Genomic DNA, 72,089 nt, shown 5'->3' with positions numbered 1-72,089 from the left:
GAAGGAAAGACACTGTCATCTTCTCTCAAGGAACAAAAAAATATTATAAATTGTAACAAAGGGTTTGACACTCTTTACTACAAGAGTTATGGGTATTTAACATGACCTTTTTAACAGGGTTCCTTGGACATCAATAGAATCAGGTATTTATAAAGATAAAAGATAAAACATACACGCACACAAAGGACTTTACATTCACTCTAAACTGGGAAATTCTGCTTCTGACTGCAGGAATCCATAAAGTGTTTTTATCTTCTCTTCTGCCAGTCAGAAGCAATGTCAGATCCTAGTGGCTGGATGACAAATTTCCTTATCCTGCAACTGTTGAGCAGTTGCAGTTCATTTGAAGGACTTTACCTCAAGGGTGCTGTCTCTCAGAGCCACGGTTTAACAACCACTAAACTTTACATCCATTTCCATTAGGTCTGTGCAGCGAGTTTCCAAAGCAGAGTTGTCATAGAGCAGAAAGCCTGCTATCTAGCAGTCTAAAATCCATTAAGACATCGTAGTCTTAAGCTGCAGACTATCAGCTTTCCAGAGGCAGGGAACTAATTGTTTGGAGTTGTTTTTTTTCCACAGTGGAAAGAGCATGTCTCTCACAGACACCACAGTTAAAAGAAAGTCTCTTCAGCAATTTAGTGAAAGGGTGGTGGAAGTGGTCAAGGGGGTCACAGAGAAGAGCCATGGAAATTCCTGTATCTTACACACTATTCCAGGCTATTGGTTAGTAGCTGGAATCACAGGCACACATGTATATTTTCTACAGAGTCTGCAACTTTCTCTCTACTGACAACTACTGTCATTCAGGAACTAAACTGAAATGTAGTTGTACCAGCAGTGTGTACATCTTGGGTGGCTTGTCTTTCAGTAATTTCAGCATGCCTTATTCAGTTTGTGTTTCTCACATCCTTCCAACACCTCACTCTCTCTCACGGGAATTTCCAGCACAGATCCAGCCATCAGAACATCTTCAGAAGTTCATATCTGCCTACGGATAAAGCTGGATCCTGATGATGCATAGTTTTATATTTGTATTGGCATTGCTGAAAATTTACATCTATAAATAAGGCTCCTGTGTGTCAATAACCTTTTTTCCTGGTAATTGCTGGTCTATTAAAAAAAGAAAACGGTGTAATTATACTTGTGCACTCAACATGCCTTTCCTAATTAAAAACTAAGCAACTACATATCTTGTTCATTATGAGTTCAAACGCACTTGCTTATAATTCTTGATTGACTAGAGCTAAGAACTGAAAGTGAAACGGGGTTTTTATTTCTTTTTCCAACGTAAAGCGAGGGTGACAAGTCATTAACTGAATACATACTAATTACTTTTGAAGCACACGTACTCCACATTGTTTCTCAAGTGTTCTGAAAATCTGCAAGTGACTGATAGCTAAACCCCGGTTTCAAAAGTTTACTCCTTATTGCAAGAGAGCTACTTTGTGACACCATTAGAAGCCACTTTGTCTGCAAGTTAGAGAAACCTAGGCATTCACACATTTAGAAGCTTTTCAAGGAGTCACTTGCACATCAAACAGCAAATGTCAGTCATTGTGACACCTCAACTACAGGGTTACAGTGAAACAATGGGCTACACAAAAATAAAACAAATTCCACTCAAGCTGCATTCAATGAAAATGCACATCTAAAGAGACCATACTGGAAATCCCTGAGCAATAATTGTTCTCCCTTTAAGAGCTGGATACATCTTTGATTCATGAATGATGTTATTTCACATTGCTAAGATAAATTTTTATAAGCACCAGAATTTATTTTCTGCAAAGAACCAGAATTTCTAATTAATATCTTACATTAGGAAAGCGGGAGGTGAAGGAAGCTATTCATGAGTCTTCTTTGTCCCAGATAAAACACATGGGGTAGAAAAGGAAGAAATTGACTTTAGTACTTTAGCTACACAGGAGATATCATCTTCTAAATGATGGTCCCTTTCATCTTTCTGGAATTCATTTTTGCAGTTACCAGTAGTGTAGTTTGCACAAGCAGTGATTTACAAACAGTCTCCCCAAGAGGACTTTGACTGCATTTCACTAATATTGGGCTACAGCTCAAAACAGAGACTGTCAAGTGAGTGCCCTGGCACGGAGTTTATGACAGATCAGATGCAGAACTTGGGAGCACAGCGAGTTACAGAACATGTGTTCCATCCCAAATTCAAAAAGCTGGCCCTTTAGTATTGACACTGAAGTGCCAAACTTCCAAACATGAGGCAAGCTTCCTTTTTCGTGGCATAAATTGCCCCAAATGTTCTTTCACCATAATTTTCAAGGCATAAAAGCCAGCTGTGAATTCAGCAGTGCATACAAACCACACTTTGTGCAAACACACCCCCTCAGTCTCATATTGCACACATAACCTCAGCTGCTAAACCTGCACACCATAAACTCCCAGCTACTGGGCACAATGGGATTCCAGTGTGGATGCAATATAAATTGCATCCTGGGAATGCAGAGAGTAGCTGCTAATGCACAACACATATCCCTTGAAAAGTCAGCAACCCTCCCAAAGTACAAAATGGTTACATTCAGCATACAGAAATGGAGATATCAATCAAGATACCAGTTCCTTTCTCCACTTTCTAACTTAATCCAAGGCTTCTGAGCCATCCCATCCTCCAACTAAGGACAGTTCTATTTGCAGGCAATATGCACACTGAAACCTACTCCACTTTTAGAGAGGTGACTAATTCTTCCTCTAAACAGAATAAATAATTTGTGACAACTAGCTCCCTTCATTAAACCTCGAAAACTTAAATTTTATATAAATTGACACTTCTTTATTTTTGCTTGGAGATTTAAAACAAATCAAATGTATTTTGCGATTTATTACCAGCTCATTATTTAAGCTACTGTAATAAAAGTTACAGTAAAACTGATTTAGCAAGATTAATTTCAAAATACCATTTCTAGTATGATAACAGCATATCATTCCATCTCTTGCAGCATTGATATTTATTGTGCGATGCTGACATTTCCAAATAACTTGAAAATGCTGCACCCCTGCAATCAGGTAGATTAGAAAACATAGCATTGCAGCTGTTGAGCTAGAGCAGTAGTATTCTTCATGTCAAGTATTCATGTCTTGCTCCACTCCACTGAAAACAGTGGGCAGATCATCCTGGGTCCTTCAGGGATACAGGGCCACAGTGGTACAGGCCAAATACGTAAAGCAAATACAATAAACTCTGGGAGTGCTCCTGTAAAACATCATTCAAATTGTCCTGAGCAAACACTGCACATCCAAAACAGTTCCTCAAGAATGAAGAATCCTTGAAAGTGATCTCAAGCCCTCTTGGACAGATTTGCATAGGAAATTCTTGGGAATTAGGAGAGAGAGGAGGCATCACAAGGGTGGTTTCTGCAAGAAGCTGCAAGAAGGTTTCCCTGTGTCTGACAGAGCCAACATCAGACAGCTCCTAGACAGGCATGCCACTGGCCAAAGCTGAGCCCATCAGGGATGGTGACAGTGTCTCTTTGATAACATGTTTAAGAAGAGGAAAGAGCAAGAGCAATTGTACCAGAGATGAGAGAAGTGAGAATTAAGTGAGAGGAGCAGCTCTGAAGGCACCGAGGTTAAAGAAGGCAGAGTAGGAGGTGCTCCAGGTGCCAGAGGTGAGATTCTCCTGTAGCCCATGGGGAAGAGCATGGCAGCAGGACTTGTAACAACACAGGGAACCCACACTGGATCAGCCTGTTCCATGGAAAGGAACTCATGCTAGAGCAGCTCAGGAGGAACTTTAGTCTGTAGGAAGGACTCACTTTGGAGAGGTTTGTGGAGGACTTTCTCTCTCTGAAAGGAACCCCATAGTCCTGTCCCTGTGAAGGAAGGAGCAGCATAAACATCAATCAACTAGACCACAACTCTTTTTCCCCATTCCTCTGCAGCACTGGAGAGGAAGAGAGAGAAAATTCAGAACTGTAATCAAGTCTGGGAAAAAGGAAAGGATGGGGGGCAGCTGTTTTTAAGATTTGGGTTTATTTCTCATTGCCCTACTCTGATTTGATTGGCAGCAAATTCGTTCCCTCCCAGAGAAACTCCCCAGAGACCCAAAGAAGTGTAGCCAAGTGCTACAACTCCTCTCCTTTGGCCCCTTTGTTCTGCTTGAGTACCTAAAAGTACCCAGTAGTTTCCTAGCAACTTATGGGAAAAATTCTAGAAGTAAAAAAGAAACAACTCTAACCCCCAACACCTGGCAGAGTCAGAAGAAAGGCTCAGTTTTTCAAGGACCCACTGGAGATGAGGGAAGATTCTTTTTTTCAGTCCTTTTGATTTAAACCTGCCTGACCCAACAGAACTGTGTATTCTTTCTAAAAGTAGTTATCTTGTTCTGGCTTATTAGCTTGTGTTTGTTATAATAAAACAAGGACAGGAGCCTGGGAGTTACTTTGAGCACTCTGGTACAACAGCCATGCAGAGAAGTTGAGGCTGTTCTGCCTCAAGGCCCTGGCTGACTGCAGGTTCCACACAAATGCCTCTCTAAACAACCATTTTGTCTTTCAACACGTAAAAATTGGAGGATCTAAATCAATAGCTGGAGCTTACAATGGATGCAGAGCAGCTGTGTTTTTTAACAATGAGTACAGCCATGAGGGCTCCAAAATGAGCAGCTGCAGGAGGAGAAGCAGCAGGGAAGGGGAAATCCTGCCAAGGCAAACCAGTAGGTCACAGGTCCTCAGCAGTGAGCATGGGAGGAGCAGGGAGCATTTTAAACAACAGGATTTTTTTTTTCTCTCCTAGATTTATTTTAAAAGCAGCAGAAGGAGTCATTGCATTTAATCTTAAAATAATCCCCTTTAACACTGAAGGGCTTACATCTCCGTGAGCACAGCATTCTGGTGGCATTGTCAGGGACCAGAGGGTGACAAGAGGCAATGTGAAAACAGCACCATTTTCAGGAGAGAGCTCATCAGACATGTCTCAATGTCTGCTTCCTGGCAGCTGTCCATTACAGGGCTCCTAAGTACTGTATTTTGTACAATTGTATAGAGTATAGAGAAAGTGCCACCTGATGTCTACTTACACTTGGCAACAGTTTAGTAAAATTGAAAATTGTGCTAAACTGTGGGTTTAGCCCTGGAGGCTGCAAGATGAAGCACAGTGCTCTCAGTAGAGCAGGGCCCCAAAGGATGCAAGTCATAAAAGGAGGGGGGGGAGGGGCTAACAAAAACCCTCAGAATTTTAATAGCCTTTTTCATGCCAGTGGGCAAAGAAGCACATCAACACAATGCGCTGAGCTGCACAGCTCTTTCAGGTGGTCATCTGCACAAAACCAGCCAAAAAGGCCCTGGTACAGTATGATAGAGTATGTTTTACTGTCCCCCTTTCTTGAGAAAGCCCAAGGCTGTACAATGCAAACACTAGCTCACCCTTATCAAGGAAGGGCCAGAAGCAATCAGTTTAAATTAGGGAGAACTGAAGATAACTCTGGTCCAATGTATATATTCATTTAAGTACTGTAGGAAGCATAAATCACAAGAGCTCTGCTATCATAAATGGCAGCAGGTGAGCTCCAACAACCTTTTGCTTCCTTTGGTCTGGAAGCTAATATTCCAAAATCAGGGTACTCTTCTTCTCCCCCACCAATATTCCTTAGATCCAGATCTTTAAGCCAGTGTAGCAATTCTCTGCTCAACATTTCTACACTCTATCAACCCGTCATTATCACTGCCAATAAAATACCAGTTTAGAAAGGGGACTATTATGTGGTTCTGTGTAGGAACAGTATAATAATATATCTCAACAGCAATAATCATTGTTATTTGTACTTGACATGTACAAGGTCCAAACTTGAAAATGAACCAGTCTCTTAAAGAATAAAGCTTTTGGCAACAAAAAATGTGCTTTCTCCAGGACTAGAAGCAAGGAAGAGCACCTGTTTATGCACAATGGTTCATGTCCAAGCAGGTGCTCTGCCTAGTGTCATCTTCCATTAAAACCTGGTCCAAGACCTAGTGAAATCAATGGGAGTTTTATAGTTGATTTCAGTAGGGTTTGAAATATGCCCCTTACACTGTACTGACTTTTTTTGTGCATACTGTGCAATAAATACCGCATTTTATTTTTAAAAATACAATCAGAAAATTATATTCAAATACAAAGAGGTAACTTTGTGTTTACATAAAGCAAAATTTAAAATATAAGTTGCATATATCAGACTAGACACAGAGAATTAAACTTCCTCCCTCCAGGGGGAAGGAGCTCAGCTCAGCTCTATGAACCACTACCTTTAGTAGCAAAAACCCCACCTAGAAACACAGTTATGGATGTCTGTAATCCTCACTGGCTTTATGAATGATGCAGGTCTTTAAACCATCACCTGGGCTTTTCAGGTTGCAGATGTGTGTGTTAACCAAGAGTGTGCTGGATGTGGGCACAAGCACATCTGCTTTTCTGCCATTCTGCACTGATGTCAGCTCGTTATATCCAATCTGACACCACAAGCTCTTCCGAGGTGGGCTTGGGAGAAAGGAATACTGATGACAGGTTTGTTTATAGCCATGCTTATCAGACATATGTTCCTTGATCACACAGGCTGTAAGGAGATTATGCAGACAGTGCTTCTGACAAAAGCAGGTGTTTTGGGGCTGCTCCTCACTGTGAGCTGCGGCTGCTGAGGCCATGAGACATTAATAAAGTCTGAGCACCCTTAGAAACACTTTCCCATTCCAACCTGGAAACCTATCAGACCTCTGAGGATCACCAGCTGGTGACTGCTGCCCCAGGGTGGGTGAGCCACCCTTGTCTCCTTAATGGTACCATCAAAACTCAGGTCCCATTTTCATTTTCCATGCTATTAGCAAATGAAAATAAGTTAGAAACCAAATATAACCTTGCTCTGACTAACGAAGCAAAATTTGAACATTTGAAAAACTGATATCCTCTTGCCGTTTTAGTAGTGATTAGTGACTAAAGAATGATATCAGTCCAATCTATTTTGACCAACATTAAACAGCAAAAGTCTTCTGGTTTTTGGAAAAGAGAATGTCATCCATAACTCTTTACTTAGTAGACTTCCACTCTTTGTTCATCCATGTCTTTCTTATCTTCTCCTCCTTGTATCATGATTCTTCATACTAAGCTGAACTGTAACCACTTTTTTAAATCAGAAATGATGCTGCCTTTTAACCAGACTTCTAAATAAAGTGTACCCAGAAGAATATTTAGTTCCATTACATGTCTATTTCTTATCCTTTCATATTAAGACATCTTAAACACTCACTTTCACATTTTTAACTACGAAAAGGACTAGGAGTTGTTGGTAAAGGATGTTCACATAACAGACCAGGTGTTACTTTTGCAGAACCTGCCTCAGGAATTGGAGTTAATGCTGCAGAGTTTTTCTGCATTAATTATTTTTATCTCCTTTGCAACCAGGTAAAACCAAAATTCAAGACTATGTAGCCTTCTCCTAGATATCTGTATTTAATAAAATGCACAACAAGGCAGGTTCAAGAAATGTCCCAAAACTCTGCAAGCGCCTCTGTTCAGGTTATTGCTGTTAGTAGGCATCAATTTGTACAGAACACCAATTCTTTCAACCCCTTTACTGAAAAAAAGTGGTTTGTATCACAAACATTATTGGCTGACACCATGAGAATAATCAAAAGTCCTAAAATTCATACACATTACAGAAGAACATTATCTGGCTCATAAACCCACTACACATGCAATGCCACAGCTCCAAGATAAACACTTTCAATGAAATATCTCACCACCAGCCATTCAACAATCCACAAAGTCACAATCAGTACAAATTCCAGCAAAAAAACAGTGTTTTTTAGCATTGCCAGTCATGGGTAATGACCTAATTATTCTTACCAGACAGTTACAGAATCATAACCATCTTCCCACTTGGATCAGCATGTAGGTGTGGAGGCTTAAACTCTGCAAGCAGAAGCTGAAAGAAGAAAGGTTTTTCTAAAGCTGATGATGAAAACACCCATTTAAAATTCAGAGCTTCACATGTTGCCGGCAGCCTTCAGACCCACTCTTAGATGCCCTTATATTGTGAAGGGTGGAGTCTTGCAGCCCTGCAGGTCAACAACCAAATGCAATTTTTTCTGCTTAAGCAGAAACCAACAGAAGTATTTAAATCTCATCTTTATTTGTAAGAATTGCTTGCAGGTGAATGCAGACCTCAGAATAATAAATCAATAGCACAAGGCCAAACAAGATTTTCACTGCCTAGAACAGAAAGCTTAAAATCCATTCAAGTGCCCAAACCCAACTCATACTCCAGAATTGATATCAAAATAGTCCTTTACTATAATTCCATAAGAGACCAGTATTCAATCCCACTCTAGGGCTCAAATAGTCTTTTAAAATTAAAACAATCCCAGAAGAGGATAACAATACTGCTTTACACACATAAGGTCCTGCCAGGGAGCACAGTGAGTTTCAGTCAATCTCAGTGCCTCTTAAGTATCAACAGATGAGAATTTGAAAAATGAGCATGAGGAGACTGAGGAAATGAGAGGGTTGTATGAATCACATCTCTATGTTGAATGTTGGAATTTCTGCTATAAACTGCTAAAATTAACTTTCTCTCTTTCCAATGTGCCATGAATCCCCAGTCATAGCAAACCTCTTCACCTCCTGATCATTGTGAAAAGGTCCTGTCTTTAACACCCCACTGTCAATTTAAATACAATGCTACACAAACATGAACTACTACCTTAAAATAAATCAATATGTATAATAACAAAAAGATGAAAATATTTCCCATTGGTGGAAATTAGAAACCTACAGTTTCTGTTTCTTAACATGTGCATCTACACAAGCACTTTCAATATACAATGGGCTATTAAAAGACATGGAAAATTCAAGAGACATCTACCCCTTCTGTCAGCACCCACATAAAAGTCATATCTTCACATTTAGACTGCTCAGCACTATTTATTCAGCAGACACAAGCCTTTTGGCTATAGTCCATGGGAAGCAGCTGCACTGTATCTCCATGAATGATGGGCAAGTCTATCTTGGTGCGTCTGAAAGCCAACTGATGGTTTTTACCAGCAGTCCTATCAAACTCACCAAGGTAAGAGAGTCTACTGAGAGCCTAGAGTTTTCCACAGCCAAAAAGAAAATTAATTTCAGCCAATAGCCTATTAACCATAGCTTCCAAGGACTCAGAAAATTCCTAACAGTGATTTGCAATTGAAACTGCCATCAGAGTGAATTAATTGTCCATCTGGGCCCTCATGGTCTTCTATTTGTTAGCTCCTGAAACACTTTTTCCTATTTATTCTTACTTATCACTGTCCCCTAGGGTGATAAGAAGTTGCTCTGGACGGGAAAAAAGCATGTAAACCTTGGTGAAATGCGTTTCCTTTTCCCTAAAAATGCTTATTTTCCAAGTTATCTGGAGTGAAAAATCCTTCTGTGAGCGGGTTTCAGGGAAGGACCAAACTCAGAACTAACAGCTGAAGAAAGAACATAGGTGGAAATGACCAAAAGTAATATAATATAAATCACACTGAGTAAACTGAATAAAAATTTAGGAGGAAAACACTTCCAGTATTTGATTCTGCATTATTCATCTTCATGTATTAAAAAAAGGAAAAAAAAAAAAAAAAAAAAGTAGGATTTATCATTTCCCTACTCTTATTTCAACTACTCTCCTTATCCTGAGTGAGCTATAAAAGGGCACACATGGAAGGAAAAGCCCACAACCTGCCATGCTGTTTTTCCAGTATGATTTGATTAGATTCATAGTGCATGACCCAAAAGAGCTCATTGTAAACAGCTGATTGGGTTTTAAAGCAGTGGATAATCAGTTGGGTAAATTACCACTCATTGTCTTTAGGACATTTTCTGCATTCTCTGAATGCGAGCCCATGTTCCCACTCAGCTGCTTCCTTGAGGCTCTTCCTGGTGTTGTATGGGGCAGAGCTGTGGACCTTGAAGGAAATAAATGAATATCGACTTGCAGTGATAGAGATGACACGTCTTGGGAGGATCCCTAATGTTAGCAGCAGACAGAAATTGAGAAGTAATGACACCAGAAGTGTGCTGTGAATAAAAAGCAGTTGCTGGCTGCCACGAGAGCACTGGAAGTGCTGCTGAGTGGGAGGTAAATGTATCCAACCTTTCATAAAATAGGGAAGAAAAGTTCTTTCTCTGTAAAACCTCTCCAACTAGGCACAGTAAAAGTATAGCCATTGAATTATGGAATTTTTTAGGTTGCAATAGATCTTTAATATAAATAACAATTAACATGACACTGCCACAGCCCACTATACCCTGGCCCTTAGCACACATCTGTGTATCTTTTAAAGATCTGGTACTTCTACTCCACAGGATAAGATCTTTTTTCCAGTACAGGACCCAGCACTTGGGATTGTTGAACCTCATACAACTGGCCTCAGCCCATGATCCAGCCTGTCCAGATCCCTCTGCAGAGCCTTCCTGCCCTCCAGCAGATCAACACCCTACTTAGTGAGGGTGCCCTTTATCCCCTTGTTCAGGTTGTTGAAGATATTGAACATATAAAACATATTAAACAGATATTGTGCTGACACCAATACTGAGCCCTGGGGAGCACCACTCGTGACTGGGTTTAACTCCATTTCCCACCATTCCCTGGAGCCAGCTATTCATGGAGTTTGCTGTCCATCCAACTGTGCACCTGTCTCGAGCCACGTAAAGCAAATTTCTCCAGGAGAATGCTGTGGGAAACAGTGTCAAAGGCTTTGTTACAGTCCTCTACAGATAGACAAGATCCACAGCCTTTCCCTCACCCACTGAGAGGGTCACCTTGTCACAGGAGACCAGACTGATCAAGCAGGACCTGCCTGTTATGAACCCATGTTGGCTGGGCCTGATCCCTGGGTTGTCCTTCATGTGCTGTGTGGTGTCACTCAAGATGATGTGATCCAAGACCTTCCCTGGCACCTAGCTCAGACTAACAGGCCTGGAGTTCCTCAGCTCCTCCTTCAGCCCTTCTTGTAAATGGGTGTCACACTGGCTGATTTCCAGCCACCTGGCCTGCCTGGTTGGCCAGACCTCCTGGTAGACAATTGAAAGTGGCTTGGTGAGCTCTCCTGGGTGGATCTCAGTACTCCTGGGTGGATCCCATCCAGCCCCACAGACTTCCAGGTGTCCAAGTGGTGTAGCAGGTTCCAGACCATTTCTCTTTGGATTAGAAGGGCTCCATTCTGCTCCCCAACCCTGTCTTTCAGCTCAGGGGGCTTGGTACCTGGAAAACAACCATCTTCCTATTAAAGACTGAGCAAGTCTTTCATTCATACAATATTAAAACAAAACCATCTATGATTTACTGAAGTTAGAGAGTAGAGGTCTGAAGCTACAAAGATACTCAAAGAAAATATTGAGGAAATGGTGTTTTAGCCATCTAAAATATCATACAACATTATATGAAAATCTGTATCAATCCATTTTAGGATCTTACGGGGCTACAGGAAATAGTTGCACCATTTCCTAATTATATGGCATTTTTAAAGACAGCAGAAATCATATTACATAACCAAACCAGGTAAAATAAACATAGTAAATTACTTTTTAACCTTTTTTTTCCCTTAGAGATCAACAACTATTTTGCAGAAGATGTATGAGCACCATGTAAACTTTCCATATATAAAATAAGTGATTTACAAAGCCTGTTTCAAAGTCTTTAGAAGCAATGGATGTTGTCTCTGCCCAAGATTCCACAGAACAAAACTGCATGACAAGAGTTGCCAGTGCAAGGCTGAGTATCAACAATTTTATGTTAAATCAAGAGGTTATTTCAACCTCAGAGTATGTTCAAGACTTGTGCCTGTCAAAACTTCCATTACTAACCTGGATATCAAACCAAGGAAGCTCTGTGCAGGTCAGCAAGATCTTTGCAAGCACTTGCACCACTGGTTCAGGATTCTAAGTGATTTTGACAGAGAAATAGCTTAAAAACAATACTAAAAAAAGTCATGTCCTGCAAGCTGCAAACTGAATATAGGCCCATTGTGATACTGTTGCTAAAGGAAGATTTAAAAAAAAAAAAAAAAACTCTGAAACAATGCCAAGAGAAACTATAGTTTCCAATTCTATTTTTCCCATTCCATTTTTTTAGTGCTTAAAAATCTGTTTTTCACCCATTTATTTCCTAACATCTCTCACACAGCAAAAAGCCATCCTTCCTTCCTTAGAACTTGGCATAGATTTTGGGTAAAAATTAGTGATCTTCATCAGCTTATTCCAGGCTGAATTCTGCACCAACTCTGTAATTCATTTCATTTGTCTCAGTGTTTTTGAACCCCAATGTCAGAACCATGTTTTATTTTTCATTTATTCACCTGCAGCTTTAAAAGCAAGGTCTTTAGGAGCAGTCCAGAGTAACAAGTTTATGCTCTAACATCTTATAATTACATGCCTTGGTTTGGAAAAGACAGGTATCTGCTAGGGAAGAGCAAGGCCTCCCCTAGGAATGGAGAATTCAAATCCCCTCCCTCCAAATTATTATAATTATGAAAATTAAGGCAGGAGTATGGGGAAAGGAATAACAGTTCTTTACTAGCATGTATAACAAGGCAAACAAACAACAACAACTACAGCAATAATAACAGAACCAGGAACCTCCAGGGGCTTCACTTCACAAAGCCCGGGGCAGTCTCGCCTCTTGGGACTCTGAGAGCACCAAGCTGGAAATCCCGGGCTGGTGGATGAGATATGTCAGAAGCTCCACAGTGGTAGCTGGAATGGCAGGGATGTCCCAGCAGGGCAGGGCAGGGCACAGAGTAGCAAAAAGCCTCACAGCAGTGCCAAAGAACGGGGCCGGCCCAGCAGGGCTGGAGGAGGCGAGATCGGAACTCCTGGGCACACGAGCAGATGATGGTAGATTTTTTCAGGACTAGACCCAGTGGGGACATTGAACTCCTCCAGCAGCAAGCAGCAGCCTGGATATCCTCTCTCCCATGCTGAGAGCAAGAGAGAAGCTGCCCCCAGCCCTGTCCTTTATCTGCCCCCCATAACTCATGTTATCTCCCCCTCCCAGAGAAACTCCCCAGAGACCCAAAGAAGTGTAGCCAGGTGCTACAACTCCTCTCCTTTGGCCCCTTTGTTCTGCTTGAGTACCCATAAGTAGCAAGTGCTTAGTTTCCTAGCAACTTATAGGAAAAATTCTAGAAGTAAAAAAGAAACAAATCTAACCCCAACATTACACCACTGCACCCCATCCTGAGTCAACACAGCACACTGGCTCAGAAGCTGCAGGTAAAAATTACTGGTGGCAATTAAATCACCACTTCAATTAAAAGAAGCTTATTCTATGCTTACTTCTCAGGTGGTTTTTGCTATCTCCATAGTTGGATTATCCAGGTTCAGAATTACATTCCCAATCCATCTGATATTCTTATAAAAAGGACCATGAAAGAAACAAAACAATTAATTATTTTGTGATGCTTGAAATAGGATGCATGTATATCTTCAGTCAGAAAATAAAAGGAAAGACTGACTCCTCACTAACATTTAATTTAAATTTTATGGTCTGTGTATAAAAGCATCAACTGGTATTCACAAACAGAGCTTTTTCTCCAGGATTTTATTATGATAAAAGAAATTACCTTATGCTTCTTAGGGCTATCCCTCAGTGCACAGAAGTAGCTGCTGGAACCAAGAGAAATGAGAGATGCAGCTTGAATGACTGACACCTCTCTATCTCTCTTCTCTCCCTCCCTCCTTCCCTCAACATTCCTCACCTTCCCTCGCTTCTTTTTCATGCAGTGCTGTTTGATGGAGCAGCAGATTAGAAACACTTTCCATCTGTATCTTTTCATACTTATCCAGGTTGTCACCATTAAAAAGTGCAGCTTCAATGCTACTGTTAAACCTTGGATAAAACTGCGATGTAAATAGTTCATGCTGAAAATTTGTCATTGTCAGACAATGACAAAACCGGACCTATAAGTCAACTCCCAATATCATAGAAGAAGCAGAACTGTCATCTCTTTCACAGTCATGTTAAAGATTTCTTGCATATCCCTGGAAGAGAGAAATACCACAGCTACAAAACTGGTTTCTGCATTTCCCTGTAAAATAAAATCAAATACACTTCTACAACCACAGAATCACCCTTTAATTGAATTATGGTCTATACCCATAAACTTATTTTCACTTGACCACCTTATTTATCCTTGCATTTATCCTGATCAGAAGCTTACAGTACTTTAATCCAAAGACCTTTAAAAGGTTGGGTTTTTTTTTTTTCCCTTTCTGGATTATGTTTTATAAATATTATCTTTCTTAAAAATTATTATGAAACAATACATCTGGATGGTGTGCACATCAAGACATCCCTACATATTTGCCACTTCTTTGATGTTGCCAGTGTGATAACTGAACTTATTAATTGAACTTGAGCAAATAAGAGGCCACAATCATGTGGTCAGCAAGACATCCCCATGATCAGAATGTTTGACAGTCTGTGCACCACATGCTGTCCAAAATGGAATCTGTGTTAAACTTAAAGCTACAAAAGTGCAACTGATTTCTGCTGTGACTGACGAAAGATAAAAGATTGCTGTGTTCACAACCCAGTGTGTCCAAATAGTCCATGGAAATCTTGCTAAACTGAAGGTAAATAACATTGTGAAAATTATAAATTAAGATGGTCTTGACATAAAATCATTTAGGTTGGAAAAGACCCTTGAGATCATAAAATCCAACCATTGTCCAGACAATGTCAAGTGATGGTAGGAAGAATGTATTTCCACAGCTCCCAACAAATTCTGAGCCAAGCTGAGCTGGACTTGCTCTAGGCCATGCCCAAATTATGAGAAAAAAGTCATTCATTGATCTTCTCTGCCATGGTGAAATGCTCCTCCACATCATTCAGTCATTAACGAAAAACTATCAAAATCCATCTGAAACCTTTGCAATTCATAGGGATTCTTGTAACACTGAAAAGAATTTTGTTATCAAATGTGCATTGCCTATCAAAAATGTAGCCTTTACCACTGCATTAAAAGCAGTGGTAAAACTATGGCATTAAAAATTAAAGAGTTGCAGGGCAGCATCACACACTTTCACCACCAAACAGATTAATGGAAAATTGTATTCTAAATAAAACAAAACAACAGCTAAAATTTGCCAAATAACTATAAACACAGATATATGGTGCACCCATTTTATATAGTTACCTTTGTGCACTTATTTTTTCAGGAACTCAGAGCAATAAAACTAGAAAACACTGCTAGTTGACAGATAAGGACTATAATTATCCTCCTCCATCATGTTAAGATATATTAATTTTCCTGAAATTGACTCCTGACCAAAATTTGCCCATACTCTTGAGACCACTATCTTCAAGTGACTACAGACAACTGTTACACTAAAGAACAAACCACAGTGTGTAAAAATGTGTTGGTTTAATATTTTCCTCATCTCAAATGCTTTGCACAGTCTTAGGACTTTCCAAGAAAAAAATAACACTTGAAATTATACCCAATACTTTAGGACCTAGCTCTTGCGTAATAGAATTTTTGAGAAAATACAAAACATTTAGGCCTAATATGTTGTTCTAATAACTGAACTTATATTCTGTGGCAATAATAACCTTGAAACTAGGAAAAAAAGGATCTTTCATCTTTTTTTAGCAACAGAATCAATAAATATAGGTTGGTCTGCTGAAATATAATTCCAAAATACACACACATTCATTTAGGAATGAAATGTCTCACCTTGTCTTCTAAAATAAACTTGAAAGTATTAATGATAAAATTAAACTTTAGGGTTATGTAAAGAATATTTTTCTTTACAAGCCTTGTTTCAAACTTAAAAGGAATGAAATCTTTAAATGCTGTAGAATCACAGACTATGCTGAGTTAGAGGGGACCCAAAAGAATCATTGAGAGCAACTCTGGCCCTGCACAGGACCATCCTCAATAGTCTTACCATGTGCTTGAGAACATTGTCCAAATACGTTTTGGACTCTGTCAGGGTTGGTGTTGTGTTCACTGTTCTAGGGAGCCTGTTCCAGTGCCCAATCACTCTTTGGGTGAAAACTTTTTCCTAATAGCTGACCTAAATCTCCCCTGACACAGCTCCAGGCCATTCCCTCAGGTCACTCACTGGTCACCAGAGAGAAGAGGGCAGTGCCTGCCCCTCTGCTTTCCCTCATAAGGAGGTTGTGATTCCAATGAGGTCTCCTCTCAGTCTCCTCTTCTCCAGGCTGAACAGACCAAGTGACCTCAGCTGCTCCTCACATTTTATGGGGATTTTTGTATTGTTAAGCAGGAACTTAGTTACCATATTGCACCAGAATGAATTGAGAATCCATTGCTGTTCTGGAAATCCATTTTCAATCAATTGACTACTCAGGGAAAAAAGCATCCGTATCACCTGATGGCAAAACACTTGCAAACAGAGTTGTTTTATTCAAAAAAATAAGATTAGAAACAGTAGGATGTGAAAGAAAAATGCTTTCGGAGAAAGAAAAAATTCCCTTTTTCATTTTGTGTAGCTCTATTTAAACATGCTTAGTTTACAGAGAAATAATTTATTTTTCTGTGGCAGTTCAATAGCCAGTTTAATTTCACTTTTTCTACTATGAACATTGATGCTGTTTCATTTATTAAGAAGATAATTTCTGGAGAGCACACGCATTCTAAGAACAAAGACAAAGATAATCTAGCCATTTACTCAAAGAAACACTCACATATTTATCCTTCCTGCATTAAATAAATCAATCCTAACTCCCAGAGAAATCCATTTTGCAGTCTCTGCTTCCATTTTATATTAACATTGTTTTCTTAAGGAGTATATTCAAAGATATTCCTGCTTGGGTACTGTGGCTGTGGCAAACCAGCCTCCTTCCCCATGGAGCTAAGGTGGGGATAAGCATCCTTTGATAGAAATTCCATAACTGGGCCCTCTATGACAAGTGAGTCTTCCCAATTAGTGGATATTCTGGAAACCCCAACAGAAAGAAATTGCTGCTTCTCTCTGGAATGAAGACCAGAGACTGTTGACCACTTCCTTGCACAAGCCTCAAAAGCCTTGTATTCAGAGCAAAATAAAGCATAAAGACTCAGGCACCACTGAAATGAAATAATAATAATCACCAAATAATAATTTCTCACTGATTTTCTCACAATGGTTTTCTTCACACACTTATTTTTCTCCTATTCCAATTGCACTTCAAAAAAGTGTAGTGAATATTGTTTCTTGATTTCTCTGATCTGCAGCCTTGAGCAAATTACTGTAAAGCTCTGTTTAATGTTTTTGTAATGCTGCTGCTCACCTTTTTACTCCTGCATTTTTATGGTATCTACTTTAATTCCTCAGTGAGCCAGCAGGTCAAGGAATATAAGTTGCTTCCCCTCCTGCTCTTATTATCAGTATATTCCAGATTACAGAACACAGCTCTTGATACTGGTGAAATCAAAGAAGCATAAGTGAAGCTGTATAAAAACCTTTCTGAGTTAGTTTATCCATTTAAAAATATAGTTTTTTTTCATGAGAGTGTACTGCTTAAATAGTAAATATTCGATTTGCTCAGCATGACCAATAGTGACTGCATGAGGATAGTGGTACCTTACTGCAAAATAATCTTCTGGGTCTAGCAGTGGCACTTTGATATCCCTAAAGTGATTTCTTTTTTTCAATTTTTCCCCTTGCACTATCCAGTAGGATGCATGTTTGTTTGCTTTTTGGTTTTTATTCACCTCTTTATCACTTTAAAATCCTGTGGCAAGGAGTTCTATGATCCAATTACAAATTGTATGAAGAACCAACCATCCATTAAATGACTCCTACTGTTTCTTATACAAGGACAACCAATTATTTGTAATTTAGCCCCTTTGATCCCCTCACAACTCCTTGAACCTTTTATTGCATCATACCTGTCTCTACAATATCTTCCCACCTCATTTTTCATCCCATGGAAGACTTTTTTCAGCCTTCTGACCACATTTGACACTCTTTTTGATTCTTCTACAATTCTACAATATCCAGCTTGAGATGGAAGACTCAGAATTCTGTGTAGTATTCAAGATGTGGCTGAATCACAGATTTACAGAGTCGCCTAATAATGATCTCTGGTTTGCACTCCATTCCTTTTCCAGTAATCCCAAACCTCAATTCACTTATTTTTTGACTGAAACAAGACAGTTGTCCTGGTTTAGGGCAAATTTGGAAGGAAACTTCTTGCCGCTCCAAAGAGAGATGGCAAAACTGAGGAAGTCCTTTCTCAGCTCTCTCAGTCTCTTACCAGTCCCAGTCCCTTCGGTGCTGGAAAATGCCCAGGTCCAGGCCTGGGTGGGCCACAGGAATGAAATCCCAGTGTCTCTCTGGGTTTTTCAGTTCAGGACAGGTTTAAACAATCCCAAGGGAAAAAAAAAAAAAAAAAAAAAAAAAAAAAAAAAAAAAAAAAAAAGAGTCCAGGGAGCTTCTCTGCCTCAGCAAGCTAAACTAACTAAAAGCAAAAAAGGTCTCCATCCAGCCACTGTTGATGCCTCCAATGAACACAGAGAGTCTGGGAAAAAAAAAGTGTAGGAGTGAACGCTGTTTTCTCAAAACAATCTGTGTGGTTCTTCTTTCCCTGCTTCACTCTCAGAACTAGTCCTAAAGGTACAGAACACAACATACAGCACACACAGAACAGACAACTAGGGATACAAGCTTCATAAAGTGACCCTAGGACAATAGTAAAGTCAATGCTGACATTTAGGACAACACCAGTATCTTGTTCTTGAGCAGTAGCAGCCCATTCATAGCCCATCATTTTATTCAAGGTATTTTTGTCTTCAAGGGGCCTCATCTAGTTTGAATTTCATCTGCCATTTTATCTCCCAGTTACCCGAGATCAATCTACCTCCGCTAGAAATGCTAAAGCAACCCTTATCTCATTCCACAGACTGTCCCCACTGGGAAAGAAATTCCCCGTCTGACACCAAACTTACCTCTCTGGCAGAACCAACAAATCCTAGGATTGGAGATAATACTGGTCTGGAGATCTCAGCCCGTAGATGTGGATGGTGATGCAGTATCTGATGCATTAACACCCTCAAATAGTCCCACTACTAAAGCTGATGGCAGTAGGGAATTATATCAAGCTAGCTTGAAGCAGCAGGCTTTCTACCCTGTGGAAAAATTTTTATCCCATCTAGGTAAAAACCAATACTTGAAATTTTGTCAAACCCATCCTGCAGAATGGAAACTGCAACTCTCCAGCAGCTGTGCTGATGTAGAATCAATAGTACCCACACATAGCTCTATACACAAAGGCACAACTGGGTTTTCTTCCTTTTAAATGATGCAAGGAGCGGTAGTTAACTGTTTGCCAACAGTCTGTTGAACTTCTATTTTTCTTTCCTCTGGTTTTAATTCAATACAGCATCTGGAAAGTAATGGTTTCTTTATATTTGCGTTTTTGTATAAGGATACAATAATAGAAGCAGCTCACTGATTATCTCGCAATAGTTTTCTTCTGACACTTATTTTTCCCCTACTCCAGCAGTATCAGTCAAGTATGTTAGAGACAACTGCAGTCAGAACACTTCAAAAAAGTGGATGGAATATTGTTGCTTGATTCCTCTGATCTGCAGCCTTGAGCAAATTATTGCAACAGCCCTGTATAATGTTTTCAACAGGGAATTTTTTTTTTGTATTTTAGACATTGTAAGAATGATTCAATGCAGAGGCCCTTGATCAAAGAGCACTTTATAAATATAAGTACTTTAATTTTAAATTGATTTGTCTCTCACAAAGCCTATTGTAATCGGTGGAGCTGCACCACTGTGAAGCCAGACCGGTTTCTCTAAGAGTATTTCTTCTTATTTATTCCAAGCTTATAATAATGGCTAGATACATTAGCAGCCAAAGATTTTAAAAACTGCCTTCACTCCCTGCTCAAAAAAAAAAAAAAAAACCAACCCACAATCATGAGCAATACAAGACAATGTTTACTATGAATATAATTAACTAGGCCTAAATTAAACCCAAGACTGACACTTCTATTTCTACAAGGTAGTCTCATCTTTCCATCCTAAAATTCCTATCCTTTTGTTCAGTGAACAAGTTCATTCTGCAGAGAGGTACCTGTAGAGCTTGGGACACTTTGCATCCACCATTCAAACCATTCAGAACAGTCTCCAACTAATACAGAGTAAAATTCATATGCAGCAAATCCCATAAAACAGCAAAGATACGCAAATCCTCAAATCCCGTTCCCATGTGTTTACACTCTGCACCTTTATAGGTGTCATCTGACACTGTAAATTAGGACACAATGAGCATCTCCCACATTTCCTTGCCCCTTGAGCAGAATTTGTTTCCTGGGATAAATTATTAAGTGTGGCCTTCATAAATGTGTCTAGTTCAACTGATAATGAACACTGACAGAAATTAGTGATTAACATCACTGGAAAGTTATTTTTTCGTCTGCAGCTGAGGAGAGTTGTTGACAGTACAGGACATCTCAGTGTCCCATGCAAGTGCCGAGTTAGAGAGGAAAGCTATTTTTTGCAGGGCATTGTGCCAAGCTAAATCTATCTCTTCTAATGTCAGCAGCAAACTCAATGACTTTAAAAAAGTGGGTAGAATCCAAGTCAGGCAAGAGTGGTTCTTACTTTAGGAGCTAGAAGAGCAATGTTTAGTTTTCCTTTGATTGCTCAGTCCACTCCCTCATTTCTGCACTCGCCTCCTCTTCTTCTGAAGTCAGAAATGTGCTTGTCTCCCAGAGGTTCCAGGAGAATTTCAAGTGCAAAGATTTTCAGTGCAACAGCCTGCAAAGCTAACATCTACTAACCTGAGGCTGATTTTGTACTTTGTTTGAAATAGAGACAAGAGAAAACCTTGAGCAAAGTGAACTTGAATCAGAACATATGCTGAACTGTTCACTGTAAATGATACAGCTAACAAGGCTGATAATTTTATCAGGAAACTGAAGAAATGAGGTACATTCCTCATAAAACCCTGCTCACCTCCCTCAGCACACAAACCCATTTTCCAAGACTCACACAAGCCTTCCCACTGTAAATACACTGTAAATACACGTGCAAGAGCAATGTGCCTCAATCCAAGCCAAGGTGCATTTTTTTCGGGAATTTTTTTTCAGGGATGACTCTATGCCTTCCTGCAAGTCCATTTTTAAACTCCATTGGGTAACCTTGCTGTGGCTTCTTTCAGACATACAAAAGCATTGAAGCACCTTCATCTTTCCTTATGTTAAGGTTCCACACTTCTTAATTGTCCCATGTTCTATGTTCAGATCTGGAAGGATCCTTCCTCTCCTTTACATGCTGTGAGGAACAAAACCAGAGGGGAAGTTGGAAATGTTAACAGCAGAGATACCTAAATTCAGGTGCCAGTAGGATTTTTTTATCAGCCATTTAAATGATTATCACTCATCACACTGAATCTTTCTCAACTTCATACTAGACTGCTTTCTCTGAGGCACAAAAGTAGACAGAAATATCAGAACAAGGAACATTGCTGTGGAAAAGCTCCATCAATGCTTGCCCTTTCAAGCACTTTGGGAACCTGCCTGTTCCCAACAGCTGGATAAAACATATCCTATGAGTTTTTTACAATTTCTTATCCCAAGATTTACCATTCAGCAGGCTGGTGTGCAATTTTTCACCCAAGTCATAAAGTACCTTCTCTGCTTCCCAAGTGAATGGTGATAACCACTGGAAAAAAAAAATAAAATGAATTGCTAATAGTAAAGCAAACATAGCAATTGCTCCAGGACATGTATGACTCCAGATATAGGTCTGTAGCCTACCTAATTTTATACAAGGATGCAAGGTATTTAATTAAATGTGCCTCTACTTTGGCAACTGCATCAAATTTCAGAGTACAAATGTCCACTTTTTTGTTGGGTTTTTTTTTGGTTTTGTTTTTGGTTTTTTGTTTTGGTTGGTTGGTTGGTTGGTTGGTTTTTTTACATAACTGATGAGTGTACCTTATTCTTGGACCTTATACTGATGTACTGAAGGGTAAATCATTCTTACATGTATGACCTTGATCCCAAATTCTATTTCTCTGCTATTACTCACAACTGCTGATCAGAAGTTTAGATGAACAGCTCTTTCCTTAGAGCTTGATTGGTTTGGGTTTTTATTTCAGTTTATCTGTCTGAAGTCTAGTTACCCTGATGAATTAATCTTCAGAAAATCAAGTTCAGTAATAGTAAGGCAAGTGAATTGTCTATGAAGTTATGAGACTTGTCAACATGACTATTACAGAGAAATACAACTGTATACATTTATGCTCCTATGAATATATTTCAGCTGGTGGATGAATGTAAGTCATTTCTCACAGGGAACATTTAAAGGATACTAAAGGAGAACTGTGGGCTAAACCCTGAGCATCTTTCCTCATATTTAAGCTGTAAAGGGGCCCAACAATACAGTAGAACTATTTGAAGGGGCAATAAATTGGTGCCAGCGTTTGCAGGGCAAACCTGTGCATTGGCATTCAGGGCCAGCACCCTCCGCACTCACGGTGATCTAAAATCGTGTCGTGTGCTAAGTGACACACCATATGCTCTGCCTGGAACAGGAACTTTGGCTTGCACAGAGGACTTGAATTAATGCATCAAGTAGGTGAAAAGCTTTTAAACTGATGTATACACCAAGCTTCTCATAACCAAGCTGTCTTCATCTATTATGTGTTCTGAAATAGTCCCCCAGACAAACATAACTTTGCTTATTAAGCCCAGCAGAGAGGCTACAGCCTGCTGCAGACAATTGCCTCTGTTTTTTAAAATGCTATTTCCATCAAACACCCAGCAAAGTAATTTGGATCAGTGTTACTTGCAATACCTGTAAAAAACTTGAGAAATTTTTAACAGTGTTTATAAAACCGTGCAGAAACCAAGGAACTGTGTGTATCAGCTTACCTGGCAGAGTTGAAGTCAGCTGCTTACTAGAAATGCAAATAATGATCAAGAGATTATTTTTATGAAGTAGGGAAGTATTTGCTTGCTTACACTCTTTGGGCTGCAGTGAGCAGGAGCTAAAAATAAAACCGAGGGAGATCTGAACACACTTGGAAAAGCTGCATGAAAGAGAAAAAATGGTACAGATCAAAGCCTAAAGCACAGCTGACAAATGTGGGAAAGGACCTCTTTTTCCAAAGGTTGCATATACCCTCAGAGAAGCCCGTGGTAGAAATATCAATTAAAAAAAAAAAAAAAAAAAAAAAAAAAAAAAAAAAAAAAAGGGAAGGGCGAGAAAGAAAGAGAAAAAGAAATCATCATGGGGTGCGAATTACCTAGAAATTCATGTGCTAGTCAAGACATAAGGGTTTTACTGAATGACAGCCAGCAGCTCAAGGCACAGTACATATCAAGCAGAGCCAAGATCCTGGTGCTATTCAGGAAAAGTGTTAAGTGATATCTGCAAGGAAACCAGAAGCAATTTCAGAGTGCTGTCTAGCTACCACAAAAGAGGTGCTAAAAGCACTGGTTCTTCAGCTCAAACAGACTTACTGTCCCATGACGAAAAAGATTGCCTTCATAGGCTGGACAAGGCATTGCTAGGGAGTTTTTCTCTTCTAATGCATGCATAGAAAGCAAATGATAAAAATGAAACTGTGCTAAGAAAGGGCCTTGATGTGGCAGCATTCCCATTATCCAGATGAATACATGAAGGGCCAGAGATGGGCTAATGTGAAATGTCACCCTTACATTGAAGCTTCTGACCTGAGAGGAAATGTAACTGTTGACTATCGTTGTGTGAGACGTATTTCTTGTGCAGAAACAGATGTGCAGGAACTCATATTCAGAGCATTTCAAGGACTGAGATCAGCACTGAAAGCAGATCATTAAAATTTAGAATATTTTCAGATTTTTTTTCCACTTTATATTTTAGTAGCCTTAAGGAAAAAAAATAAAAGAAAGAGACAAAATTAATTTAATTAAATTCTTCCAAGAGCTTGATTACCTATTTTTAATAAAAGTACATTCACCTATTGGATTGTATGTGATCTTTGTTTCCTAAAGGGGAGAATATAAAGTTCCTGTTCCTATTTCTACCTGAATCTATAATACCAGGACTATTTTTCAAGTACCTAACTAAAATACCTTTTTTACCCCCTACAAAAACCAAGTTTGATCAAAAGAGAAATAATAACTTCCTGCCAGTTTTCAGATGGTATTAGCATAGATTTTTGTCTTAAAGTTTTTAAGGAGCCCAGCAATTAGGATCTATTATCATGCTGATTAGAGGTTTGAATCATTATAATGACTTCTGTCTGCACAAATCACATATTAATAGAAATGACAATTGATGCCCATCTTTTGGTAGCTGGCAGCTTGTAGTATGTTATGTAGATGGCAAAAACAACAGTTACAAGATCCAGCAATGAGATTCCTCTGTGTCAAAGGTGGAACTTCCGAATCCACTTATGCATCTGGTGTCTCTAATCCTCAAGGATGTGAATAGGCATTGCCAAACCCTCATCCTTCTGAAACACAAAAATCACTTGGATTTTCAGCAGCAACCAAGGTCTTACCACACAGTAAAACATTTTGCCATCTGAGCAACAACTTAGATGTACCCTAAAGGAAGATCCCCTCATGAAGGGAATCAAAACCCTTTCTGGAATGACAAAGTACCACCCAACCAGAAGCTAAACTGCCCCTAAATCTATTTTTGGTTGTGGCAATTGGTCATGTCAGAGGAAGAATATTCTGTATCTGATAATGATTCACCAATAGATGGGGAATGTGTTCAATTTCACCAGGGTAACATTAAAAAAACAAGCAGACAAACAAATGAAAAGCCCAAAACATACAAAAAAATCCCAGTAGCTCCAACAAAAAAGGAAGACGTACAGCTTCTTCCCCTCTTAAGGAAAAAAACAAACACACAAAACCAAAAAAAACTTGAAAACTTCTTTAGAAGTCAAAATATTTTCAAACCCCAATCACAGTAACACACACAGAATCACGATCACTCTCAGAACATTTATTCCCTTAATTATCAACAATTCAGAGAATCGAGAAAGCCTGTTGTCATTCTAAGCAGCAGTAGTGCTTTGTTTGTCTTTTTGCCAACTAAATGAAAAACAACAAATTAGGTGATTTTTTTTACTCAATTTTACCTTCTTTACTGTTAATGAAGTATCTTGAAAACTTGAAAGCTAAATACTTACACTGTCCATGAAATGAAAGTGTGTATTGTCAGAAATAATAGGTGCTGCGCTTGCCAGCTGTGGATGAATCAGAAATGGACTCTTATATTTCCTAAGTCTTGCAAATGCCTCAATTTTCACATCTCATCTTGTAGAATGCTTTTTCACTGAATTCAAGACAGCTGGTTGTATATTCTAAGGCCATACTTGCCTGTCTCTTTCAGCCTTTTTCAAATTAAATTAACCATGTTTAAATCATGCTTACGGAGAAAACAGCCCCAGTCTAATCTTTATATTGACACAGACTCAGTATTTTCTTCCTTATCCAAAACCTCTCCTCAAACATTTCCTTTTAAGCAGTTCCCATTTTTTGTGATTTCTCATCCCTCTTTAGCCACAAGGACACATTGGACTTCTTAAAAATTAAATGAAACAGAGTTTTCAATCCCCAGATCATTATGAGATCATATGGAAGCACAACATAATTGCACTTTCCTTCATGAAGTGATGATAAATTGGAATTCATACTTTTATCAAGAGGGGGAAGAACAGGAGGAAGGAAAGACATGAAGGCACATTATCATGAGTGGTAGTTAATGATCTTCTAATTAATGTTGCAAGTCTCAATTTTCAGTTTTAATTGTGCCTTGCTCTACTTGCAAGTTTACTCCTATGTTTCTGCCTCCAATAACTGCAACATATCTGTTGAAAAGCACTTACAGAAAGCAGACCCTGATGCCTATTAATTAGATAATTACTATTGCTGGGTTTTTATTCCCTCAAACACCCCAATGAGATTAACACCCTTCCAAGAGTCAGCAACCTCTTGTGCCATGGAGATTTCTGTTTTGCTCTTACCTATTTAGTTACTAATTACATTTTAATCACTAAAATTATCCTCACATGCAAATATATAAGTTTATTCAGGGCAACACTGATGTCCTGGAAAGTTTATTCCTTTACAACTGCAAAACATAGAACCTCTCCAAGTAAGAGTGTCTCCCCTTGTACTTACACCAATTATGCTGGCATTGCAAAAAAAATGCAAGGGATGCACTGGGGGAGGTTTTCTCCCAATCTTTTTATGTTCAAGCAACTGTAAAACTGATGCACGTATTATAAGGCTGCACAATTAGTTACCAACATTAAGCCTATACTTAACTTAAGCATTTTTATTTCCCCTTAGTTGATGGTAACACAGTCTCTGGGTCATGGTCAGTACCACCTTGATTATTATCAGAATCTGTAACTGGAAAAATCCTCAAATGACCTTCATCATCCAGTTTGGAAAACTTTTTAAGATAGGTAATGGGAGGTGGAAAGGGGAATATGATGACAGGACACACAGCAGAGAGAGAAGAAAAGAAGGGAGAAAAAATGTCAGTAAAACAATTGGGAAAAAAGAAACCAAAATAAAACCCCTGCTTTTTTAGCAGCACTGTACTGTGACATACTTAAAATAGAAGCATGGATAATGTATTTTCATGGTTTATGACAGATGAGTCCCAGCTGAATGAAATCAAACAGTCATTCTCCAAAAGAGCCCAAGATTTTATTTCATGTGTATTTTACATTTGAAAGAGAGAGAAAAGATCCTGTTGTCATGCATCCTGATACCACAGTTTGGCCATTGACCTTTCTTTATTCCCCAGTTGTGCCATTTCTGGTGTCAAAGACACTCCAGAAATGAACTATCACAGTGAGTCACCTTGGTTGTGCTGGAATTGAGGCTCTCAGACCAGAAACTCTCTGGGCACAGCCTGGATCCTGGGAAGGAGACAGAAACTACCCTGGGCAGACCCCCTTCAGATACAATTCTTGGCACTCAGAATCTAGGCATTCTATCTCATGGATTCTGTTTCAAGCCTAGAACATAAATATTTCTCTCCTGAGTCCAGATCTGTATATGACTGTTATTTATGATGCACTGAAAAGAATAACTACCGGAAGACAATGTTTTTCTACTCAGACTGACTTTCCAAAATGTCTTTAAGATCCCACTGGAAAACATAAATTGTTGGAAAAATGTACTTATCTTGTACTGCTAATAAGAGGTTTACAATTAAACTGGACAAAGCCATTGAAAACATAAAAAAGACAGAAATGCTGCCCCTGCCAGAAGCAGAGAAGACTTGGACAGTCCTTTTTCCTGTCTAAAGCCTATGGCTGGTAATTAAACTGAAATTGAACACTACTTCAGTTTCTTTTTTAATGATTCCTGTTCACAAATCCTACTGAGAACAGCATGCAAACTTCATCTTTTTTCTGGGCAAATATGCCAGCAGGAAAAAAACCAAACATAAAACACTTCTATAACCTCTTGTCACAAAATCATTTTAGACAAAATTGTGATGGGAACTTTATACTTTACAGGTACCCTAAAAATAAGGCTGTTCAAGAGGGAAGGTGGAAGGTGACACAGAATTGTTGCAATAAACTTTCAATACACAACTCATAGTCAAATACCCTGAATGAATACATTTCTTTTCTTGAGAAGCTGACAGAAGAAAGAAGCAGACCAGGTACCATCAGAATTAATGAACCACAACTGGACACACAACCACTAAGCAAATGGGACAATTATAACATCCAGGGGGGGTTGGTCTGTCCCAGCTCTGCTGCCTGCCCTTTCTCCTCTTATTGCATGGCAAGTGGCCCTTTGGGAACCACCATCTGAAGAAAAAAATCATCAGTGCAGTGGCAGCACCTTAACTCTTACATCAAATACAAATACTTTTAAAAGTGAATGTATTGGTTTGTATATAAAACACCAAAATGTTACTTCAGCAGAATACTGCCCAGGCAGATTTGGGCTCAGAAAAAATAGGCAATTCCAGAATTAGAATTACCTATGTGATTTTAATTCACCATCCTTATGCACAACGGATAATCCCTCCACCAAAGCAGGACAACATGCACCATGCCCACAGGAAAGAAAGTAGCAGGGAGAAAAGTTTGAGTCCAGAAAAACCTTCCTACTTCCAAAACTCACTCTTTGCCATTAGCTGAAGGTCCACGGGAGGAGAAAAGCTGCTGTACAAACCAGCAAATTCATCCCAGAGGTCACCTCTGTCCCACAGATAGACATCTCTGCAATCTGATACCACCTTCTTAATTGTTTATTTTGGCCTCCTGTAGGTGTAATAAGCCCTTGCCCATATGGGTCCTATTCTATTTTGTTTGCAGTGGATGACAGAGTAAATGGAAAAGGTAAAAGGCACCCAGAGGCAGAGCCTTCTAGAATAGGTGAAGAAAGAATTTTATCATTCACAACCTCACAGAGAGGTATGGGATACTAAGAATATTACAAGATATTAACAAATAAACTTTTGAAAAAATTTACTTTAGTCCAGCTATAAATTTACTGCTCAAGGTTCCAGGGCACTTTAAGTAAAAAAAGACAAAGCCAATTAGGAATTTTAAAACATACTTCAAAATTATTCCTGGCACAGGTAAAATGAAAAATTAGAACAATAAGCTTTTTCACCTGCTTTATTGGAAAGCTGTAACTTCAAGCAAAAAGACCCCTGACCCAAACTCAAAGTTTTAATTTCATCAGAATTCCAGTACTCACGTACTCATTTTCTTTGCAGGTTGGAAGTAAATATCAGACAGAGAGCTTTTCATGGCCAAAAAACATCTGGAAATTACAACTGGCAAGGAGTGAACCATTTTCTTCCAACTAGGGACAGGGAGGGGGGACATGCTTGAGCAGACCATAGGGGTTTCAGAATTCAAAAACCAGCATATTATCTCAATGTCTTATCTCAGGAAAAACTCAGAAAGACATACCAAATATTTCAGCCAAATTTCCTCAATTACTTTTGTTTCCTGAGCAGTTTAGGAATGCACAATAAGCCTCTAGTAAGTGCCACCGAGCATGGTGAATATATTTGTCCCAATTTTCATTTAGTTAAATATTCCCATTCAAAACACTGCCTAATTAAAGTATCCATTATAATTCCATAATGACAAGTTAATGGAAAAAATCTCCTCTAGAACTCAATTAAATTATTCCTGTTAATAATTGGTGAAAAGCTGTGGAAAAAAACCCTGTTAAATGCATAATTAAAACTATATACAAGGTCATTGCTTCATAATATGCAACAGGTTCAGCCTATTTCTATGAGGGCTTTAAAGGGTCATGAAATACCTCCTAGATCGTGCAATTTTCTGTGAACTTGGACATGTAAACATCAACTAAGTAGTGAGAGGTACATTTCCACTTGGTTCCTGTATCTCTTGATGGTTAAATACATTTTAACAAGAAAAATCCTATTGCTGTAGTACAGTCCAGGAAGAATCAAGCTCAGTCATGTGATTCACTATTCACTTACCTGGAGAGGGAGGGGAAAAATAATTCTGTAGAGCTGGTAAATTTAATGCACACATAAAGAACACAAAATATCAAACTCTGAAAATATGTATTACCCTGTGATCTTTCAGAGTGTGTGATACCTTAGGTTATCTTATTTACACAGTTCAGTGAGGGCTTCCTGTAGGCCTACAAAGAGCAAAAATAGTCACCTCATTTCATGCATTCCAGATGAAAATATTGCATTTTAGTGGGATAAGGATTTTACTCTTGACTTTCAAAAGGTCTTTTCCTGAGATCACATTCTGTTCACATTTAAAGGTCAGAACTTACAATGTTACATTGGATGCCTTCTTCAGACCATAGTGAGAGCCCAATCCTTGTTTTGTAAATCCACTACATATTTAAATTATTGAAAGAACATGTATATACACATATGAAATTTAATTTATGCTTTCAGTACAACTTTAGATTATCTTTAACATGTTTTTTTAATCCAAGAATGCACTAAAATAAGTCTTAACCACCTCAATCAAGAGTATTTATATTACTTTCATTTCTGTGTTCTTTGCCCCAGGACTGTAACCTACTTGCTTTTTAGGGGTAGAGGGACTTTTTGCAAGAACATGTAGTGATAGGACAGCGGGAAATTACCTTAAACTGAAAGAGAGTAGGTTTAGATTGGATATTAGGAAAAAAAGTCTTTAATGTGAGAACTGTGGGGCACTGAAACAGGTGTTCCAGAGTTGTGGATGCCCCATTCCTGGGAGCGTGTAACACCAGGCTGGATGGGGTTTTGAGCAGCCTGGTCTAGTGGAAGGTGTCTTTACTCATGAGATGATCTTCAAGATCTTCCAACCCAAACCATTCTATGATTCTATATTGGTGGGACACTGACCATGCAATTAACACATGGATAGCAGGTGGCTTTTCCAAGACTCACTTATCAAGGAACAAAGGAAGCTGTGAGTACAAGGAGTCTCATGCAGACGTCCCACTGGATGCAGCTTGACCTGAGTCAACCCTCTATTGCACAGATATGACTGCCTGAGTGAGTGTCCTCTGAGCTGTCCCTGCTGGCATCCCCTCGGGCTGGGACATCTCTCAAGGTGCTCCTTGAGGCACAGACATCTCTCTGTGAATGACATGGACAGGCCCAAATTGAATTCTTTCCAAATTGCAGCTTGAATGCACACCCCCTTGAGCTGGGGCACCTCTTGGGGTTTGAGACTCCTCACCTGAAACTGAGATCCTTCCTTACCCAAGGCGGGGGAATCCTCTATTCCCAACAGATCCTCCCTAAGTTGCTGATTAGTTGTATGCTAAATTAATACTAAATAAATCCAGATAGTTAATTTATCTAGATATAAACTGTTGTCCAAATCCAAAACCAAGATTGGATCTAGCTGTTAAGCTCCATCACGAATTTAGAAAGCAAGGGCATCCACTTAACCTCACAACTCAATGGGACAGCCTCCCTTACCTTTTTATATATTTGGATTTTGTGTAAATCACTTTAAATCCATTCTAACTCGATTTTTCCTTTGTGTTTCATCTCAGTAGTAAGCAATACAATCAACCTTGCCATCAAACTTTGTTAACTTTGTTAATAAAAAATATGAAACTATTAATTGCCGTTTTTAGAAATCGCATTTGTATTTTGCGTTCCATAACAATCTCATTTGGTCACACATAAAAATACTGTAAAATCATAAACACAGAAGAAAGGGAATATATTCAGCTTAAGAAACAAACTATTTTATCTTCAAGTTAAAAATGAAAAATCATAGTATAAAGATCAGCTATTGCTACTGAAGTCATCTCCATGACTTACAGCAGAAAAATATAAACCTAAGTGTCTCATATTTCTCTGGGAGCCCCATCAGGCCTTGTGCAGTCAATAGTTGCTATAGCAACGTATGAATCAGGGAGAAGATAATACATCTGAATGCAGAAAATTAACTTACCTATGATCATCCAGTTGCTTTTTGATAGGATGTGTATGCTCATTTAGATGGGAAAAATCATTACATTTTAATTACTATGCACCATTTTCAATAACATCCAAAAGATCCCTGTATGAAATATTTGAGGCCAAAGGGAATTTTATCCATTGCACATCATCCTTGCACTCAGAATGGTTTGATTTTTATTTCACCATCTTCCAATAACAGAGCAGTGAATAAGTGTAACACCTTTTTATATATCCTCTCACTTTGCCATCAGATACAAAATTAGATTCCTATGTTAGGAACTTAAATAAGTCTACAACAAGGCATATTGCAAACCTAATTACTGTGTGTTGTTTAGAAACTTACCATGGTTGTGAAGGAAAAAAGTTCAGATGCAAGAAATTGTCATTTCAATGCATTTTTAATCCAAAATAAAGATTTTCTTTGCCTTGAAATGAAATAACTGATAATAACCATTTAACAGTATAGAAAATGAGTGGCAAAGGAGAGTAAGTATTCGAGTATTTGAACCTTTCAGAATCTGTTCAGGATTAAATCATATTGCCCCAAACTGTAATTAATATGTTCAGCATATGAAATATCCACTGCCATGAGAATATAATCCAGAATTGCCATCCTAATTACCCAACAGCTTTGAAACCACCTTTCTTCTGTAGAGGCTGCTCTTAAAAGTTCCCAGCCCACACAGACACAGTGCAAAAATACAGCCTCAGACATCAAATGCTGCACCCACAGGCATTCTGGTAGCTGGCTCCCACACAGCCTGTTTGGTCACCCCAATCAGACCTTCTCTTCCAAACTTTCCCAGGAAGAAAGCACACAGGGAGAACAGAAACAATGCATGTTGGTGAGAAAGGCTGGCAAATGAAAATCAGCTTCTATTTTACAAAAGCAGAGATGGGGAGAAATGAGAGTTGCACATCAGCCACCTTGTATTGTGGAAAAGCAAATACGTAACTGAAGACAGGAGCAACTATGGCAAAAGTTTCTTTTAAATGTTGGACAGAAAGCTGCAAGGAGAGGCACCAGGTATGAAACTCTCATGAAAGTCTCATCAACTATGCACTTGTTTCTTCTTTCTGCTTTAGCAAACTCAGGAACCCCTTTTAACCTTCCCAAAGGAGAGTAGCACTTCAAAATATCACCACCACTCTGCCAAAAGAAAATTGATCCAACTCAAACCAAATCCTATCCCCAAAACACTCCCCCAGACTGGTGCTAGAGATTACATGTTGGAATTCAGTATGTTTTGCTGCTGTGATTCCCAGGTGTATCTCTTCCTGTGCAAAATTAGCTCAGTGATCAACACAAGGACAGATTTTACACCTTTGTCCCTCTGGTCAAGCACACACAATCATTGACACAAAATTGCAATACAAACACGTGTGAGAACTGGAGGTGCTTTTAGTGTCCCTGAGGAAAAATAACTGCAAAGCAGCCTGATGGAAGCACAGAAGGCAGAGGAGCCACAGTAGCCAGCCAGGAAGAAATATTTCCTCTTTAGCCACAGTTTAGGGGCGCTTGAGGGATGCTGTGAAAAATATATTTCACACCAAAGAGAATCCTATTGAAGCAGTGACAAAATATCACTGAACAATAAAAAGGCAAAATAAAACACAGGCCAGTAGTTTGGATTGACACCCATCCTTCCCTCACCAATCTGGTTTTTTCTCCCTTCTCTGTAAACATTTAAGAACTCACATGGTGTTTCCTGCCTGTGTTAACCAGTCTAAACACATAAAAGACAGCAAACACATTTAGCAGTACCATGACCAAACTCTGTCTGCTTAGCAGTGAACAAAAAAAAGGAACAAATTTATGAAGTGAAAAAAAATTCAAATACCATAAACTATATATATATGTGTATATATATATATATATATATACACACCCACGCTGTACAAGAAGTGAAAGAAAAGGGTGAATGGCTTTCTATGCAAAGGAAGATGAAGAGCTCTTTGAACTGACAAAGAGGGAGGATATGGATCTCAGTGTTTGCATTTTATCATTTTGTTGCAATGTAAATGTTCATTACATCCTTTTTTTTTTCTTTTTTACCAGAATCAGGAATGAATTCCATCCAAACTAAGACTAAAGCCACATCAGTTTCAGATGCCAAGACTACTTCTGGCAAAGTATAAAGGCAGTTTTTCTTTTACATTATGAGCTCCTTTTGCTGGTATATAAACAGATGTGAAAAGAGCCTCCAAACTACAAAGTTTCAGATCAAAAATCTTTTGCTGTTTGGCATTAGCTTTCCTTGAGGACAAACCCATTGGGAAATCAAGTTGGGAAGCCAACAACCTCTAGCTTAGATTAGAGAACACTTGAGAAGCTTAAGACCTTTTCAGTGAACTGGTTTTGGTTCAAAAAATGTTAATAGCTGAGCGTATGGTTCAGTAAATGTTTAGAGCTACTCCCTTACAGGAAGGTACCTGCACCATGCAGAGGTGGGTGCAATCAGACTGATTTGGAGTCAGCAACAACACAAACTGGATAAATGACCTGGGACAGCTCCTGGTGACCCATGAGGACATCCCACCCAATCCCAAGCTGAGCTCTGTGTATTATGCTGCACTGTACACTGCAATAACCAGTCTTTAGTTGCTTCAGCTGTGCCCACCAGGGTGGTGATGTGGTGATCAGATACCAGAGGGATTTATCTGACTAACTCAGTGGAGTACAAGAATTCAGCATCTAAATGCAGCTCCAGCATTTATCAGAATTTCAAGCCCAATTTCAAATGGACTATAAGTGAACACATCCTATATGCTGGGCAAGTTCTTAAAAAATAACTTAAAACATATTTTGCAGCCACTATGCCTATACAAGACAAATACACATAGGGAGCTACAAATCCTGCAAATTCAAAAGCTGGTTTCCCATTTCCAGTCCTACTGACCTGTCCGTAGTCAAATCACAGCATCTGAAGTTCATTCATTATTTATGCCCTAAGCACTTTGCTAAGAAGCTGGATTTAACTTTTAAGTTACATCATTTATGCAAATCTCACTCACAATGGCAAGAATAAACTGTCTGGGCTATAAAAAGCCTGGTCTTGAAAGGCAAGATAGCAATGTGCCCCCTTCTCCACAATTTTATTGCAAACTGGTCAGGATTTCTAGTCAGAAACTGAAAGTTGTTTCCTTTCCTTTTGTTTTCCTTTTTTTTTTTTTCTTTTTTAATCATAGGAGCATAGAGTCACATAGGTTGAAAAGGACTTCTAAGCTCCACGTCCAACCATTAAGCTTTCACTGCCAAGTCCACCACTAAATTTGATAGCTTCAACTACACATCATCTAATTAACTTGAGACATAATGACCCAAACTCTTTCCCCAGACAGCCTGTTCAACTCTTGACAGCCCTTCCCGTGAAGAAGTCTTTTCTGACATCTAATCTAAACATCCCCTGGTGCAACTTGAGCACATTTCTTCCCATTCTGTTGATTGTTACTTGTGAGAAGGGACCATTTTGTAATAATCTAAATGGCATCATGTGGGAGAAGCAAACACTGACGCTTGTTCAACAAACTTATCATCATTTATTCCCTAAAGTTTACACAATAAAGTTTTTGCACTTTTCTTGATTTTGCTGCTGCTGTAGGAAATTACTATTCTGCTCACTGAGAAAACTTTCCCTCACTTCCCTCTACCCTGAGAAAAATGTAATATATGAAACAGGACAAAGTAATGTTGGTGGAAAAAAAATCCTCCACTGAGGAGCCAAAATATCAAAATATTCATTTCAGTGAAGATTTTGTCTGACAACAGTTTAACGTTCTTCAATCAGACCCAGAAAGAACTGGCCTTCTGCCTCCCTCAGGCTGGCCAAGCATTTCTGCTGCCTGTCTTGCATTGCCCATGGACTACAAAGTGTCACTGAGGGTGCATCCCAACAATCTGATCCTTTAAAGGAAAACAGTGATCATCAGACCTATGCACAACATTGCAATGCTTGCTTGACTACATCTGGAGGGAAAGCTATTCCATTGGAAAACTGGACCATATACCAGTCAGGTCAAATTCCTTCTGGTTTTCTACTTTGCAATTAAAATTTCATTTTATCATGGCAGAAAATTGTCACAAATTCCAGGGAGTGAGAGATGAGGGTTAAACCAGATATAGCATTGATTACAATAAAATATTCGCAGTAGCAGTGTACTACACTAGCAGTGTACAGGTGACACATGCAGAAAAGCTAATATTCTTTGCATATGCTGTGCCCTGACAACCTTTTATTGCACTTAACAGACCCTTGTAAATATTTCGTGTGATCTTGTAGAACAGTAGGAGCATCTGTGTGTACAAAAGCAAAAAATCATGCATCTCCCCTGGACAAAATAAGGAAGTGTCATGGGAAAATGCTTTGCTTCTTCGTTATCCTGTATCAAATAAGTGCACAGTTCAGATGAAGGCTTAATGCAATTCCAGCCTCATTTAATACCCTCAGATAAAAGTTAGCAATAAATCAAATCAGCCAGGAGATAGAAACTTAATGCCTCAATAGCATGAACTACGGTGCATAGAGTTAACAAAAAAGCAAAAATATGTCAATATTAGGACACATTATTGATGTGTATCTTTTATAAAACTCACTCATGACAAACAACTAAACAATTTTTGATAAAACATTACACATGATCTGAGGCATAGCATGCAAATATATCAGCAGCATATTGACCCAACAGTTATTTTTACAATTTTTCTCAGAACTGTAAGGAATAATGAGACACTGACATGAGTAGTTTGGGTTTTTTCCCACAATAGGACACTAATTTTTAAGACTGACAGTTTCCTGTGGTAAAAAATATTTGCTTGCTTCCTTAATAATATGACTATTTTCCCATTAAATACTCAGCTGCATCCATTTATAATTCTGAATAAGAGTTTCACCAGCTCCAGCATTAGACTCTCTTTGTTTACCTCCTTACAATTTAGGAGACTGAATTCTTTAGGAGAGCAATGGTGAGAAGTCAATGGGACAATTCAGAACATCTCTGTTAGATGCATGAGTCAGATAATGTGAAGACCTCCCCATCATGCTGAAATTTGAAAGATTTATTTAAATAGCAGATTACTTCTACTGTGTCTGTACTTTCAGACATAAAAGCTGAAAGAAACAACAATTTGATTGAATTATATTTCAAAAGGACCAAAACCACATCATTACAAACATGGTGCAGCTTTCTATATTTCAAGGATGTTGCTGTCTGGTTTTTGGGGAGACAGTCCTTTATGAAGAAAGCCACTAATTTGTGTCATTCAGTTAATGAAAAACAGATATCTTTTGGGTGGAGTCAGTAATTCCACAGAAAACAGTGAACTTCAGAACCAGTTGATTAAATCTGTCCTAAAGGGATGGACTGAAAGCTGGCATCTTTACAATCTCTTCCTACCAGTATCAGACTTTGGATTTGCCAAGTCTTTCTAACTGTAAATGCTTTCTTGATTCTTAACTTCCATGCTCTGTGCCTGGAAACCCTGGCATCTTTTCCCTTAATAAAATGCAGAAGTCTGGTATTTCCTACTTCACCCACATCTTCTCCTTGACCCTCACTCATGGGGTTGTCAGCAGCATGACAGAGTAAAAGGCAGGACATGATCTTCATGGCTATTTTCCAGGCAGAATTTCTCTTCGGTTTACTGAATTTTTATTTAGCACTGAGCTCTGGTGCTGTTGTAACTGTTCTAGGACATGCCAGCCCCAGAGAGCCAGAGGAATGCTATTGTTGTCTCCAGCACACCTTTCCTTCTCATAAATGCCTCCTTCCCTCAGGGGAGACCACACTACACTTCCAGCTAAACAGCTGTGCTGGTGGCAACGCTGGTGTTTCTCCTAACAACTGGCAGCAACCATGCTGCTCACTATATTTAATAGCTGTAAAAAATTTAACATCCCAACAGCAGCCAGCAAACAGTTGGCATTACTATGACTAGGCTGCTTGTTAAAATCCGTGGCAGGTATTTTTATTGCACTTTAATTGCAGAGGGTAATTCAGAAGACATACCTGTAATTTAAGTCTCCAAATTAGGGCCTGTGATTTATGACGAGGGCGCTAGCAGTTTTATTGCAACATAACTGTCAGCATGTGAGCTCAGGTAACCCTGATCTCCAAATATTCTCTGTCAGAGTAAAAATACCAGTGACAGGGCAAACTAATCTAATTGGGGGGGTAAGAAAAAAAACCACAAGCATATAAAACACACAGAAGGAAGAGAGCAACTAATTTTTTCTTCATCTAACTGGAACAACAGGGCTTTCCTTCCTGCAAAACAAAGAAGCCCAAATGCCAGGATTTGCTTGCACCACTGGGCTGCTTACAGGTCCTACATGGCTTTACCCCTGTATGGCCATCTCCTTGCAGCTCTTTCTTCATGATCTTTCCACTACAACTACAAAGAAAATTCCTAAGGAAGGTTTTCCTGTGCATGGAGGAACCTGCAGAATAACAGACCCGCACAGGCTCTGCTCGGTCCCTTCACACAGCAGTAACCACACAGAGGTTTTTAAATCAACATCCAATGCCTAACAGACTGTCAGCAGAAGGAGAAGACCAACAACATTCTCAGTGTGCATGTTCGGGGCAACTGAGGAATTTTTCCAGAATTCTGGATTTTCCTGGAAAAGCAGCAGCCTCCACTGTCTGACTCCTACAAGAAAAGATCATTCCAATTGTGATGAGGCTGCAGCACGAAGCATGTAAACATATTACTTTTTAATTATTTGAGTTCTGGCTGCTTTTTACTTTTGGGCTAGAAGAAAGCTAGGAAAACCTTCTTATTCTCCTGGTGATCTTTTTTTCTTCCCTGCAGAAAGTTTACACAGCTCCCATGAGCCAAGTCCAAAGCAATTCCTGTGATCAGGCAGAGATTGTCACTCTAAAGATTGTCCAACAATATGGCCACCAACCAGGAGAAATTTCTCTCGTCATTTTACAGTGTATCTCAGGAGTATGGAAGTAGTGCTTAACACCCCCAAATCCACAGGTATCCAGTGACAGAACCATCCTTTATGGGAGAGGAGTAGACTTTGGAGCCAGAGGTGGAAGCAGATAAAAAACTTAAGTGCCTCTGACCCAAGAGTGGTGTCAGTTTGTAAGCAGGAGCCATGTAGGCCAGGACAACTGAATTACAACAGCAGTTCAGAATTATATAAAATCCACTACTTTGACAATAATTAAAATTCCACAATTTCTTCCAGCATGCCCTTTAGTTCCCTCATCAGCCTATTAGTTAAGTTTTAACTTGTCCACATTTTTCCCCAGTGGGAGAAGAAACACTTCTGGGAAATAAAACCATTCTTGTTCACTAAAATTCTGAACCAAAACATTAAAACAGTCTTAGCATTGTTCCATAATCCCAACCCATACTTAGCAAAGCAAAATCCTATTTATGAATCCTATTTATGAATTGCTTGGTATAGTACCAAGCAAACTAAAGAGCCAATTGCATCCTGAATGTCATTATCCCAGTGACAGGATAATATAAAACGCAGTAACAACTTCTCATTGATCAGCTAATCAAACATGTTTCTAAGAGTTTGGTTACCATAAACAAACTACAATATGGCCAAATCCTTAAATATTTTCTTTGTTAATAATTCTTTATTAGTGTATGTCTGCAGTTTTACTTACAGCAGTAAGATTAAAGTAATACTTCCATCTTGTCCTAAAGGAGGAGATTGCATGTTTATATCTGATTTTTTCTCATAAAATGATGAGCATTCATCTTAGGCTGGCTGTCAGGCAGTCATAGGCATTTCCATCTCCATCCCTACATATTCAGAGACCAAAAGAACATCCAGAGATGTTATTATTGGGAATACTTTTAATAGTTTTTCCACCAGAGCGCAAGGAAAAAAATTTGGGCCCAAAAAGTCACAGCACTCAATCATCTTTCAGCGCTGGTTTGAATCAATAAGCAGCTGTGAGTGGCCACTTTTCTGACAATACAGCCTAAAATAAATAAAAAAATAAAATAAAATTAAAAAAAAAAAAGAAAGAAAGGAGAGAGAGAAGAGAGAGAAAGAAAACATTAATCACTATAAATCAATAGAGTAATGAAATCTTCTTCCATTGGAAATAACAAGAAGGGAATTTCATTTAATCATAATTTCTCACAGTCCAGACCCACTTTCTACCCCATGTTATGAACACACATAGAGAGAAAGAGCAGCTGTGGTCACCAGCACCACACACTCACTCATCTTATGATTTTTTCCTTCTTTTCTTTTTATTTTTAATCTGGGTTTTTTTGTTGTTTTTTTTTTTTTCTTCCCTGAAGGGTATCTTCAAAGACAAATCCAGGCACATTAGGAGACACCCAGCTCTCACCATTAAGTCACTTGCTTCCCACACTAAAAAGTTTTAACATGTTTTTCACCTAATAAAAGCTGGATTCTAACAGTAACCAGTTCTGCACAAATGATCAGATGCTTTTAGAAAACTGGGTGAGGGTTTAGCATTTTGTCCCCAGGCATACAAAGAAGAACACAGAGAAAAGGGAAATCAGAGCAAGGACCAAATGTTTCACCATCCTTGTAGTCAGCATTAGTGGTATTGACCAGGGAAAAGATCACAGACACCTACTCCCTGCCTGCTCCAATTACAGGAGCATCAGAAAGAACTTAGCAATAAGAAAGTTCCAGAGCCCAAAACACCAACATAATTTTCTTTTTCCTACACCATTTTCTTGGTGCTTTGAAAGGCTTTTAAGGTGCAGGAACTCCATGCCAATATGTGTTGTGACAGATGGACACTGCTTTTAGCCACATGAAAGAGACCTTGCTGAAGTGATCCTCTCACAGGGTAGAACTGAGATACAGGAGTTTGTTTTGTCTGAAATCTACTTCACCAGTAAGTGAAAATCTCTTTTTTAGCAAAAAGTCTTTTGAAAAAGAAGTTATCGATGTTCTCTGCTACTCTTTGAATACAAATGAGATCAAGTATCAAGATTGTCGAAAACTGGGGAAAACAAACAAACAAACAAAAAAAACCCTATTTTATTTTTTTTTTACTGGTACCATTTAATTTCTACCCCAGCTCAGTGAATAGAGGTGTCTCCAGGGAGCCCAAATTAAATAAAAGGTCTGAAGTTTTCAACCATCTTCACCAACATGGCAATGACTCTGCAAGCACCAGCACTTCCCATGACAAAGTTGAAGTGGCCAGGTGGATGTGTTCATGTCAGCTGCCACTTGTTTGAAATAAAATCATATTAAATCAGAATAGATGGCACATTATGCTCTTGTTCTTGAAGGGTTCACCAAATTCTTACAAAGGTGAGAAGCCTCGTAAAGATCTGGCATCATGAGGATTTCACCTCCCCAGCCATGCCATAATTTGTACAATTTAAGCACTACTCTGCAGTCAAACGATTTTACAGCCTCAATTTAGAAGTATTCAATAGCCAGAAAGACATTCAATGACACTTTCCCTTGGGATGCATAACACTTGTGCTGGGGAAAAACAAATAGCAGTCACAAATGGGATTACAAGAGACAAATTTTCATATACCATCAAATACGGGGTTTCTTCTGTTGCATTGGGAGCATTTTATTCACCAAATGAGAGATATCTGTGCTTATTAAACCATATCTAGGATGCTCTTTGAATATCTGAACTGGTCCTCACCATCAAAGCCTGACAAACCTGTGAGAAGTGAACAGATGAACTCTAATACCTCCAACAGGCAGCAGGTTTTCGTGAACATCAGCAGGAGGAGCCACTATTTCAACTTGGCTTTGATGCTTTCAGCAGCTTCCAAGTCTGAGAACCACAAAAACTCATTTTTTACTTGATTTGTTAATAAAAATCCACCAGCATTCACTCAGTACAGTCACAAATCAATCCCATGCTTTCATCACAGTACTCCAAGATGATTCCAACGCAAATATTGAACCCACAGTTCCAGTTCACCAGGCCTCATAACCTTTTCTGAAAAGGTTGCTTCATTCTTCCTTAGGTCAATGATTCCCCAACTTCTCCATAGAGTAATTTTAGCACAAAAAAGTCCTGCTGTATTCTGAGACTGCAACTCCATCTCTTGTTTTCTCTGCCACGATCAAGGGACCAAAGGCACAATCCTTTCCTACTTCACATTCAATAGGTGAGTCAACCTACCTGAGGTCTGCTCATCATGGATCTGCCACAGAAACATCTTCCTTGAAGTAGGTTTACAGAACAACAGTCAAAACAGAGCAGGAGAAATTCCAACCTCACTTGATATATGTCAGCAATCCATTTTTTTCCATACACACACGCATCCCGAATTTAGTATTTCACTCCGGAATCAATTAGGTATATTGAGGATTTATGTTGATCTTAAACAATAACAGTATTTATTTAAAAAATGCTGGAAATAGCAAGCTAGATACTACACATAACAAATCTTGGCATTTTTGCTGTCCTCAATCTTTTCTCCATCATGAGAAGCACCGTTTATGGACATTAAGGTCCTGAATAAGCAACATCCCAAATGACCAAGAGTTGCCCTGGAGAATCACCAGCTGAAACCTTCCAAAATATTTAATATTTTTCATTATGTGCTGGCTGCTGCTATCACATGGCTTTATCTTAGCTTCCATGGGGGCTTTATCTGTTCCCCAGGCCTGTACAGGAGAGCTCGAGATGATAAATTATGTTATTTCATCCTACAAAGGAAGAGGAGATAGTCAAGACTAAAAATATATTTTTAGTATCAGTGTAGCACTTCACTTTCCCTACTTGTTTGCACCACACACCTCCCAGTTCATGACGTGCTCTGTCACAATATTGAATCACAAAAATACCTTTAGCTTCAGTGTTCTATCTATTACAATAAGGAAGGATTTTCACTCACAACTGTATTAGACAAATTATGCCAAAACCAAGATTTGTACATTTGTATTCAGAATCACTTAAAGTTGTCTGTAACGGCTCCACCAATGAAGAGTTAAAGTCATCATCTGGAATGCTTGCTTCAAAATAAAATTAGGAATCGTTGTAATGTATACTGCCAAATTATGTTCTAGAGGATTTCCAAGCTGAAATTCCACTGCTACCTTGCCCATTGAAGGAATCCCACATGTGAAACTTCAGCTTCACTGCTGTGTTAATACCTTGGGCTTCTCCTGGACAAAACAAGGATGTGCAGTACACCTAGTTTAAGGAAAGAGAAAAAAATGTCCATATTGCCCAGGAAGGGTACAGGGGAAACAAAACAAAACAAAACAAAACAAAACAAAAAAAAAAAAAAAAAAAAAAAAAAAAAAAAAAAGGTTGTTCCTGTGCTGAAAGCCAAAATTCAATCCCTTGAGACAAAGAATTTAAAGCATTTTAAGGGTGATGTGTTTACGATGCTTCCAGAGTACCTGATTTTTTTCTTGAACAAAACAGCCATGTATTTGACACCACACAACTTCAAACAGAAAAACAAAATACACCCATAGAATTTATGCTTTCTAGAAACCAACCCTACCCCAAAGATGCATTTCTAGTTGGCCAAAAGAATGTCACTTCAGAAGGGTATGCTATAAATAAGGCACTCAAATACAAAATGTTAAATAAACTTAACTTCACTGCAGAAAATTCTCATAAAATCCTCTTTCCTTGACTTAATCATCAGAAAATGGGAAGTTTATGCATCTAATACAGATACACGTGGACCTCTACCTTATTTGCTAATGCATCCTGAAAATATTTATTAAATATATTTTATAGATAAAAACTGTGAATTAATATCAAAATCATCCATAGCTTGTCAAAAGGATTTGATCAGAGAGAAGGTGCCTTTTCAAAAAAAAATCATAGGATAAAAAACCTGGAAAAGAAAATACTTGGAAGCAACCTTCACAGGCAGGATCAAGGCAAATGGCAATAATTTCCAATCAATCTGTTTATTTACCAATTAGAAAAATTAAAGAAAAAGGTCCAGTGGGCATGTTATGATATTATGATGTCCCCCCTACTGGCTTTAGGATTTCACTTACACTGACAGATAAGCACATCTAGAAAAGACAAGACCAAAAATATATCAAACCTAAAGTTTGCTTTGAAGGAACGTGGTTATTATAAGATGTATTCCTGCAATTTGGCACAACTAATGATAATCACATCCTCAATTTCTTATATATTCCTTATATTTTCTCTTTCATCACATACACAAAACCAAACGTAAGTAAACTATTGTGAGTTTTCTTTGTTTTATTGTTGTTGTTTTCTCTGGCCTTTATTATTTACCCATAATTTACCACAAAAACATGTTATTTCTCTTTATTTAACTGCAGAACACCAAAGTCTTGCAGAATTGAGAGCAGTGAAATATCAAGCTTAGCACAGGAAATTTCTTTCTGAAACAGAACCTCAGAGCAGCTTCCTGAACTCCAAACTCCCAGACTTCTGCAGAGAAGTCAAACTATCTGTAACTCTTCTTACAAGCTTGGAGAAGTTTTATTGCATCTGCTCCAAGAATTTTAACAGGCAAAAAATTGACAGCAAGTAAAATAATTTGAGAATATATCTAATATTCTGAATTCATGGGGGAACTAATTCTGAGGACTGTTTAATTCCTTGTTCTAGGAAAATTCCCACTGAAGTCAATGAGACTCTGTGGGGTAAATTCAGAAACTATAATGTAGAATGGTACAATAGCAGCAAGCCCCTAAGAGAAAAAATCTTGTGTAGAACTGTTCTTGCAATAAAAGCTGAACTTATCAAAACCCTCACATGGCTTCTCATTTCACTTTAATTACAAATGAATCAAGTTTCAAAATGGTTCTTCAGGTGTATCAGATTTTAAAGCAATTCTGGGTTTATTTCCACAAGCAACCTCCTAATGTATAGATTTTCCCAAAAAATAATTTCAACAGAACTGATGGCTTCTGCTTCCCTCAGTTGTTTTGAAGAAGCTGCAATTTGTGAAGACAGATCAAAGGAAACAAAATGAGGATATTAGCAGTTGCCATATTCTGTCAGCAGGGTTATATGCAGACAAGCATCCCAGGGGCACTGCCAGGTGCTTCAGGGAAGAGCAGAGAGAGCAGCTGCTCAGTGACATTTGCAGATCCTGGTTCTGGTAGGTTCTGCTTCCTTCGGTGATGCTGTAACTACTTAGGGCAGTACAATGTGAGCATGCACAAACCCTACACATGGCCCAACAGGGCTTTTCCCCTTCAGAAACCTTGCAGTGGACAACTGGGAATAGCTTGTTCAAGGAATATCTCACCTAAGCCCCAGCATTTAGGGAGCTGGCTTACATGGGAAGCATGCAAATGTTTATTCTTCTGGTAATGCCTCCCCTACTGGAGTATTTATTTAAAGAACACCTGTTGGCATCACCATATTACAGCCTGTATTAAGAGTATTTCTTGGAGTTTGTTGCCTGGTTACTGGTGGGGGTTATTTGGGAGCATTCTGGTAGATATGTCTCTCATGAAAAAAGGGAAATAAGGATCATTCTTTTGAGAAGATATTTCAGTAGGCAGGGCCAGATCATCAGGCCTCCTGAATTAGCTCGTGCTTTTAGGAGTCAGCAGAGCTGCACTGATTGGCCCCCTGGGGAACATCCTACCCTGATTCCTTCTGGTTTTGTCACAGATAGGATCTTGCCACCACCTTATTCCTCAGGCACATTTTGTCACATCCCCTGCATTGCTCTCCATGAAAAAAAAAAAAAAAAAAAAAAAAAAAAAAAAAAAAAAAAAAAAAAAAGTAGTTCTTTTGCTCAGCCTCATAGTTACAGTGAAAGCCCAGGGCAGAACTTTGTGCTGCACTTCTCTATTCAACAGTGTAAATAATTACTACTGAACCTGCAATGAAATAGCAGAGCAAAACATCAGCCTCACTTCTCAGTTTACTCAAACATCTTCTGGAATATCAGATCTTCAGACTTATGTGTTTTAAATGCATTAATATCAGCTATCCTACTGCAAAATCCAATCATCTAAAAGACAATAATTAAAACTTGGAAGGACTGAGCGGAAGCTTTTGCACAGACTGAGCACAGCAAAGCTAAACATATTCCCATGAATCAAGAGCTTGAGGTATACATGAACTGTAGCAATCCTCCAACCCTAAAAAGATAATTGGCATCGGGAACAAAGGGATTTTTCAGTTTGGATGTAAGATAACATAAAAGAGATAATGGTGGAACTCCTCAGAAGCTCTTGCAAAACTGAGAAAAGTCACAACTTCTTTAAAATCTGTGGGGAAAAAAAATCCTTATTTTGCTTCTGAGGCTTTACTACACTTCCGCAGGCACCAAAAACTTGAAAGTATTGGAATTGCATCAACAGCACATTTTGTTCAGAAACCTTTGTTTTCTATATCCAAGAAATTAACCTTTTTTTAATGAAACAACTGCTTGAAACAAAGCATCCCTCTCCCTGAGACCCAGCACGTCAGGTTTACTGGCACAAGAAGTTTGTCTGCCACATTAAAACAATCTAGTTTTGAAAGAGAGAGAAGATGAAGACAATTCCCATCTCACCTCTTGTTTAATCCCCCAAACCTTGGAAGAGAGCTTTGACATCTACATTCACAAGAGTTATTTTTTCTAAGCCAAGCTATGAAAGAGCCACAATGGATTTCATTCACGTTTTGCAACAGAGGTATTATATTTACTTGGCTTCGAGGATTTTAACAAACAGAAGAGTCCACATATATCCAGCCCTCATTAGAGAGAACATATTTTCATTGGACCTGCCACATCTAAACAGACCTGAACCATGGGACATCCTTCAGTAAGAGCAGAATCAAGGGCCCTAGCAAGCTGTGATTTTTCACAAAATATAGCTGGCAAAAGCTGTGAAATATTTCTAGCACAGAACAGCATACAAGCTATAGAAGTAACAAATTCTAGTCTAAAAATCTGTACCATTATTCAAGCCTTGCAATCACTCACTCCACCAGGTGGTTACACTGCAGCATCATAAATGAAGTCAGAAAATTTTAAATTCCCACGGTGGAAATACCCAGCACATGCTCTCTGTGATTATTTGGCTTTGCTGTTACATATCTCAAGGAAGCATCAATCAGGATAACCACAAACTTCTGAAAAGTTGCAGTCTAAGCACAGTTTTTATAAAGACTTAACTCCAAATAAGGGAAAAAGAAAACTAAACCTCACCACTGACTATTAACATACTCCTTAAGTTCCCATCAACTGCCATTGACTGGGAATAAAGAAAAGCAAATTTACCTATTTTAGGAACACTGCATTCTAAAATAGACAGGAATAAGGCAGAAGGAGGAACAGATCTCACATGCATCAACAGGAAAGGAATTCATGCTGGACAGGTTCAGAAACTCTCTCTCACCTTACAGCAGCCTTCTCTTTCATTTTTTTCCAGCTATTCCAGACCACCTGCAAGTTTTATGTCATAAAACTTTTTTTAAAAGAAGTTTATGTAAAAGGTCTCCTCTTACAGATTTTTAGCACTTTTTTCTACCAGACCAGTTGATTTGTTTGACTGTTTTTTTCAGGGTGATCTTTGAAAGGCTGGACTGACACATCAGTCTATCAAACAAATGCCAACTTTTATTTCACGATTTTGCCAGAATCGAGTCCAGAACTCCCAGGCATTTCTGAGGCCAAAAGTCAGTTTCGTCCCACGAAGAACGGCTGAGAGGGTTGATGTTTCCCTAAAGACATCAAATTGTTCATAAGATTTATCAATTTTGTATCTACTGATTATTCACTGATTTTTTTGCCTGTTGCTGTTTCACTTCTGTCCTGGGTTGCAGTGTAGGATGTACACAAAGTATTTATTCAATCACCATCTTCATGAACTGTTGAAACCAGGTGGGCTAGTGTTTTCCCAAGCCCCCCGCCTCTTCTGCTAATGGCCTTTGGGGTGTCTTCTGCTAATGGCCCATTAACGCCTGGCCCATGACTCACAGGTAACTCCCTCCAGGAGTTATCTCTGTTTAATGGGCCATCAAGGACCCACTTCACACTCCTCATCCTATTGTGAGGTGCTCTGCCCAGGGGGAGGAGCCAAGCATTCTCACCTGGACATAAGCTGGTATGTGGGACAGTGCAAGAGCACTTATCCACTGGATTCCCAGAGGACCAGAGCTCCCAGACCTTTCTACAGGATCACTGCTTCAGGAAGAGCACCTCACCTGGACTGCTTCCACCACCCTGCTCAGGTTGTATTCTGACTCTGTCAGTGATCCTTTGTGTTATTGCATTTATTTTATTTTATTTTTACCTTTTTACCTTTCTTCTTATTAAATTATATCTCTGACTTGGAGCCTCTCATTCATTTTGCTTTCAAACCACAACACACTTCTTAGAAAACTCTTATTTTTTCACTCGTATCTACTTGTATTTCATTTCCCCTTATTGGTGGAAAGGGTTGGTTGAAACTAAGGGGAGGTAATTCATTTTAGAGTGTCCACCTCTTAAATTGTCTTAAACCAAGCCACAGAGTTAAAGCTGCAGGATGAGAGGTTCAACCCTCCACGTTATTGTTACAAGGCTAAGAGAAGCTGACTCAGAAATTTCTCCTGGGAATCTGTGATTAAAACCTCCTTCTCACCAGGCAAGAGCTGATCTTTCTTTCTGCAAACTTTATCCATCCATCCATTGGGCTTTCCACTAAAACTGCAGGAGATATCTGAAGGGTGAAATGGGTTCTTTATTCCACAGCTGCTTTGTGGGTGCTTCTCCACCTTTTCACTCAGTGAGCAGCATCCAGAAGGAGAACTGCAGATTCTGCAAATAATCTCATCTGCTAAGAATGCATTTTTCTGTAGGGAAGAACAGAAAACATGTCTGATGTCAGAAAATACTTTCAAAATTGGTGCAAGATTTTCCAGCACTAGTTTATCTTGTCAGTGGTAATGATTTCTAGCCCAGAAAAGATGCAATTATCAGGAACCCAGTGACCCAGATGGAAGACTTTGGATTACATGTAAAATGCTCTCATATCTTGCCATCTACTTTGAGATAGGTGAGTTGAGTATGAAATTGATTTGCATGAGAGAAAATAATTCAGAGTACACAGACTCAAGCATGCAACTCCTCTCTCATAATTGAGATACTCATTAATAGGAAGTTGTATATTTGAGGAATCCTCCTACATGTTTGTGGCCTAGAGACTTTTCAGGACTACCATTCCTTCATACTTTTTCTTTTTTTTTTTTTTTTTTTTTTTTTTTTTTTTTTTTTTCCCCTCAAACTTACTTATCACTGGATAATTCCAAAAAGCAGTGAACCTCTCAACATAGAGTTGTATTTGTCATTTTAACAGTCCAGACTACTCTACTAGATAGCTTAGCATAACTGACCTGGTGAAATACTATGGGTCTGGAATGTATTATTTCAGATTCTATAAGCAGTTGGTGCTTCTTTGGATTTCCATATTATTTGCAAAGAAAAACTGTGTTACAATGTTAATCTGAAAACAGAAATATAATAAAAATATTGCTTTACAAAATAACTTTTTTAAACAAGGCAGAGAACACATGAAGTGCTGGAGCCTACTACCTCAGCTTTACCATCTTTACACCAGAAAAGATTAACCTTGGCCTATAAAGCTGTCTTTAAAGAAGTGGCTGAAGAAAGTAACACAGCCATCACAGATGTGGTTTTTACAGAACAATAACAAGACATTCATGTGCCTTTTATTTCTCCCAGTGAGAGATTTTTAGGTTTAAATATCAGACACAGATCTACTGTGTATATAGGAGAATCAAACATGAAATTGTTAAACAAAGCAGAAAGCTCATGTCAGAGATTAAACTCCTACTCCTTACAGTTAACACACACACGTAGATCTCCTAAATTTCCAGATTTGCTGAAGAGAGAACCTGGAAATTTCACACATTCTTGAATATCTCACAAGAGGGCAGGAATACCACTGAGAACACCCAAACTGAAAGAGAAATCATCTCCAGAATTAACTGTTATGCACAACCCATGTTATATAGCCATGGCTGGAAGTGCCTGAAATCCTTTTGGAAATAATGCCAGCATTCAAATGATTTTTTCCATCACCTGAGTTCCCCTATAGGCCTCAATCAGATTGTTCCATCAATAAAATACTGTACCTGAAACATTGCTCTGTCTCTTTGCAACTATACCTGAACAAATATTTATGCAGCAGGTTACATTTTTAGCTGGTAAAAGAATTCCACAAATAAACCACATAAAAAGCTACTCAGCTTTTAAAATTTATGTTTTATGCAAGAAACTGTTTTCACTCCTAAAAGACTGCAGCTGTCATAAGATTTTCTTCTATTATGGGGGCAGTTTCTGTGAGAAAATAGTATTGTGCACACATAAATCACCCTAAAAGCACTTGGGTGTCTTTGCAACAGCAAACCGAATAGTTTTAAGGGGATTATTTTAAAAGTATCTATATAGAAATTAATTTAAATTCAGAATTGTCTGCATTCTTAATCACACACCGGGAACTATGTCACTGCTGACCTGTGATTAAAACTCCAAGCAAAAGGCTGTGAATATTTAAAGGATGAGATCAAAGCACCTACTTTATCATTAGTACCTAAAGCCATTAATTCACTTTCTCAAAGAGTGCTCAAATTTGATATAAGTGTCTTGGTATAAAAACAAGGAAGCATATGATACATAGCAGCTACAGCAAAAATTCTGCAGCAAAATTCTTGAGTAACCAGTAGAGAAATGCCAAGTGTCCCTTGAGCAGGTTTATGTGATCACTGAAAGGGACACTGACTCTAAGTTAATTTAATAATAAAATCAATGTAGCTGGGGAGTGAAATCTCATAGCCAGATGGGAGCAATGCTGGATTTTCTTTACTTCTAAACAATAAAAATGGAGAGGCACAAGAATTGTCAAGGAATATTATCAGTTGGCCAATGCCTATGAGTTCAGATTTTAGCTTCCAAGAATATTTTATCAGCCTTGTCATCAGTGAAATAATAATAATAATCCTCATATCATCATCATCCTCATTTGCAGGTCAGGATTCAGATTTCCTTTCCTTCATGAGCCCAGAGGAGCTCCTGGAATAAATTATTTTAACCAAATTCACAAGAATGAGAAGCTAGTTTGGGCTTGAGAGACACTATAATTTTCCACTTGATTCTGTCGAAATCTAATGGCAAAATTCACACTGAGAGAATGGATAACCCATCTGGGCAACCTTGAATAAGGAGAAAGTTGAAACAAACCCAATTTATTGTGTCCAATTCACTTTATCCTCTTGGTGTTAATTACAGAAAGTTTTATAAACACCAACTTTCCTCTTGTAGACAAAGGTTTACCTTGTTCTTTATTCCAAAATGAAATTAAGATGAAGGGTTGGACTTTCAGTAGGACTTTACTCTTCCTCCCAAAGAGAAAGAGTAACCCCTTACAAGTTTTGATCACAATGTTTTCTGTAACCCCTTATAAGTTTTGATCACAATGACTTCCCAGCAGAGAGTATAAAAAGAAATGGCCACAAGCTCAGACACCCAAGGCTAAATGCTTTTGAACAGGTCTTGAAATTGGTTTGGAATGAATAATTACTGGACTTCTATCAGTCCTACCCCAATTGTGTATTGCCCTGATATGGCTCAGCACTATCACCTCATTTGCAGGCTGGACAATATCTAATCCTGAGGAAAGAGACAAATCCATTCCATTCTGGAGCTCAAACCAACCCCCAAATGTCCTGGGCTTGAACTAACAGCTGCAGCATGGCCAAATGTAAATTCTGGTACTGTAAAAGCAGCTAATAGCTCCAGAAGATTTAATGGCACAGCCAAGGTTTATTGCAGAATAATATTTAAAATGTGATGGAAAATAATTTTTTATTTCTATATGACATTCAAGGTAATAAAAGCATTAAGCCACAATAGACACAGAAGTAATTCCTATGCTTATAGGCATTACAATGCTTATCATTGAGAAGAGTTTTAAGGTTGTTTTTTATTTCCTACTCACAAATACTGCACCATTTTATTGATATTCAAAGGAATAAAATAATAATTTCCAATTATCAGTCCATCATGGTGAACATATAATATGATTTACTTTTTAATTAAGTAGTCATTTCCAAGGCTACAATAGTTCATTTTTAATCAAGAAGAAAGTAATAAACTTTTTCCTATAAACTCTGAACTCTTGAAGAGTTTAATGAGCTGCAAGGCTGACATTTCAACCACTAAATTTTAACTGAAAACATAAAATATTAAGGTTTACTTTATTTAGTGGTGCAGCTGACATGATACTCTTTGCCAGTGTTGGTTTTGGGCATAATGTGGATCAGGGTTTATAACCAGCAAGAAAGGCAACTCAGGGTGAACAAAGCATGGGAGAGAAGTCAGAGAAGCTGGAGGGAATGTAAACTCATTTAATTCAAATCACAGTTCTCGGTCAAGATCAACAGCACAAAACTCCCTCTCCCACTTGCAAAATATGATTATTAAAGGTAAATAGAGGGTTTGCAGACACCTGGCCAATTGCAAACCTGCAATTTTACAATTTGAAGAGTAGCTTCACGTGGGGCATTCTTTATTTAATCATCTGGAGATGACTTCACACAGAGGAAAAGACAGATTCTGCTTCAAATTATCACCAACCTGGAAGCAGTGTCTGCCTTTCCCTCTGTCACTTACAGACATTTGAAAAAAAAAAAATTAACTAGAAGAAAATATCAAGTAGAGGCACATAAAACCACTCACTAACAGCTGTGAATCTAGAAAAGATCCTCAGCCACGGATGTCCTGAGGGACCAGAACAGGAGAAGTGGGGGTTAAAACGATGCTGAACAGGGGATGAGCACTCAGGTAGAAGAGTTAAAGGGAGTTTAGGGAGATAAAAACATCTGAGTGCTTTTACTTGAGCACAGTCACTTCCCACTGAGTCTGAGGAGAAGAGCAGAAGCCTTTCTCCAATAATTATGTGGACATTTAAGGCAGGGCCAAGCTGGGTGCCAGACCTGTCAGAAAGGGTGGACATCTGGCCAGGCTCTCCACAGCACCAAGAATGGCACTACTCACCAGCATCAGAGTTCCCTTTGCCTCACTTCCAGATTTTCCACAATTAGATACGTTCTTTATGATAATTGAGAAGTGACTCAGCAAGACTAACAACCAGAACTACACATCAGAACAGTGGGGGAAAAAAAAGATATGGAAATGAAAGATTTCCAGGTGTTGAGTTTCCCTGCCGACATTGGTACAAGCTGTTCCACAGGGAGAGGTTTTAAGCATGAATTGTGGCAAAAGTAGCTGCCTTTTTAAAATAAATGTCAGCAAAGTTTTCTGCTTCACTATGACAAGCAAGTTCTGTTTCTTTATATATACAAGTACATAAGGACAATATCCTGGATTAAATCCTTCATATAGGCTTTTTTTTCAGGCTGCCATTTTGATTCAGCAAACAGAAATCAGAAACTGAGCCAAGGCACAATGTTCAAAATACCTTCCTGACACTACCTTTACACACATGATATAAATAATTGTAATTTTTGTTCACATCTGTTTTTCTTTTATCCGTTTCTATTTTGCAGAGATAAATCCCACTCGTGTGCAAGCTGAGCCAGTCTAAAGGAGGAAGAGAAACTTGAACACAGGCTGTCATACCAACATCACATTTGCTGGAAATAAGCATGATAGCCCCCAGGAAAAAGATCTGATAAATGAATGAAAGCATTTTTTCATTAATTATGCACTAATTTCTTAAAGTTATTCAGAGCAGGTTGAACAAGCCTGGATTCAATTCAAAGGCCATCCTGTGTGTATGTACTAAATAGCCCACATTTATTAAAACCCAGCTTTTGGCTATGCAGAGTCCACATTGCCACTCCAATAATTTTCCATAAATTGAAGGCCTTGCAAGTGTAGATTAATTGAGGCCATGAAACAGCAGCTAGAGTAAAGAAATTAAATATTCTCTTTCATAGTTTCTTCTCTTGAATTTTCCAATTTCACAGTGGTGGGCAAGTCCCAAAAATTAGGCAGCAAGGGAATAAAAGTTAAAACAGCATTCATTAAATCAAATGGTAGAATTTGTAAATGGTTGCATATGGGCTTTACCTTCTACCATGATGTCACTTTGAAACAACTAAATAAACAAACATTTGAGTGTCGTGATTGGGCACTCTGTGAAAACAGTAAAGAATAATTTGGTTTGTCAACCCTATCTGTTGCCAAACCACAGATTTGGGAATAACTCTGTTTAAGACAAACTGTTTGTTGCATAAAAAAAAAAAGAAAAAAAAATCAAAAACCAAGCAAAACCATTATACTATGAAAATCCAAAATCTTACAAAAATCCAACCAAACAAAAATAATAAATCCAGCAAGGTTCATGTGCTATTTAATTTCCTAAAAAGATTTTGATTCTTTACATATATACATGGGTTTTTATGGATGATTTTTTTACTCACCTGGTTCACCATGGTTCCAAAATGTGAAAGCAGTTATTGGAGGGATTTTGTGATTTGACAGAAGCCAAGCACCCAGGAGTGAAAGTAGGATTCTGCCTCCAAAAATTGGGAATGCCACAAGATTGGTCCTGCACCAAAGCTGCCAACACCAATGGCTCTGGATGGCCTTGGACTCCTGAATGCTTTCTATGAACTGCCCCCAAGACATTGGGTTGCAGGGTGTTCCTCCTGCCTTGGTCTAAAAGACAAATGTCTACCAAGGGAGGTGGGAACCTTGCTGGAATAGAAAGAAGACCCCTCCCTCCAGATTTTTACTAACTTTGAAATTACAGGACTTTCAGGCAAAAATGTCAAAAAAGGAATAACAGGTTTTCATGTATGTATGTATGTGTATATATATGACAGAAAAGCCAACACAATCTCACAAATTTTCAGAAGCTTTTAGCCAGCTTGGCTGTGTTTTTCCCTCTTGGTGTAAACGTGGCCACAGGCAGCAGAGGTCCCTGGCACAATGCAAGGGGCAGAGGCTGCAGCCAGCAGGACATGCTCCAATGCCAGCTTGGAACATACCCGGGTGGGTCGAGAAAAGGAGGTCCTCCCCCTCTCAGGAGGCTTCTGCAAACTCATGCAGGTGTCAGCAATTCAGGCTATTACCCACTCCTTAGTGTGGCTTAATCCCTGCTATCCATCTTTGGGATGGATATCCATCTTTGCTCCAACAAGCAGGAATAAAAACACCCCCCACATGAGACAGCGCCTCACACTCCCATCATCTAAGCAATGACAAAGGGAAAAATTCACTGAGAAGCCTAAACCCATACCACCTTCCTCTGGAAAAGGGCTGATATTTGCAGTCAGGCATCAAGGACCAAAAGTGGGATTCCTAAAATTCTGAATGTTAGAGGATTCCTCCCAAACCAAAGCTGCCAGGACCCATGGCTGTGGCCTGCCTTGGACTCCCGGGGCCTGCCTCCTAACTATCCTCAAGATATTGAGATGCCAGGCTTTCCATGGAAGAGGGCCAATGTTCACAATCAGGTGCATGTTGCCAGAAGTGGGATTCCGCCTCCTAAAATCACAAATATCATGGGATTGCTCCAACACCAAATCTGGCAGGATCGATGGCTCTGGCTGGACTTGGACTCCCAGGGGGCACTTCTAAACTGCTGCCAAAAAATTCTGTTTCCAGCTTTTCCTGCCTATGGAAAAGGGCTGATATTGGCAATCAGGCACATGTAGCCCTAAGTGGGATTCCGCTTCTGAAAATTTCAAATGTTGCAGGATTTCTCCCAGACTAAAACTGCCAGGACTGACAGCTCTGGCTGGCCTTGGACTCCTGGGGACCTCCTAGAAACTTCCCCCAAGACACTGAGTTGCAGGATTTAAAGCCTCTCTTCCTCTGTGGTCATCCAGAGCTCTCGGTTCTGGCAAGATCAGGTTGTTCAGGGCCCCAACCTGTCCTTGAACACTTCCAGGGATGGGGCATCCCTGACTTCTCTGGGCAACAATAGGAAGAAGATACCTGAGTGCCTGGCAAAGCAAGCTGAAGAAGGCTGCAAACACAAGCTCTAATAACATTCATTCATCCATTCATTCATTAGCTTCTTAATCATAAGAATTAAGAATTCTCTTTATGTTTCATCATTGACCCATAACTGTACCCCCCTGCCTGGCTTCTGTACACTGCCCTTCCACCTCTCAGCCCAGCTGTATCTGACGTGGGGCACTTCCATAGAGTTTGACCTGCACAGGGAATGGAGCATCCTTCCTAAACATCAAAGACCTCAGGGTGCATGTGCTCAATGAACTCACTGCTATATACTGCCTCATTTCAGATAATCCATGTAATAAATATCTATTTAATTATGAAAAAAATATATTTCTTTTTATAAATACATACTTTCATAAAATATAAAATAACATTGAAACTTAAACCAAACCACATCAAAACAGTCAGACAGTGAATGTAGAAAAGGAAAAATGCCTGCACACATTTGGACAGAATATTCTTGTATTGCTGTCAAATTTTAGGAATATTATTTCAGTGGAATTTTCTTTCCCCTGCTGTTTTCATCTGCCAGGATCTCCTACTAAGGGCAACCAGCTAGCCAGTGTTTTTGGCAGAGTAAAGCTACTTCTTTCTCAGCTGCTACAAAATCTGATGGGTGAAAACACTCTTTCCACATCTATACACTTCCTGACAATTTCAGACATTTCTTCTAACCTTCTTGTGCAGTGAAATACTGCAGTCTCATTCCAGCTCTGCATTCCAGCTCAGGCAAGAAAGAAACAAATAAAACACCTTATGGTACTGCTAATACTACCTTTGGGGGTTTTTATCAGTTGAAACACTTTCCTTGCCGGCTGCATGGAAGCCATGATTGTAAGATTTAATGAGAGTGATTTAATGAGTCTTGTATTTGTTTTCCAGAAAATGGCAGATTTTCCTTGCTATTCCCCGGCTCACTAAAAGGGGTAAAAGCAGGAATATATGACCTTCCTCCAGCTCCTGCACAATGGCTTATCTGCTTTTATTGGTTCTTTATCTTACTACACAGTGACAAAATCTGTCAGTTGCCATCTTTTGAGCATGTTCACCTAAATTTAACAGAAGCGCTGTACTCAAGTTCTCATGGCTAAATGAGCTGCAAGTTGCACCCACACTGCCTTTATGGTGGAGAGCTTGGGTTTTTCTCCCACCCAGGTCTTTATTTTCTGCCTCACTGCAGCCAGAACAATCATGTGGACAATGCAGGTCATTAAAAAAATTAAAAATAAAGAAAGCAGGACTGAATAAAGGTTCTGATTCCTATTTACCCCAGCCGTATAGGCAGCATTGCACTGCCAGATGTTTCATGGCTGAGCCTGGCTAGAAGAGAGACATTGTGCAGTCCTCACCAAGGGTCATACTATGAACTAAGTCATTACCAAGTACCACAGGATCTGCACAGCAGGGAAAGGACAGAAACATCCTAACAGGATTTTAGGAAAAACTCCCATTTTAATAAATCCTATCCTGTCAAAGCAGTGAAGACAAATTCATAAAACATCAGGCCTCATTTGCTCCAGTGCTCAGAGGATTACTCATTTAACACGGTTTCCTGAGGTGACTTTAATTTTCACATCACTCAATAATTTAGCCAATGTATTCTTGGACTGATTATTTTATGAGACAAATTAAAATGATAATCAGCAAGCCTCACTTAAGACACCAGTGTTAGATAGATGCTTGCTTAGAAGGAATGAGTGTTGCTGTTTGTTGTTCATCCTTCTCCTCCACCCACAGGAACTTTTTTGTTAATATTAACTTCCTCTGTGCTTTGGAAGCCTAGACCTGACAGCAGCAACACGAATTGAGCAGTGCAGGCTCCCAGACACCACAAGAGCTCTTTGCTCTGGCTGTCCTCTGCTCTCTTTGAACAGGGACAATTAATCAGGTCAAATTGTGCCAATGCCAAAGCACTTTTGTGATGGCAATAAATACTCTGAGGGGACTTGCTTCAGATGCAGACACAGATTCATTTCTGCTGGTGGCCTCAGCAGGGTCCAGGCTCTGAGGTAAAAGGCTGTGGGACTAATTTACTGCACATCCTCCATTTCTGCAGGTCTGGGAATATGAGGTCATGATTTAGGAATGAGAATTAATATATTTTGCTGCTTTTAACAGATGCTGGCCTCATCCTGTCATCTTTATAAGTAGGAACGATTCATTGGCTTTCATTAAAGTACACATGCACTGTGATTTTGTGATAGCATGTCTGCTACATAAAATAGGAGCAAACTTTCACCTTCCTTTTTTTTTGTAATGCTAGAGTACGTGCCAGTATCTAATTAAATAAAATTTCTTTCTTATACTGAACTGTAGGAGCTGGTCAACACTTCTGGTTAATTCCCTAGACAAGATATTTTGGATTTTTTTTTTTTCCTTCTTCGTCTTCACAGCAGATCATTTTAATTCCAGCCGAGACTGAGTGAAGCAATGCTGATTTCCCCAGATGGCTCTGCTTTCTTAGGCAGAACCCCAACAGAATGATAATTACAGGTGAGGAGATAGGAAGAGCTGTGAAACAGATGACAGAGAAAACAATAACTACATTTCACCAGCACGCACTAGCTAGCTGAAATGATCATATGGTTCCTTATTGGCCTCATGCATGATGCTGTCATGCATTTCATTCTTCATTAGATTTCCCTAGTCTCTTCCACACCTCTTTTCTACGATTCCACAATGATTGGCAAATTCCTAAAATAAGAAAAATATTCTCTTTTCATATTTCTCCCACATGAGAAATGAGGAGTATTGGTAGGGGAAGAGCTATTTATTGGATTATAAGAAATGTTACTTCTTGCTATAGGAACATGAGAAATTCCTTCAGGAACATGTAAAATTCTTTTTAATTTGGAAGTACCTCTGCTGTGCTGCCAGTGGGAGTCCTATGCATGATCCCAGCCAAAACCAAAACAAAGTTCATAGTGAGCTGACAGATGGGTGGGGTCTGACTGTCTCACTACACTGGCAGCATAGAATAAAGATATGTGATATTTGTCTGATCCAAGAACTGGTGCAAGGCCCCACAACACCTTATGTAGAGTCAAGAATAGAGGAGAATGTTACACACAGTCCCATCAGTGGACATGAAGTAATACAGACTCTTTTGGTGGCAGAGACTTGGGGGAATGGCTTTGTCCTGATTCTCAAGTACTTTCATTTCCTTGAAGCTGCTGCCTCAACACATAATTGGTAACAGCTCTTTACACTTGCAGATTTCCTTAGATATTGATGAGCCCAGCCAGTAATTGCCCTCAGAGGTGTCCATGAGAGCTTCTCTGACTATGCCAATTTCTTTCCAATAAAAGATTTTCCATGAGGAGTCCATTAGCATCAGAGAGACGCGTGCTTGCTTTCTTCCCACATTTTGATGACAGAGCACAAATCCAGCTTATCAGGGAGTGCCCTTGGCAGGCAAGGCCCCTGTTAAACAGGTGAGTCAGCAGAGCCACAGCTTTACAGGCATCTATATGGGAAGCACCTGCATGGAGTGGTGCTGTTTCATATCCTCCACTGACTTTAAACTCCTAACTAGAATGTACTACAATTTATCCTGCCCTCCAGCTGAGGTTATGGAGGGGCACACTGCTCCTGGGATCATTATTATTCATGATTATTTTATAATGCCCCCCAGCATGATTTTAACAGCTGCTTGCATGAAGAAATACATGAAAGTTGGGCCACCTTTGTGCCACCAGTACTGGGGACGTGCCTCAGGAAAGGAGAGCAAGGACAGGATGGTGCTGGATCCCTGTAGCAGCACCAGCATTATCTCCCTGCAGGCTGTGATTGGAATTATTACCCTTTAAAAAGTGAACTGAGCTAACCTACAGTCAGGTTTGGGTTTGGAGGCTGCAGACTATGGCTTGGTAAAAGCTTGCTGAAGGCAAAAGTTTCACAATAATGTATAAAGTAAGATAACAGATTAAAACCTTGTTAGAATACATTAAAAGTCATTTTAGAAACAAAATTAAAACCAGCTGATTGATGTAGTGAAAAATACTGTGGGAAATCAGTAGATAAGGATAAAGGCAATAGGTTGAGAAAGATAGGTGGGCTTTCTTGTATGAATGCACATGCAGTTGTACCAGGAATACTTTCTACAATCTCTTTTCTAACAAAACCAAGAAAGTCTTCTCTTCATCTTATGTGTTCACATTCTTAGCTCTTCTCTGAATCCCAACAGACTCTTCCAAATAACAACCAGTCACATCTATTTTTATTTCATGGACAATTCATGAGTCTGCTCTTGTTCAATCTGTTTTAGAAATAGCCAGAGACCCATTGATCCTAAAATTCCAAGACATGAAAGGGTTATGGAAAGTATTCTGTATAATCTCTGATGAAAAACACAACTAGTGAAATGCAGCATGACATTATTCCTCTCTTAGAGAAAAGAGGCTGTCTCTCACTTATTCCTGTCAAACTGCACAGGGGTTCAGTACAAGAGAGGCCTCGCTGAGTGACAGAAGAGACAGGCAAGGCTTGCCAGCCCTTCTCTGCACGTCCCTGAAGGGAGGAGCTGCCCATTTGCAGAAGTGGATGTACGGAGCAGAAGGAAAGAGCATCCAAACCATACGAGGAGCAGCAGGGCACAAGGGAAACTGGGCAAGCATCAGATTTTGGTTCTGCTGCACTGTCTGTCATTATGGGTCGTTACTAGCATTACTTTAGAGGGAAAAAGCTGATTTGCAACTCAGTCGATCTATGTGCAAGACAGAATTCCTCGGGCAACAGAGCATATGGATCATGAGAACCACTACAGATTTGGCTGCATTATACCAGAGCCACTACAAAGTAAACTGGATTCCCACAAAGATCAGTCATTACTCCCTCTGCCCTCACCAAGGCACTCGTCTTTCCAACAGTCTTGCCTGTGACTGCTTTAAAATCCCACCTGTTGTCAGCTGGCTTGTCTTCTGAAAGCCATTTCTTCCTCTCTCCAGGGAAAGACATCAGAAGAAGGAAATGTGACATCTAAATCTGTGATTGCAAGAGCAGAGAATGGGCTTATAATAGGCAATAGAAAGAAAAAGAAACTGCAGAAAGTTGTCCTAAGGCCTCAAATAATTCCATACAAAGATAAAATATGAGAGGCTTCACACGTGCTAAGTGCAGGACAAGTAGAACTTAAATTTTTGTCATGGCAGAAGTCACCAGAACTCTTTGGGTATCAGCAACACTACCTGAGTACGTGAAAAAATATTTAAACCCCACTGGATATACAGAGGTAGTTTTAACAATAATCTACCAGATCCAACAGGACAGATGGGCTCACAGTGCACGTTACTAGGCATGCCAAGAAAAAAGGGAATTATTGGCAGTATCTATTATTCTAAAGAAAATCAGTATATTCTAGCACTTCAGTGAGCATAGTTGTCTGCAGAACAACAACTATGTTCTAGTAAATGACATTAAAAATTAATATAAAATTGGCATAAGTGCTCTAAAGTATTAAAATTTTCATTGGCATGAATAGATATTCTGGAGTTTTCTTTATAGATGTTACAGTAAAAAGAACTGGATTTCTTAACATCCTGAATAATTACTAGTCCCTTGCTAAAAAGTAGGAGGTTATTTACAACAAATAGACCAACAGAAGAACATGACAAGCTAGAAACATCCACTTACAGACAACATAAGACGGTCAGAGTGTTAATCAGAAGGCAGGATTTACTCAGGTCAGGGTGAACATTTTGCAAGGTGCCAGGCAAGTTTTTTACCCTGTATCCCAAAACCAATAGAGAACTTGTCTGGTATTCACTGAAATTACACTTCTAACTTGTAAATTATACACCACAAGGACAAAACTGATGTTAGATACTGCCACGTGGATATTATAATGTGACCTGAAATAGGTAATTCAGTGATGAGATGATTCAGTGGTAAGAATAACAAGCAATCATACTCCAAAACCAGGTAGCTATAGAATGCCAGGCTTTTCTCTTTCCTTTCATTATTTCCTTTCATCTGATTTAAAACATAGCTCCTCTTCATACTGTTTTGCAGTATTTTCATCCAATTCCAGAATGTACATCATCACAAAGTTTACCTGATGCATTAAGCACATATTGGGGTTGTTAGAGCACTTGTTACTCTAATCACCAGAAGGTCATTTCATGTTCCTTTTTACACCAAATACAATGAAAAGATGGAACATCAAACAATTTATTTGATATATTGATGAGTTTAGCATAATTACAACCATTGCAGTTACTACAGGGTCTATAGAGCTCTCTCTTTTCTCACTGTGTTATAATAAATTACTGGGCATACAAAATTCTACTCTCTGCAAACAGACATAGTAGACAGGCACAGATCTTATTAGCAAATCAGAGATACTCCAGAGTTAGGGTTGCATCCAAATCATCTGAAAATGAGGTATACAATCCTATTTTTCTCCAAAAGAGTAGAGCTCTAGGAATTAAATTTCCTGCCAGCTTAGCAAACTGGTCTCTCGAAATTTCTTACACATCTCTGTTTGCTTTTGCTTCATAAATACTTAATGAGCGGCCTTTAAATTGAACTCTGACTGATTAGTTTTGGAGTGGGTTGGTTGGGGAAATTTTTATGCATTGGCAGTTCTACTTTCTTACTGTTGAGTTCTACTTTCCTTACTGTTGAGATTCAAGACTGAAAATTTTCTGAGGATGGAGAATAAGAGTCTGAAACTCCTCATTCAAATAATGATACGAATGCAAACAATTCTGTTCGATTTGTCAATGACCCATCTTACAAACTGCAATATTATATTAAGGTACCAGAATTGTCTGTAAACTAATTAGCATTTTGGAAACCAGGTAGAAAAGATGCTTCCTACTGCTTCTGGCCCCCAAGCTAACTTGGGTGGGCTTAATTAGAGTCTGTGCTGGTTTTAGATGTAATCTAGGACCTAACAAATTCCATTCAAACTGGACTAGCAGGTGGAGGTGGTCTGGTCTATCGGTGCACTTTAACATCATCCAGCCTTAAGAATTTGAAATAATCCAGTTTGCAATATCACTTCCTAAAGCTGTGAACTCTTAAGCATTTAACTTTGTGACTAAAACCAAGAAGTAAGGAAAATCACACACACACACACACACACACACACCCCCCACTCAATGATTTTAAAAAAGTAGAAGTTCCTTCATAGCTAAGAGGTTTGTTTCTTCAGGAGAAGCTCTGGAAAAGATGGAGAACACTGATATTCTAAATAAATACCCCTGTGCTCAGTCACTAGAGCTCTAAAATATCAATCTGTGAAGCTTCCAACAAGATAAATCCATTTATTCTTTCTGCCCTGGGAGCCACATGATTTAATAGCTCTTACAAATAGAAAAGAAGAAGCAACTGGCTAAGACATAACTCTTCTCCAGTTTCAAGGCACATGTGGCTGGGGGTGTTTGCCTAAATTTTAAATAATTTTTATTACCTTAGTTGTTTCTATTAATACTCAAATATACCTTTTCTACACCAGCTGTTTGTGATCTAAGTAAAAATGTGAGAATAAAGACTAAAGAGGGGAATTAAACATAAAAGGAAAGGAGCAAAATTTACCCAAAGGGTTCAGATTTATACCTTGGATAAATGTGTGGCTTATTATCATTATTTCCCAGTGTTTGGTTTAGTTTGAAATTCATCTTATCAGTGTGAAGTTTCTTCCATTCCAACTATTTTTTTTATATATCTCAAAACCCATTGTTTGTTTAGGGAATGCTGCATTAGCCCTATTTTTCATTGGCCACTGCTAAAAATGCCTTCCTCCATCTCTTCATGCTCTTTCCTCTAACCAGCTAGGCCATAATGAAAAAGTACCTTGGGCTGATGATGTGCTATCAATAACTGTGCACCCCTATTAAATCTTTTTTTGTAGTGCTGTCACTATTACTTTCCCTCTGTTCTCACTTTATCAAACACTACTTTAGGTGCAGTGTGTACAATTTCCCTTTATGTTGCCTCATTCTAAGGCTGGATCCTCAGGCAGTGTCAACTGGCCTATCCACATTTCCTTTTGGCCTTCCAGCACAGAACTTGGCTAAATGTATTTTTCTAATTTCACCAGATCATGTGTCAAGTTTTCTTTTTTCATAGCAGCAATAAATATTTCTCTGTTAAAACAACTGGAGTGACTTTCTATTACTTGACTGACTTTTCTTCCACACAGGGTTCTGACCAGCAGAAATGGGGGCATTTTCAGTGGTTAGACTGGACACTTTAATATCTTTCAAGTTTTTGTCTTCAGTCTCATTACTGCCATGTCTCATGGTGTTAGAAGTGGGCTAAAATTGTACGACCTTAAACTTAAATTTCCATCCAAACAAAAACTTTTCATTCAGAAAGTTTAATTTATTTACAAGTGTGGAACCATGAACATGCAAATCCTGCCATCTTTCAAGGATCACCACATAACTTGGATCAACGAACAGGACAACATGATTCAACAGAAAAATAAATTAAGTTTTTAAGTTACTAAAAATCTCTCAGTTTCAGCATATGCTTTCATAAATCTGAATCATTAAATAAAAATGGTTTTGTGCAATTTGGCTGTTTTGGTACTTTTAACCTTCTGCCAACAATCCTAGGTATGGGAGACTTGGATGATAGAGATATAATCTTAGGCTTGATATAGAAAACAGAGGAGGAAGTTTCTCTCATAGCTATGAAAAGAGATGGTAAAATAGAATATAATCTCGTAACAGAAAAGTTCACTGAAATAGTTGCAGAATTTACCAGAGTAAAGACACAGTATAACTAGGAAATAAGGAAGATATGGAAAATGAGATATAAGAGCAGCAGAACACTGATCAGGGATAAAAGGAGGGAGCCCAATTGCATTAAAATTGAGAGAGATAAAATAGCAGAATAATTGCTAGGGAAGTTCTGTATTTTTAGGTCTTGTTTAAATTGTTGTTTAAATTCCATTTCATTCCATATTGTATTCAACAGGAAATAGAGAGCAAGTTAAAATCTGGGGTATTAGAAAAAGCAAACCAGCTACAAGAAATTGAACAGAAAGCCAGGACAGAAGGTCCAATGATTATATTCAGCATAATGGAGAAATTCCTCAGGGCATACGCAGAGAAACAGCAGCACAAAAATTGTGAAGAAAACACTCTTGATTAACCACACCTATTCCACAAATGGCTAGACAAGGAGCAAGTTTCACTCATTTAAGCAAATCTAAAAATATTTAGGGGGATTTAATACAAGAGAGAAAAGCAGATCCTCAGCTACCCGAACTGACCCAGCACCTTGTAATGTAAGTTCCCAAATTGTTGTTACTGCCTACTCCATTACAATTTGTGGCACACACTCACTGAAAAGAGAAAACCCTGCACAGGGATTTTTATATGTTTGCAGAAGCACCTCTCCCATTGATCTCCAAGGCTTCAGAAAACACATTTCATTTTAAGGAACAGTACAATGAATTTCCTGAAGAGTGTCCTCTCTCCTGACACACCACACTGCTTGCATGGCCTGTAGATGGAGGTGGAGATTAATGTAAAGATACCGGAATCTGTGTTTCAGGGAAGAATTTTCATGTTGGTTTTTTCCTTTCCCTATTTCAGAGGTAATCATTAATACTTCCCTACAATGTTCCTTCTAGACTGCATATAAGGTTCAACTTTGATTTTTCCAAAATGGCTCGTTTCCCTCCTCTCTTTCCAGTCTCAGGTGTGAGTTGGGCTCCCAGCTTTCTGCAGGATTTGTGGCACAGCCCTGCACATTACTCACTGACTCAAAGACAAACAGGCCCCTCAAATACAGCAATAAGCAAACTGCCTGTACTATGCAGAAAGTCCTCTGGGGCCAAAGGATTACAATCACGAATTGCTTCAGTGCTTAATATTATATTGAGCAATTTCCTAATTATTCTGTCTTTTCTTTGATATCCTTAATTGTGTTTCTAGAGTACAGTCTGAAGCTCCTTTTCCCTGGCACATCCCCTAGCTCATCAATAGACTTGTGGGAAGTAGTTTTACTACCCATAAGTAGACAAGAGTAATATTTCTGTCATTGCCTCAGAGGAAAATAAAAGAGCAGAAAATAAACACATGGATGTCATTTGTATTTAATGACAACAGGGCATTAGCTGGAAACAGAATTGAAATCAAAGCACTCCAGACAAGGCTCCACCAAGCCCTGTTGCCCTGTAATGGGACTGTCAATTAATGTGCTGGCTGCTTTACCTTCTTTCAGACTGCTCTCTTCAAGGCTTTTTAATCCATAGTTTGAAAGCCAAAGGCCTTTGTACTTAAAAAACTTGTGCATGAATGTTACCCATGTCCCTTTATTAATACATCCCCTGATGGGCAAGAAATACATGGAGCTTGATTCTAATGTAATCTCCTTTTAGATTTTTCCTTTTAATATCCTCTGAACTTCTGCTGACTCACTGTGTTTCTTTATAGGAGATAGCAAGCAGAGCTTCTTCATCATTAGTGTCCTTTGATCCTGCTTTCTGTCTTGCCTGCCTCTCCCTCATCCTTTCTGTACATCCTGTATGTGCCCTTTGATCTCTTGCCACTCATCTCCCTCTTTCATTCTTGCACTAGGATAGAAACTGTCTATTCCAAATTTTTATTTCCAAATTTACAGGTAGACCTCTCCTTGTGAAATAACCTCTGTGTCTACTATAACTTCTAAGAGTTTGAGAAGTTTTTTGTTTGGTTGGTTGGTTGGTTTTTTGTCTCTACAAGCTTCAGTTTATTTTCTTTCACCTGCAGCATTATTTCCCCTGTGAGGGCAGGTGTTTCCAGCCTATGACATACTTTGTTCTTACATATGCTAGCCTGAGATCTATATGTATGTGTGTATGTATGTATGAGATATCTGGAAAGGTTGCTAGCAGTTCGTTTACCTCTATACATTAATTCCCATTTATTGGAAGGCAGCTGGGGAGTTTGGTTTGGAACCTGGCACCTCTCAGCTGGACCAAGTGCTGCACATGCACTTCTCACCTAGATACCAGCTGAAGGAAGGTGCAGAAGTGACAGACATCTGAGGTAACAAAATGTTCCTACTTTGAGTGGAGAACAAGCACCATCCTCTTGAAATGCTACTACTGAAGTAGCATTTACTGGTATTTACAAACTAAATCTCATTTCACTGCCTGGAGGCTCCCAGTGTCATCAAAGTTCCTGGTTTTGTTTTATTTTACTTACAGAGAGAGCAGAGCAGATGCAGCAGGGGCAACTCTCTGTAGGAAGCCCTGAAGGGTAGGTGTGCTTCCTGCATGCCTGGCACCTTTACTCTTACCACACAGAGCCTCGCAAATCTAAGTTGGTGATCCCATAAAAACCAATCACAGAAAGCTCTAACAGCAGGAGCAACAAGAGGAAGGGACCAAGGGTTTTCTGTGATTTTCACACATGAAAACAGAGAGCTGCACTGTCTGGAGCCTGCTGCAGCCTCCAAGACAGATTTCAGTGCAATCTCTTGATTCCAGAGCTCTTGAAGTCCCTCCCAAGCAGCTTCTTGGATAAAGTACCTTTTCCTTCCCATGCTTCCCACAGAATTTTATGTGCCATAATTCAACTATGGAATGCCACCCAATCAGGCTTCCTAAAACCTTGATAAATCAGTGCAAACAAACTGTCTGTGAACATCCTGGCACTTGAGAGCTCAGCTTTCCCTGCCAGTGATAAACCATGTCCCAGTAAGTTCCTCCAGTTTTGTGAGGATTGGGATGGACAGTCCTACAAAGGAGGCCACTGAGCTTCCACCAATAGTGCTCAGACAATTTAGAAATTGTAGCACTAGAAACATAGAAATAAATGTCCCATGGACCAAAACCAGAAGAGACATCCAGAGTACAGAAAGTCCCACAGCTGTTCCTGGCAAAACATGGACCCACATTCTTTCTCCCACTGATTTTTAAGATGTTGCCCTTTGCTTTTGGGCATTTAATACAGACTGTTCACATGCTACTTCCAAATCTCAAGTCTTTCTATATATTCACCTATTTTTTCTGACTTAATTTTCACTTGCTTTCCCTTCAGGCTAGGTAGGTGCTCAGCACAGGTTGGTAGAAAATATCCAACTCCCTTGCTTTCAAAATTTCTAATTTTTCAATGCCAGTAAGCATGACCTCAAATCAAGTCATTCAAAAGTCTTTTTTTAAACAGCAATCTGAGGAGATGCTTTCAAACTTTTTGTCTGCCACATATTTACTGTGTTGTCTAATAAAGAAAAATATGTGTTGGCAACAGTGCTTAGTCCACACTGAAAAAGGAAAATTGAAATGATACTTCAAAGAAGATTAGTTAGTGATCAATAGCGACAGGTAGCTATAAACAGAGTAATGGAGACCCTCTCATATTCTCTCTCATCTGGTGCAGCCCTCCCAGAATTGCATTTCAGGAAAATTAATTTGTTCCAACTCCCACTCTGGGCAAGCTACCACAAAAACAAGAACAGACAGGAAAACAAAGCCAAAGAAATGTCTCATAAAGAGAAATATGAACAGCTACAATGCTAAATAAAACCCACTAACCCAGCTGTAAAGAAAAGGAGAACATTTTCAGAAAGGGGATTTTGAAGTCCATGGAGTAAAGTAAGAAGGTGCTCCAAATGGAATCTTCTCTGTTGGAAACGAGTAACTGTAGAGTAAGACATCTCAAGAGACAGGAAGACCAAAGGGAGGAGACAGGAAAAAGTTCATGTACAGGCTAGAAAACAGTTCTTCTGGCAAATGCCTACAACTTTGGCCATTAACAGTCAAGATTCTACGTTTGTTTTTTTTTTTTTTCTGACATATTTATCATTTAGTAATGCTGCATTCTCAAAAGTATTCTCAATAAAAGCAAATCACAATTTCCACCTGAAAATTTCACATTCCTTCACTTCTTAGAAAAATCTTTCCTATACAAGAGGTCATATTTTCTGCATGCTTTGTTGTGTACAAAGACACCTTCCTTCAAAAAAACACTACTTGAAGGTATGGATTTTAAATTCAGGAATATTAAGCATTTCACACACAGATAATGGCAGAATCAGGACCACTGCATAAATGTCAAGTCTATCCTTGAGGGGAAATTCAGAACTGATACTCTGAGCACTCTTAGGCATAACTTAAAATACTTAAAACGTAATTCTTAAAACGAGCCCATCAGAAAGTAAATTGTCATTTATAGTTAAAGTTGTTTCTCAGTAAAAGAGCACAACTGTAAACTTATTAGAAATCAAATAAACATAAAGAAATAAGAAATCTAAATATCTTAAATAATCTACAATAATTAAATTAGAAATGTAGCAGTTAAAGTGAAACTTCATTAGCCAATTATTTTATGGTCAGAATATAAGGGTAATAGTATAACAATGAAGAAAAAAATACAGTTTATAGGAGTAAAAAAATTTTTTTTTTTTAATCATGGCAGAACTGACAATGCAGCACCATCAGCTCAAAATTGAGTTTCAGCACTCAGTTTGGAACAGATAAGGCCTCAATCTGTTTTCATTGGGACCTAAAAATTTTAATTTAAGTCAAGATATGCATGGGCTGATAAAACCAACATCAGTCTCTTTTAAAAAAGTAACACAATGCTCAATGTCTTCTTGAATTCTTAGACATAAAAGAACCACAATATTTCTTCTCTGTGTCTCTGTACCCTGAATAGGCTGAGTGTGTTCCTTACATCCCAGAACTCCAGAAAAAAATTGAAAGTTTGCCAGACCCCCTTTAGCATTCAAAACTTTCATTTTGTGTAGGAAATACTGTACCCATGTGGAAAGTGTTAAGACTTCCCCTGCTTTTTCTGCAGAAAAATACAGAATAAATGGTACATGCAATAGCTGTTCTACTTAATAGGAGAGGTAAGTAAATATGGGTTTTTCTTGGAGTGATTTTTCTTCTGGATTTGTCCTACTTTTCACCTTTACAATCTGATAGCCCTAGAAGAGAGGTGCCACACTGCTCCAACATTTCACGAACAGTCAAAGGTTAAGACTTTGGTCTTGACAAAAGCACTTCCTTTACTCAGAGTTCCTAATCCACTTTTAAGGAAATGTTACTACATGGAAAATTCTTTGCCATGGTGAGATAGCCCAGAGCTGCACCAGAATCACTTTGTAGCCTCTGTTCTAATCTGCACTGTGAGTTTCCATGGAGATTTGTGAAGGAAGAACTATGTCAAATCTGTAGATCACAAACATTTCCCTTTCAGAAAAGGGAATGAAATCTCGAAACCAAAGTCTAGCAAATGCTCTGGAAAGGAGATATGATCAAATAAAAAGCAATTGAAAAAAACACAGAAAATTTGGAAATTGAGTGATTACAACCAAATGGACTGAGACAAAATGAGGGGCAGTGAAAAAGGCTAAAACTTGCAAAAATTACTCCAATTCAAATCCCAAAATAGGGAAGAAATGTAAATAAAGAGAGGAGAAGAAACTACAGAAATGAATTTTTAAAGATGAAAATGGAAATTCTTCCTTTCAGGAAAGGGCATGAAATCTTGGAATTTCAGATAGGATTAATTGGACAACTTCGGTCCCTTTCCCTGCACTTCGTGCCATCCCATTCACTTTTATTGTTTTGTCTTCGTTCTGGAATTTTTCCTTTCTTTCTTTTTACATTTCATGTCTTCAAATTCTTCACCTGTCTCTTTATTTACATTTCTTCCCTGATTTCAGGATTTTAATTGGAGTAATTTTGGCAAGTTTTGGTCCTTTCCACTGCTCTTCATTTCATCTCAGTCCATTTGGTTGCAATCACTCAATTTCCAAATTTTCTGGGTTTTTTTCAATTTCATTTTATTTGATCATATCTCCTTTCCAGAGCGTTTGTTAGACTTTGTTCTCTGATTTCAAGATTTCATTTCTTTTCCTGAAACATTTTCCTTCCAATATTTAAGGAAACAAATCCAGAAGGAACATCTTGCCCTTAAGGTCCATTCCTTGATTCATAGTTCCGGCCTCCTGTCTGATCTTGGGAAAAGTTAACATCTTAGAGCTCCAGTTGCTCTTAAATTACTTATAACTGTTCTTCCCTTCTGCCACGCTTTGTCTGTCTTGTATGTTTTAAAGGTATGATCTCCAGAACAAAGAGGCTCTGGCTAAATTTTTGCACCTCACTTGGAGAAGAGGAGAAAAAGAAAAAGAATGGAAACATAGTTAGTTTGAGTTCTCTAAAGGAACCACAGACTGGGTTTCACACCATTTTGATGCCAGAGTGATAGTTTCCTACAAGCATCGTAAAAACTGCTGATCTGAGTCAAGTTCAAAGCAGAACCAGCTTAATTATGGTTCTTATATACCTGCATGTTTAATCAGGTAATGCTAAATAAATGATTAAATCAATTAACTGCATCTTGTAAGGCACTGAATACACACAGGGCAACACTAAATTGCTTGCAAACATTACATGTGGTTTGATTTCTTATACTTTAGGAAAAGCTGTATACACTGGCAGTAAACTGATCTAAGATTCTTGTCTAATACCACATGGAAACTTTAAATAGCCTGGACTGAGGCAAAGGGAAGCATCTAAAGAAACATTAAATACCAACCATTCTATTCTAAAGGAATGTAACTCCTCCTTCTGCACCAAATTCCTTACAGATTTTTTTTCAACACCTTACATTTTGCACCCATAAGAAAGCAGTTTTCTCTTTCCTTAAGCTTGAAATACAATTTCTCTAAGGTTTCTATCAGCATATTTTATCCTTTGGTTTCTTTTAACGTAACTTCATCAAAGTAGGGCTCAGTAAATTGAGCCTAAAAAACAGTGCAAGATGAAATGCTGCAGAAAAATAATATTCTCCTTTCCCCCTAAAATTGCAATATATATTAAAGATGAATTGGAAGAAAAAAAGTAATTTTATTTACCATGCTTAGCCTTGTTCCTATGCTTAGCTTCATGGAGATTGGAGAGGAAAGGCAGTTAAAAGAGTAGGTTTCACAATTTTATAACATTCTAATTTACCAACATTTCATGGTATATATGTAAAAGTTTGAAATTTACCAGTAAAAAACTACAAATCCATCTATTCCCCTTCCTCTTTAAAACAAAGGATCTTTAGAAATAAGGATCATTTCCTTCCTTTCCTGTTATCACCTCACCTGTATCATTCTTCCCTTTCAAACCCATTAGTGTACTTTCATACTGTTACCTTCTCCAGCGTGTAGAGCTGGCAGTAAAAATCCTACACAGGAAACATCAGAAGATTTTTGGAAGACACAAAGTGATGGGAATCCTTTGAAAACTATTTTTCACAAAAGTTCATAAATGAACTGATCATTGCCAGGCCGTGCAACTTCCAAAAGGAAAGGGAGATGAGAATGGTAAAGCAGTTCAGTGTGTATTTTAAACTGCAGCACGGTACATTTATTTTGGCACTTAAATTTCTCATTTCCCCAAGGACAAAATGTGCACATCTCAAGTAATGATGCCCAGATGCTACAAGGATATGGCTTAGCAGTCAAGCTTCTTGCTGGTATAAACTGGCAGTTTCCCTGAACTCCCAGATGTGCTGTTGAAAACTCCTGAGCTATTTCATCCACACCAACTTCAACAGGTCCAGCAGTCTGCATAAGCTACTTTTGTAGCTGTAATATTTACCATTTTGATTTTGAAATTTGCTTCCTGGAAGTTTGCAGTGTTTTTCCAAAATACATTGCTTTGCAGCCATTCATGCCATTAAAAGCCTGCTAGCGAAAGAAAATCTCCAAGGAGTGTGAGCACTGCCAAAGCAAACGTGATACCAAGTCAAGGGAATATTTGCAGAATTCTTTTCAGCACCCACCAAGATGTAGTGTCAACATGTTTGAAATCACTGCAATTAGCAGCAAGTGAGGCTTCAAGATTGTGATGTAGGAAAGCATCCTAA

This window comes from Zosterops lateralis (assembly GCF_965231275.1).
Source record: "Zosterops lateralis genome assembly, chromosome: 3".
In the NCBI taxonomy this organism is placed as follows: Eukaryota; Metazoa; Chordata; class Aves; order Passeriformes; family Zosteropidae; genus Zosterops; species Zosterops lateralis.
The sequence above is the reverse complement of the archived record's forward strand: the minus strand, read 5'-3'. Positions refer to the sequence as shown.